Here is a 72089-nt window from a genome sequence, read left to right on the forward strand (position 1 = left end):
TCGGAACAACATGTTGGTAGTAATTTGAAGAAACTTTTCCAGCAGCTCTCGCATAATAAAAGCTCGTAGCTAGGAATTTCTTAAAGCGCACAGATAAAAATTAGTTATCTGGACAGCGGTATGTTGTATAAATATACGGAATCCTTATGTTTACTACATAAATCAGTACGGAGCATACCTTATCCATATGTTACCTACTTTTTTCGCTTAGATGTTACATTATACCGTTGCAGGATGTATGACATTAACAGTTTTCCGTATATTACATGCATATATACGTATGTTACTTACGTCAACTATATGTTACATACGTCCATCTATATGTGAGATCCTGACCACCTATATACAGTTCTTTCGTTCGTACGGAAAGTACGTTTATTCGGAACACTTGTACGGAAAATATACTTTTCGGTTATACGTTTGCTGCACGTTAAGTCAGAAAAAAAACTATAGGATTTACATATGTAACCTACGTTTTTAAGTACGCCGCAAACTTTTTTTCAGTGTCAGAGACATAACATTTGCTTTAAAATAGCGAGATAAACGTTTCAGCGTTTTATGGTATTTGGCCAAGAAGGGAAGAAAATGATGTGGGTAGAAAATCTTAATATAAACTATCTTAAATTGCCAGGATTCATGAATTTGAATAACCTTTGGTTTCAAAAATAGTATCCCAATCTTTAACAGGTCTCATGCATTCAGATATCGTATTATAATGAAAATTGACACAGATTGCCTTTTGACTTCACAACAAAGTATGTTGACATATTATCAGATTCTTGAATCCCTCTGAATACATTGAGAGAGGTGTTAACATACACTGGAACTTACAATTGGCTTAAAGGTAATTACTTGTTTTTAAAGATGGACTAATCTTTGAAAAAGAAGAGTTCTTTTGTTTGTGAGTTTTGGATACATTGCACTAACATTTGGTCATACTTCCTTATAGATACTCTTAGCTGTGGAACCGGTTCCAACTTTCACAGATATTTGTGTGCGTGTGTGAATAAATTATTTTGTACTATACACATAGTCTAAACAGCCCATCTCATGTTATGTGGCATTCTCACAGGCAAATCAGATGAAGAATCTCGTTTGTTTTTATTATTATTTTTAGGTGGCAAAAAATGAAAAAAAAAAGTTATACTTTAACTACGGAAGACGAAATGGGAAAATTAAATCAAAAAAATGACAAACAAGGGATAATTGACAAGAGAAATTATTAGTAACTTATTCAGGCATAAAAACTATAAATCAAGATAAAGCCAATTATTGGAAGGTGGAACAGACGTGTAACTACCACCGGTTTACGTTTTTTGTATATAATGTCCATCTTGTTTCGAGAGTGTTTTGTTTATTTGTTTTTTATTTTTATTTTTATTTTTTTTTAAAGTAATTGTTTGACGAAAACCAAACGATGATAAACTGCTAGACTAATATAAGTAGAACTAACAATGTTATTGTTGTTTTCTTTCTGCTGTTGTACTGAATATTACAATTCAAAAAGAAAGAAAAAAGATTGAGGAGAAAAACAGATAAAAATTGTTAGCAAAACTCGCCGACAGAGGTCTCTAGCGAGGTAATGAGCGTAGAAGTCACAATGGAGGTGTCAGAGCGGATGTCGCTGAATAAAACATAGCCAGGTTCATCACCTGGGTAAGCTCATAATGTATGCTGCCCAGTAACGAGCCGTTCATTAGACGACTGGGTCCGGGGTTGACGGACGATGTAGTGTATGTTCTCTGACATATTACGCTTTACCTCTCTCTCTTTCTCTCTCACTCACAGCTCTCCCCCCCCCCGCTATCTGCCCTCAGCTTGTTTCCACGCCCTGGTTTTTTTGAGTGTGAACAAGAGAGCACAAGGTCGTGAGTGCACCGGTAAATCTTCTTTCACCGAGGCATATTTATATGATACGTGTAAAATAAAAAAAGTACGTACTTTCTCACCCTATAACAGAACATTCTCTTTATAGTTAGAAAAAAAATCCCTTTCTATATGTTTGAAGGCCACATAACTTGTTGTGTTGAAACTTTATCGTTTACAACATATTTATAGGTACCAAAGAAGAGAAACAAAAAAATAAGCTATAAACTAATAGCAATTATATACAGATGACTTAAAAGTGCATCCAATCAACTTTGAATCGTAAATGAGAACTATGCAAAATGTAGTTTTTCTACATAAAAAGTACATAATTATTTTGTTTTGCTGACGGTTAAATTTGGGTATTTTTTATTTTCATGTTGATAATTCTAGAATGAACATGTTTCAACAGCTAAAAGTATGGTACAAAAAACAGTTGCAGCAAAAGTTTATTCTGGAATAAGTCGTAGTATTTAAAGCAAACAAAATTATCTAAAAACGAAGCACATACCAATTGATAAATCTTGTTGAATTTCAACAAATTGATCAGCTCAAAGTGGGCTCAGCGTGAATCCTTTTGTGTGGTTTTCGAAACAGATTTTTTTTTTTTTGTAAACCTAAAAATTGATGCTATACGGCAATCTATATTTTAAAGTGATAGGTTTATATGCTTGTCTCCAAAGAAAAGTATATGTTTGTCTCCAATCCTTTAGACAACGAGATGTTGAAAATCATAAGTGCTAGAAACGTGCCGTTTTCACTGGTCGATTCCAAATTTTTTGTAGATTTGCCAATTCTCATTCAAATTTTTAAAAAAAGAGAAAGAAAGAAAGAAAGAAAGAAAGAAAAAGAAAAAGAAAGAAAGAAACTTGTCTATTTTTCCATTTCACATTTTAGGCGCCGTTTTGATCCTATTAGCTTAATATTGCCACTAGGACGTTAAGGTTGAAACCCTTGTGAAAGGCAACCAGTAGAGGACCTACGTATAGCGGGTTGATGGACAATTCAGGCGTTTTGCTTTAATATAATCTATTTACAATGATATAACCTATTGTAAGCTGGCAAATTCGAAGGTTTGTGGACCCACAATGAGGTACTTGGATATGGAATTATAAGAAAGAAATATTTGCATTTAGTATCATCTATCACGTATTAAAGTTAACCACAAACTCACTCTAACATTCTGACTACATTTACATGTTTGTATATAGCAATTCACTCCCTTTGAGAGTCTTCTTGTCCTTTACGTGTGTCCATAAAATGACTTGCACAGATATAATGAGAAGTGAGAAAAAGCGCAGGTTCAACCAGTGCTTTCTATTAAGGTGGAACAGATTCTGAAGCAGGACTAACTAAGCATCCATTGTGATAATAATAGAATGGCAGTATAAACAATATGGTTAGTGATATGATATAACCCAAGATTAACTCTTTAACTTTTTGTTTACCTACTAACTGAAATGCCCGTTCTTCCCAGGGGAAGAATAAGGTTTATGGAAAGTATTTGAATCCCTTCCCTTGATACTAATCTCAATGAAAGTATAACAATAGAAATTTCGTAATATCACCCCTTCGTACCCTCTATTCCATGCCAGTAGGGTTGATCTTGAACTTTAACAGCATCAGAATGTGTGACTATTCATCCCAGCGACCTTGAAAACTATGGATTGGACACTAATATCGGTTGTTTTCCACTAATTTTACATATCACCCCTTTCCCTCACCTCTCATTCTCATACTGATGGTGGGCTTTAAGAGCACCGACAGTGTCACTATTCTTCTAAACAACCTCGAATACTATTGACTTGATACTAATAATGGTCTTTTTCGATTATTTTTGTTACCTCTTCCCATCCCGACCCTCATCCCTTCTCACTCATACCAATGATGTGAGGGAAAAAAATCTAAGTTAGAGCATGATTGACTCATGTATCGAAGCCATCAAATTCGGTGCAGTGGTCGAGGAGGAGTTGGTCATTAAACATTGTTATGCACCTCTGCACTCCCTGGAAACGGAAATTTTCACAAACACTCGAACATGTTTATCTTGATTTTTATAAGTTTATATAGATAATTTCATCTTTTTAACTTAACGGACTAGTGGGAAACTCCATAATTTTTCAACCACTCAACGCTTCCTTTAGGATAAGCCCATTAGGAAAGCTAATGTAGTAGAAACCCAAGTTACGTCAGGATTCACTTATGTAGATATACAGTTAGAGATTATTTTCCAAAAGTAATATATATTAATCGATACATCAAACTAAACTGAATAAAATGACATGATTGAAGGTAAATTCTGATGCGCAGATTTCGAGAGAATCGAGTTTTATGACATTAAAAATATCCATTCGTTTCAAATCTAATGCACTTGATAGTATTTATTTTGCTAGAATAGATAATGTCTTTATTACGTAATATACAGGGTGGGCCATTTTAATTAATCCACGGAAATATCTGAAAAATGATAAAACATAGAAGAAATTTTTGAAGTACACGTTATATATTGCTAAGGGGGAAAACCAATTCCGCCAAAAGTACCACTCTCCGCCCCCCGTAAATGGGGGTAACGGGGAGTAACTTTGAAATGTCAAATGGGAACATGGGTCGAGTAATACCTCGTTCGAAAGGTCTTGGAAAACTAAGTAACGCTGTACCAAAAGATGTTTCATATTGTGCACCAGTTTCAAAATGGCCGCCATGATATGGTTCGGAAACTCCAGTACCCGTAGTATGAAAACCATGGAAGGTAAATGAATGGAACAAAATTGAAATACGTAAATATCATAGGGCATATCGAATGATGTAATCCCTGTGATCCCAGTGGCCTCCCTGAAGGGGTCTTGTGGGCTAACTTCAAAATTTCAATGTCCGACCGGACAACGGTTCGGGCGTACGCTTGACCTACCCAATGCTGTTTGGAAGGCAGACTTCATGCATAGAGAATTGGTGCACTAAGTTAACGCGGATGGCCACAGTTACATTTTGATTAACTATTAGCATTCATGTCATATTGTGAGCTTGAGGGACGAAACGGTGTGTACGTATATCCCCGAAATGCTTTCTGAATAACCAGCACGCATTGCATAAAAGTTTCTCTTTTTTTAGTCACTACAGCGTCATCCTTACAAACAAATGTTTCAACCACACCATAACTATTTGTAAGGTTAGCCTTAGTTTACGAATTAAAGTAGAGTTCTCGTTTGAACTTGCACTTTACTTTCCACCCCACTCACATACAGAGCGCAGGGAGAGATTATTTTGCAGAATTTGGATTTCTCTCTATACATTATGGCAATTTTACTCTAATATTTTTTATCTCTGTTGTATTATTCTCGAGCCTTGGAACGCCTCCGTGGTTTTCCTATTTAATTTTCGTTATTTTCATTTATGTCTAACCGTATTCACACTATGGGCACTAGACGTTTTCTTAGACACAGTCACCATGTCTTTGCGATCATTTTGAAAACGGTGTCTCATGTCGAAAATTTTCTTTCAGAAGCTGTTTGATATTAATTTGTCTATATAACGTGATATTACTCGCTTCAAGCTGCTATTTGAAATTTTCAAGTTGGCCCCGGATACCTTTCAGTTGGCCCTTGGAGTCACCCCGACAACACCTCTCGATGTGCCTTACGTCAGTTAGCTACTCCAGTTTTTCTTTTGTTGATTTATCTCCAATCGCTTTCATACTACGGGTACTAAACTTTTTCTCTGACACGGATACTATGTTTCGGCGGCCTTTTGAGAACACTGCTATTTCACATCAATCGTTTTCTCCTGCAATATGTTAGATTTTGCAAGATTTATCGAACGAGGTACCACTCGACTCATGTTACTATTTGAAATTTTGAAGTTAGCCCCCAAGACCCCTTTAGGGAGGCCACTGGGATCACAGGACCACACCGTTCGATATGCCCTATGATATTTACGTATTTCAATTTTGTTCCATTCATTTACCTTCCATGGTTTTCACACTACGGGTACTGGAGTTTCCGAACCATATTAAGGCGGCCATTTTGAAACCGGTGCATAATATGGAACATCTTTTGGTACAGCGTTACTTAGTCTTCCAAGATCTTTCGAACGAGGTATTACTCGACCCATGTTCCCATTTGGCATTTCAAAGTTACTCCCCGTTACCCCCATTTATGGGGGGCGGGGAGGGGTACTTTTGGCGGAATTGGGTTTCCCCCTTAGCAATATATAACGTGTACTTGAAACATTTCTTCTATGTTTTATCATTTTTCAGATATTTCCGTGGATTAATTAAAATGGCCCACCCTGTATATATATATATATATATATATATATATATATATATATATATATATATATATATATATATATATATATATACTGTTAATTAGTATGGGATGTTCAATTTACAATACGATGCAGAGTGGAGGACGATATAACTTCTGAACCGGAAGTGGTACACATATAATACTTATAACAAAATGAATCCTTGTTAATGCAGATATTTTTTAAACGGGAAGCAATGATTGCCTTTCATAGTATGCACGCACTGTTGTCTGATATGACTGAAGGCATACATGACATTTTATACAAATCATGTAAAATGGCACAGAACATTGTGTCGTTAATATTCAGTTTGATTAGATGGAGCATCTCGGCATCTATGGCAGAGAAACAAGAGTTGTTCACTTCTACCGATAGTTAACCGGATGAGGTCTATGCAATGGGGAGCTAGGGAAATGGTTGTTTTTAGAAATTAAGTTTGTGAAATAGTAACACTGATGGTGTTCCAATGCCAAAAAAGATGTTTCGAAACTGTATACATAATTCTACTACTGATTTAAAAAAAAAAAAAGTAATAACAGTGTTACTTATATGGACCCGGCAACAGTGCTATGCGACGAGATTATTTCCTGCTTGGAAAGAAAGCAAAGGAAAAGTCACTTATATTTGATAGGCAAGGGCGTCGATTTCTCTGTAACTTTAGGGGGAGCATTCAGATGTGTGTTTGGTTGCAGACAAAGATCTAAGAAAGCATATATGAGGATTTTATGACAAATTGAATTCAAATTATGCCAAATATTGTAGATTCATAAAAAATACATATGAAGGGTGACTGAAAAGTTTAGAGCCTTGAGGAGACTGTAAGAAGTACAGATTTGGTAAAACCTTTATTTGCAACATAATCCCCTTGGACAGCAACACACTTCCTCCAACAGTGCTGCAGCGCTCTTATCCCAGTAGGAAAAAAATCCTCAAGTTGTGACTACAGAAACTCCTCCACGGCTATCATGACGTCATTATTGCTTGCAAAACGTCATCCTGCTAAAACCTTTTTTTTTTTAAGATTAAGGAACAAGTGGAAGTCTGAGGAGGGCAGATCTGGAGAATAGGGTGGATGAGGAACGAGTTCAAAGTCGCATTCGTGAACAGTAGCCATGGCAATTGCTAATGTGTGGTCGGGAATATTGCCCTGATGGTAGAGAACGCCTCTCGACATCATTTGTGGTCTTTTTTCTTGAATTACACTCGAAGCTTTTTTCAAAAGGTCACTATACTACTACCCTGCGATGGTATGACCCCTTCTCAGGTAATCAATGAATGTCACACCTTGGGAATCCCAAAATACAGAGGCCATCACTTTGCCAACGGAGGGGATCAAATTTGCCTTCTTTGGGGTAGGGGAGGAGGGATGCTTCCATTGTTTGGATTGTTGTTTTGTTTCTGGCTGGTAATGATGTACCCAACACTCGTTCATAGTGATGAATCGACAAAGAAAGTCGTCCACATCACGTTCTAACAGTTTCAAATTGTCCACGGATAGGAGGTACCGAGTACGTTTTTGTTCGGGAGGCAGAAGACGTGGAACTCATCGAGCAGAAATTGTTGATAAACCAAGCTCATTCTTCAGAATGTGATCTGCTAGCTCTTGCGATATGCCCAGCCTGTCTGCTATCTGCCAACTTGACAATCGACGATCTTCCATGATCATATGAAGTACCAGGGCAATGCTTTCCGTACTTGATGGTCTCCCAGATCTCGGCTCATCTTCAACACTCTGCCATCACGCTTGAATTCCTGCACCCTTCTTTTGATGGTGGCATATGAAGGGGCAGATTCACCTATCGTATTGACTATATCCTGGTCGATCTCAGACACCGACATTCCTTTTAATTGCAGATACTTGATGACTGACCTGTACTCGATTTTTTTCCATTTTCCCAACTGCTGCCATCCCACTCACTTCAAGAGCCTGTAAAAGACAAAGAAATCACTTACAACCAAGAGCTTGATATACGTTAATATCAAAGGTTGTACTGTTCAAATACATATAATTATTCTATTCTAGATTCTCATTTTCTATGTTAGGCTTAAAACTTTTTAGTCACCCCTCATGTAACAATACATATAACAATAAAAAATACATATGAAAATACAAATTCATAAAAAATACATGGGGGCCCCCGAGCACTGGAGGGGAGCCCGGGGTTGAATTTTGGAGCTTGAATTCCCCTCCCGCCCCTTTGATGAAATTCTGCATACGATACTAAGTAAACAAGCAAGATCATATCAAAGAGAAACAGAAGACACTGTTTGAAAGTATTAGATATGTGAAACGAAAATACATCTTGAAATTAGATATAAAATTCAGGGAGAGGTGTTTCTTTGGAAAAAAAAGAAAAGAAAAAGTATATAGTGTCCTTTCTTCATGGTGCTACTCTCTGCTGAACTTACTTGTGATTCTTTGTGTCTCGTCTCCCCCCCTTTCACCCGCTCAACAACCAATGAAGGAGTAGCGACTGAGGAACGGACAATGATTAACTCTTCTTCTGATTAATGAAACCTTTGACCCTAGCAACACTGCTCACGGGAGCTGCTAGGACGGAATCACGACATGGCCAGGAGCCACTTTTCCCTACTGATTGATAAATGTATGTTTTCGTATACCTGTTGCCCTGCATACCGCTTATAGGAAGAACGAATATTAGCCATATACGAGCAATTTACCAACGAATGCATTTTTTATTTTATTTGTTTATCTTATTCCTAAAACTATGTTGAATGATTCATATATTATTCATGTATTTGTTTATTAACATCCTTGCAAAAACAATTATATACTGAAAATAATAGTGATATATGAAAAATAAACACAGTTAAATACAACAAAAATAATTACACGAAATAAACATTTGTGAACAAATGGGATTGCCGTTAACCATGAAGATGTTAACGGATTGACTCTATTAATACAATCGGCTGAGATAATTCTCTAGTTATCCATTGCAGAAAGAAGAATTCAAAAAATCGCTTTTATTTAGGAATTTTTGTGTGTGGTAACGGCTTGATATGAATCGCCGTTACCCGTGAAGATGCTACTTGATTAGCTCTATTAACGGAATCGGCCAAGATAATTGTTCTGGCTGTCTATAGCAGAAAGCAGAATTTTAAAAATTACTTTCATTTAAAAGTTATCGTACGGAGTAACGTTCTGGCATGAATCGCCGTTACACGTGAAGATGCTAATGGGTTAGGAAAATGAAATCTTCGATTTTTACGTCCCACGTTTATGCCGGTTAACTAATGGATTAGGTTAACGGAATCGGCGAAGATAATTGTTCTAGCTATCTATTGCAGAAAGCATAATTTTAAAAATCACTTAAAAGTTATCGTATGGAGTAACGGCCGAAATGAATCGCCATTATCCGTGAAGATGCTAATGGATTAGCTCTAATAACGAAATTGGCCAATATAATTCTTCTAGATATCTATAGCAGAAAGCAGCATTTTAAAAATCATTTTCGTTTAAAAATTATCGTATGGAGTAACATGAATCGCCGTTACCTGTGAAGATGCTACTGGATTAGCTCTATTAACGGAATCGGCCAAGATAATTGTTCTGGCTATCTATAAAGGAAGGCAGAATTTTCAAAATTACTTTCATTTTAAAGTTATGAATCTTTTTTTCTTGAATTCAAAATAGGCCCTGTTGAAATTGAGCTTTTTCGTGATTTTGGACAGCCCTAACTCTGAAACCATGCAATTTTCCCCATAGGTCCACATGAACTTTTTTCTTATTTTGATGTGAGGAATCACCTCTTACATTTTGTCACTAGTTCATTAACAACCTGTATATGAATTCCAAATATAGGTATCGTGGACGCAGCGAATAGAGGTAACACATATGATATTTCAGTATACTTTTCTCAAAAGCAAATTCTCCCTGATGTACTAACACTACTACTACTACTACTACTACTACTACTACTACTACTACTACTACTACTACTACTACTACTACTAATAATAATAATAATAATAATAATAATAATAATAATAATAATAATCTGGTAGAAGTATTACAGAATATTTGTTCAGTAAGATCATGTGTCAAGTTGAACATGTTGAATCTCAAGAAAGAAAATCCTGCATACGTCCTTGCATGGGAGCATCCTATTCAAAGACAAATTTTATTAAACGTATGAGAACGTTGTTAAAGAGTAAGTTTTTCGTATACGTCTAACTCACTGAAATTCCATATACCAGCTCTTTGTTGTAATTCCATGAGTTAATGTCTCCATAATTTTCTCTAAACAGCTCCTTTTCTTCCTCTTCCGTTTGCTTGCCGCGCACGTTATTACTACACAGGCTATACCGAGAAAAATTTGTTATTTGGACAGCGGTATATTTTTTAAAATGTACGGAATCCATATGTTTACTACGTAAATCTGTACGAAGCACACGTTATACATATGCTACATACGTACTGGCCTCTTACCGCTTAGATGTTACATCATGCCTCTGCAGGATGTCTGACATCTATCAGTCTTCTGTATATTACATACGTATATGTATGTTACTTACGTCAGCTATATATTATCTACGCCCATCTGTATGTGAGATCTTGACCGCCTATATATATATATATATATATATATATATATATATATATATATATATATATATATATATATATATATATATATATTCCTTTGTTTCATACGGGAAGTACAAATAGTTGGAACACTTACACGGAAAGTATTATAAAACATACGGTACGTTTGTTCCATGATGCTATCTATAGTCGTATATTAAATCCAAAAAATACAAGATTTACGCACGTAACTTACGTTTCTGCGTACGCCACATACATTTTTATTTTCTGCGTGCAACAAGAACTGTCTTCTCCGTTGAATCCATGTATTCACTGAGATTCCTATGTTGCTACTGATATATTACTATCAATTTCAAACGGATTTTGTGAAATGTTAATAACAAAAGTGTTAAAAATTCCTGTGTGAAAGACATTAAAATTTTGTTAGTAACATTATTATTAACATTTAACAAAATCCATATGAAAATACTGGAAGTATTTTTGTTATTTTTTCGTTGTAAATCGGCCTGAAAAAAAATTTTCCCATATCATCTTGCAGAAGAACAACTGTCTTCTTATATAAAATTGAAATAGACTCCTAAATAATAAAGAAAATAGTTACTGTTACATTTGCCAAAGTTACTGTTGAACGAACTGTATAAATCGTAAGACAGTACCGTTTTAAGAGATACCAACCTTTAAACTTGTAATTCCAAGAAATAGAATTTACCCTACTTTGAAAGAGCAATATTCCCATAATTATATTCACAACAGTATGTCTGTCGTACAAATAAGAGAGAACCAAGCGCAAAGTCAAATGCAGTGACGATGTTAATATTAAGATTGTATAAAGAGAGAGAGAGAGATTTTGGAGCAAACATAATACGGGAGGGTAAATACGCGGAGATTTAGATCAAAGGAGAAAACCCGCAGAAACCCAAAAGCACCTGTTGTTCTCACGGAAGCGCGCAAGGAATTATTATTACAATTTCTGCGTCTCCTTGCTCTTTACCACAGCTACACGCCTTAATATTCCTCTCTTTCTCTCTCTGTTTCTGCACTGCAATGAGTGTTGCCAAGTCCTTTTGATGTTTTCGCAGAGAAGTTACAAAAGAAATGTCTTATGGTTCTTCCCCGTTACACTACTCCCTAAAGCGCTCTATTTTCATCCTATATTCTTCTTATATTTTCTTTATTCTTTTTTGGCTTTCGTACATTCGTACTACTTTCCTGCTCCCTACGCAATAATAATAAAAAAAAAAGAAAGCAAGAAGAAAAAAACTTACGGCGGTACTGAAATTGTCCCTCAATTACGCTAATTAACCCTGTAGGATTCCATCAGACGTGGTTTTGTTTCGTTCTTTCGCCATCTCGCTGGGACGTTTTGTTCTGTCATGATCACGTTTAAAAAGAAAGAAAGAAAGCTGAATACGAAAAAAAAATGTAAAACGGAAAGGGAGCGGTGGGAAAATTATTTCATTTAATTAAAATGTTACAAATACACTGAGAAAAATCCGTTTTCCAGACAGCGGTATATTGTACAAATATGCGGAATCCTTATCTTTACTACGCAAATCAGTGCGAAGTATACGTTATCCATACGCTACATACTTTTCCCGCTTTACCCGGTAGATGTTACACCATACCGTTGTAGGATATCTGACATCTAACAGTCTACCGTATATTATCTACATACAGTATACGTATGTTAACATACGTCAGCTATATGCTACATACGAATATGTATGTGAGATCCTGACCGTCTATATAAAGTTCTTTCGTTCGTACGGAAAGTACGTTTATACGGAACACTTATACGGAAGGTACGTATAAAATAGGGTCCATACTTTTTCAGTTATACGTTTGCTGTACATTAAATCCAAAAACTGCAGAATTTACAAATGTAACCTACGTTTTTATGTATTCCACATACGTTTTTTTTTCTTAGTGTAAAATATAACTATACACAATATAATAAAATATAAAGATTTTGTCTTGCCTGACTGAAGGAAAAAGAATGAATACTTACTAAAGGAAGCTAATGAAGGACGACAGATCATGAAGATAATAGAAAAAAGAAGAAACAGCATGCTCGGCCATCTTATTCGGCACTCCGATTGGATCACCTTGCCGATAGAGGAAAAGGCAGAAAGAAAACCAAGAGGAAGACCAAGGACAGAATATGTAGATAAGAAGAGACCTTATCAAAGTATAAAACAGCAAGAGAAAAGTTTTAAAATTTCCATGTAGCCCACCAACCTATGTTCGTGGCGAACAGGAAGAAGAAGTCTTGTCTGATTGATCTGCCCAATGCAGGTTCAATTAAACAGATGTAACTTATTGTACACAATTCATGTGTAATTGCAGAATATAAATGGTTACTACTAATATTATTACTTCTGATATTTTAATATACTGATTGAAGTTGGAATTTACTGCATTCTTAACAGCATAGTGGCAACAACTGCATAGCCGCAGTTCTCTGTAGCGGTTACAACTTTCAGATCTAAAGCAAGTGCATGGAAGATGCACAAGAGCATCTACGAACTTCGTAAAATGCGAAAATCCTAAAATTATCTAGATGCACAAGTCCTACTTTACAGAAGTTTTAAAGTACAGAAGTTCTGAAGATAATCTTGATGCACAAGTCCTGAAGAGAAGAAATTCAAAAATTTAGAAATTGTGGCCATATTTTTGGGACTTCTGCATTTTAGGCTTTATAAACGTCACCCGTTTTAGCTCACCTACTGGAACCACTACTCTAGTAGACCAGAAAATGACTAGTAATTATATTATATACCTTCATTATTCAGATATTCACTTGCCCATATCAATTACTGATAATACTCCCCCTACAAAGACTACTTTGATACCTTATATTATTAAGATATTTGCAAGAGTTCAATTTGGACTTGATGAAGCATTTACATGGATATATAACAAAGAAAATAAACATTAAATTGAATTCGATAATTTACGCAGTACAATCTAAATATATTATCTTATGGGAGAAATGGATGAGATACGGGTGATATTCTTTACTTCTAAAGTGAAGCCTAAGAATGTAAGCACAATACCTCAATTTTATGTCTTCTGCAATTTAGAACTGCTGGGTTTTAGGGCTTGTGGTGTTAAATGTTATTTAGGACTTCTGCATTTCAAGACTCGTGCAGCCAAATGACTTTTAGAGCTTCTGCGCTTTAGAACTTGAACATGTTATATTCAATGCAATTTAGAATTTCTAGCGCAACCCCAGAGAAATTATCTTGGTACTGAAAATTCCGTGATTTTTTTTCATACCAACTAATGAGAAGCTCGTAAAGTAATGGAAAGGGAGTGTAGTTATCTCACTAGTCGAAATATGGATGAGACTAGTAGAATACCACGGTGGCTTAATGGTAAAGAGTTCACCTCTGATGCGTGGTGTCCCTGGTTCGATTTCCGCTCAAGCCAAATTAACTTTGTGGTGGACAACACCATGTGTGTAGGTTTTCTCGGGGCTTTCCCGTTTCCTCCCACTTCCTTCATTCCACCAGTTCATTAATTTTCATCATCACTGTCTCTTTTAGCCTAGTCGGCATAATAGTAGGACGTAAAAGTGGAAGATTTCATTTTTCATTTTCGAAACATGCTCACGAATGTCACTTCGATCAGTAATTCATACAGTTACAGAGACAGCATGTTTTAACGCTGCGATCCGTTGAGCAATTTAAGTGTGGTCTGAGTAGTAAACTCCCGCTCGAAAATAAGAAGTAAAGCAGTGAACACACATTAAAGCAAAAACTGCATTAAATAAATCTCTCAAACAGGCATATGCTGCACACACTAAATAATAATATTTCTTGGCGAGGTAAAGGCCTCTTGAGCTTTAAAATCCCCCCTTCCCCCGAGATACCACGATTAACTCTGGCATCTTGGCATACAGGCTTGGCAGACAATTCGGGACGCGAGAGCATCTTTCTTTACCCACAAATTGCCACTGTGTACGCCGCAACAATAACCACTCACCCGACATACACGGTCCTTTTTAGTACCACGCTTACTCAAGCGCAAACCCAAGCGCAAACGTAATCCCAGTTATCGTCGAGAGCTCCAGGTGATACATGCAGATGATAAAATACTATATCACCTAGATTGAACATCAGATACCAATTGAAGATGAGATCCACAAGAACTTCAATTCCAGCAGCTTCAACGAACTGCGTACTGCGCGACGATTACTCCTCCATAAAATTTGGCTTCGAAATAAAGGAAGCCTACAACGACTTCGCTAAATTAGTAGATCCCCGTTATATACTTTGGACAAAATGCTGTCCTCGGCAAATGCCTCCAGAGACTTGATTTGTTCCTCAAACGAGCCCGAAGAAGAACTCTCACAAATATGTAACATGATACATATCGACAAAGAAAAGTGCTGAGCACACATTTACAGTAATTACACGAAAAGAAGGTAGCACGAGAATCCTGAGTCAGAAACAACAAAGAAGAACACAAACAAACTAGGGATGGCCACAAATTTCCGGTTCCGGCGGAACCGGTTCCACGAGGAACCGGTTCTCGGAGATCCGGTTTACAGAACCGGTTCTGGAACCGGTTCCGGACCTGGATCCGAAAACCCGGTTCCAGAATCGGATCTTAGGAACCGGTTCCAGACCTGGATCCGAAAACCCGGTTCCAGAACCGGATCTTAGGAACCGGTTCCAGACTTGGATCCGAAAACCCGGTTCCAGAACCGGATCTTAGGAACCGGTTCCAGATCTGGATCTGAAAACCCGGTTCCAGAACCGGATCTTAGAAACCGGTTCCAGACCTGGATCCGAAAGCCCCCAAAGACCCGTAAAGGAGGCACAAATTTCACCTTCAAAACATTGTAAAGATGACCACGCGCTTGTGCCCTCCCCGCCCAGACTCTCTTGTTCCCCCAGAAAAAAATTTGGGCCACCAGTGTTTTTTTTTTGTTTGTTTTTATTTTGGTCCACCAGTCGGTGTTTAGCCAAATGAGTTGGCCAATTTGCCTGTTTAACCATTGAGTTTGCCAGTTACCCAGTTTATTTAGCCAAATGAGACAAGCGGCCTCCGCCTGGGCGCCTGCCTGTCGCTTCCACCATTTCATCTAGCACACTGTTCACAGCCTTCCAGCAGCTCGGGTTTAGCGTAGGGATCGTCACAAAGTTTCGGTTCCAGACCTGGATCCGAAGAACCGGTTCTAGACCTGGATCTGAAGAACCAGTTCCAGATCTGGATCCGAAGAACGGTTCTAGACCTGGATCTGAAGAACCGGTTCCATGCCTGGATCCGAAAAACCGGTTCCAGACCTAGATCCGAAAAACCGGTTCCGGAACCGGATCTTCTAGAACCGGATCCGTCCAGACCCGAAAACCGGTTCCAACAGGAACCGGTTCTGGCCATCCATAAAACAAACCATAGTCACAAGAAACACTTTAACCCGCCAGAGAAACCTGCCTCACACCAGTACTACTATCCATTTCATAAAGATAGGCCCCTGACTTGGCGGTGCTGCCGTGACGTCCAGTCAAAACTTATATTGCATTGTCGTACCTCGTTGGAATTGTTGGAATGTTGTCTTTTCAATACTTAAGACATACAAATTTTCTTTGTACTGTGTAGCGAGAAAAAAATAGAAATTAATGAAAAAGTGCGTATTTTTTCGTACTTTTTTGATAAATCAATGTTTATAGGACTATATCTCGGAAAGGAGATAACATGAAATAATTTCCTGTGCACCATATGTAGATGCATATGTTACCTGTAAGTTCTGAAAATTTCATTACTCAACACATAGTAATTTTCTTGTTATTCAGTAAAAAGTGAGACATTATTATCTCTGAATTGCTGCGGTGTATTAACAATCTGAAAAAACTTTTAGAAAGATCTTAAAGTAGCTTTTTCAACCAAACTGTTTTGACTTGTTTTAAAAGGTAAACAATCACAAATATGACATTATGATTTTCTCAGCTTTGCGCCCTTCGCTATCGCAGTTTATACGGAGTGCTACGTTGCCACATTTTCCTGGCGCGTATACACTCTCAGACGGACGGGTATTTAAACTTGTCACGCACACTGTCTGTCACTTTTTAGATATATTTTTAAAATTTTATGTCTCTACAGATTTTAAACCAATTTCTTAGAAATTAACAGGATATACAAAAAATGTGCCAAATGTTCAAAATTAGAAAAGCGAACTCTTATTTTGCTTGGATTTGCATGTGATGGTCTTCGAAAATTTGTTGCTTTTTGCCAGTTTTTCACTTACTGCAAGCAGTACAAAATACACTTGCATAGAAACAAATACAAGCATAAACTTTATTATATGATACAACCTTAGTTGATATGTAATATTAAGTTTACACTTCGCAGAAAATCTGTTCCACCACTTGACAGACATACTAATAGCTCTTGCGTAGTTGATTTGTAAAAATCGCGTCAAGCTGGCTTCCGTACAAGGCTTATGTGAATAATTAGTGTAAAAATTTCCTTGTTTTTAATTAAAGTAACACGCTTTCATTTAGAAAACAAAGATTTTTGTTTTAGTATTTTTTTCTTTTTCTCAATCTGCTGTTTTGCGTATTGATTCATAACTTTTACTACTATTCCTGGGGGAGCTCATGTAGTTTGGATTCCACGTTAATCAGTAGGTCGACGTCTCATATAGCCTCACTGCTGAACAGGACGTTCAACTCAAAATCAATTCAACTTTTTTTTACTATAAAACTTCATCGGTAAAAACAGCTGAAACACTTTATATGCGGAATACTCTGTAGATAGCCCAGCATTTTGATCAATTCCCGGGATACCACTAAACAGGGGTATGCATTTACTTGAATTTTATCGCTCCAAGCTACATCAGAATCTGTCTTTGAATAGGAACGACACGTTTTTTTCTCTCTTTCCCGGCGCAGCCTCAGGTTCACTTGAAACAGAGTTACTATCTTGTTCACTCCCGAATACGCCACTGACCACAGAATAATCAATGTCATTACTATTAATTACTAACTCATAATCGTCTGAGTCGGAGTCATTAATCAGTTCTGCAATTTCATTATCGCTAAACATTTTGCCTCTTCTTTTTGTAATACCGCGCTCGTAAAGGAATATCCATATATATATATATATATATATATATATATATATATATATATATATATATATATATATTTCAATCAAAAAGCACGAGATATACTCAGGAAAATATAAATGCCCATTCGTCCGTCTCATTGCAATGAACCCATATGGTGTGAGTGCATGTCTAAGTTTTTGACGCCTACGAACCGAAGGGAAGTGTTGAAGACGTAATCAGTGCAACGTGATTAGACGCAAATACAGCCCTCGTCACCTACACATTGAAAGAAAACAAAGGACCCATTCTGTGTTATTGTACATTCAGCAGGGGAATGATAGCAGAACTTGGGTGAACACGTGATTGCCAAGGATACATTTCTTTTTAACCTTTAACATGTTCGGAAGCTGGAAAGTGTGTATACTGATAGATCTCGAGGTAGAAATGGAGCCATTGTTAATAAATATACAGGAAGATAACAGGAGCAGCGATGAGTCAACAAACCCATTACGAAAGTGAATGAAGTAAATAGATTAAGAGATGAGTTTTTGGATGTTTTACTTCAACGTTTTATTTCTAATAAATTGAGATGTGTAATGCATTATTATTATTTTTATGATGTTGTGAAAGGTTATAATAAATACTTTTTCCTATTACATTCTTATGAAGTAAGCTTCGCGCTACAAACTTCCTGAACGCGACAACACTGCACGACAGCGTTGCCGCACTTCCACTTACTGTATGCTGTTTCTTCATATAAGCGCGGGGAATTTAAAGATTGGGCTGCAACATGGCTCACCGCTTAACGCAGGGAACATGTTGAAGTAAAAATTTAAAAAAAAAATAAATACTCTACCAACTAAACCTTTTTATGTTAATAGTTTCAAATATTTGGAACACTAGACTTCCAAATTTTCGAACAGTGTTTTGTACGTTTCTCTAACTACCATGGTAAAGGAGATCAGAGCGCCGTACTTTTGTTTTAATTACACAAAAAGCATCAAGTGATGAAAATTGAACTTTTCACAACTTACAGTTAATGGATGCATCTACATATTGTACACAGGAAATTATTTTACGTGATCTCTTTTCTGAGATATAGTCCTATAAACATTGATCTACCAAAAAAGTACGAAAAAATACGCACTTTTTCATTAATTTTTATTTTTTTCTCACTGCATAATACAAAGAAAATTTTTATGTCTTAAGTATTGAAAAGACAACATTTCAGCAATTCCAACGAGGTACGACAATGCAATATAAGTTTTGACTGAACGTCACGGCAGCACCACGAAGTCAGGGGCCTATCTTTATGAAATGGATAGTAAATAACCTGTCCTCCTTTACCTGTGTGATCATAGAAGTGAGCCTGTAACACACAGAAGAAATCAGTAAAAATTTACAGGACCAAAGTTACAGGGCCAAGCCACTCAAATCAGTAACATCATCCGTATAACATCACACAGTACCCCTCTCCCTCTCATACGAGTATTTTCCACAAACTCCCAACGAATAAGTTCACTTATCACGAACGGAGTATACATAACCCGGAAAAGTCAGCAAATGGAAGGCTTTGGGAATGCAGGCTTCTGCAGGGACTCACACGGAAAAGTGGAACAAGGCCTTGTAACCGCTTTCCAGATCTGGCACCCTGCTGTCCCAGCAAAGAGTACTTTCAGGAGATCTGAATTTGCCGGATCGCCCTTAGGTCTCAATAATGAGATGAACATCAAGTACCGAGAAGTTCGTATGTCACGTCTCGAAATCCTCACGGACATCCAGATGATCGCTCACACCACGGCACACAAAATTGTCATTCATACACGCAACAAAAACACATCAAATAAAGTAATACTATACTTATTTATTAAATGCACTATATATATATATATATCTATCTATCTATCTATCTATCTATCTATATATATATATATATATATATATAGAGAGAGAGAGAGAGAGAGACCTATATATATATAAGAAAAACAACCACAACACTAAACACTGATATGAGTATAGACGCTTGACTATTTCACAAATATAAAATTACACTTCACATTTCACGAGATAATAGCCCTTTGTATCACGTATATAGATGAATGAAAGATTATATTTAGGGGTTCACCACAAATGAAAGATTATATTTGAGAGGGTAACACTAAATTAATCCCACAACGTAAGTTCCTGGCTGCTATGAAAAGAATCCGTAGAAAGTTGACGGTATTATCCAGCAGAATGAATACAGGTAGTCACAATGTAGAATTAGGACATTGGAGGATCCGTTTACTACTTATACAAACTTGTTCTGCGGACCCGGGACTTCACTAAACGGGAGGTAACCATTGCACAAGTATTTGATCGGTTATGAGACGAATGTTCCTTTACTTAATTATGTAGCGACTTAAATGAACGTGTTCGCTATCTTCATACGTGGAGAAAAACTCCTAGTGTCCAGGTGCTCTAGGTGTGAGCTGGGTTGACCGACTGGTCAATGTTGGCAGTTAATTTTAAAATGTAATCAGGTTAAGCCACCTGTATGGATATGCAAATTAAATCTTAAAAGAATTTGCGTTAATTCACAGTCCACTGGCCACAATGCAGGAAAACACCATAACTTGTCGTGAAAACTTGGAGATAAAAAGTGGCTGAATAATATGGTTTGCGCCGATGAGTCGTTCAAGCATCTGATCTGCTCTGGCCTGCCGCAGTATTTCCATAAGTAATTGAAGGAACCACTTAATTTAGTTCCAAATAATTATAGAACGTAATCTTTGCATATTAATGTGTAAGGAGGAAACACTGAGGATCCAAATAATAGAAATACGATTATCATATATGTAGTTCAGGTAATGAATGTGGTCTTTATTACTCACTAAAATTTCCTCATGGTGAAAAAACGTTTCAGATATATGTATGAGTGAACGATGAAAGACTTTTGTTCTTTATTCGTGGGAAAGAAATTAAATTATTAGCAGTTAACACCGAAGAAAAATTATTTGCGTCGCAGAAATAAAATTTAAATTGAAGAATGATTTATGTCATTCCACAATATACAGAGCGTCCACAAAAATTACTTATATAACCTGGTGACGGTTATAGCCTCCAGCCTACATTTCTGCGTAACTCAAAAGACCACCACCCACTGAACGGGCATAGCGTCTGCTTAAAATGTGCCAGGTACAGTCCGTAGCAAAAAATCTGCAACATGAGCATGTAAGTTTATTATGAAACTACGCCTAACAGTGCAGGGAATCAACATAACGTCTAAGTGGTACGAATCACGCCAGAAGAAAGCTCGGCGTCTTCCGCTGCACACTTATTTTGGAGCAAAAGACTTCGTCGTTTCACAATAAACTTACATTGTAATGTTGCAGGTTTTTTGCTGCGGACTGTACATCCCAGAATAGCTCTCTTCGCCTGTTAAATGTCACAGACAAGCAGAAGATTCAATCTAGGACCAAAACGAGCCAAGAGAAGAAATACTTTAAAATCAAGGAAAATAACACGGCTAATAGAAGATCCATAACCAACCACAAACGAGATCACCATAGCACTGCCACGCCCCAGCTCCCAGCCCCAAAAGCCTCCAAGTACAACTAACTATGTAGATGTCTTCCATAGCAAAGGACTCAAAAACTGAAGCTCACAGTCATCCTGATCCTCTCTTCAGCTTGTAAATCTTCTTCAAAACTATGAATATCATCCACATTGGACAAAACAGCCAAAAGCTGGACATCCCATCTCTTGCTTATGCGAAGATAAACTGACTCATTTTCATCTCATCTCGAGTGTCAAATCAATGCTATATGGAAAATAAGCCAGTGGTACCAAGTTAATCTAACCCTCATAATAGTTTGCTAGTTTATGTTTCTCATAATAGTAGTGGGTGCACATATGCAGTGTGATTATATTTAGGTAATTCCAGAATATGAAATTAAGCAATTAGCAAAATCAAAAAGGCTTTATTGCAATATAATCCATATTTATACGTATATGTCTACATCAGTACAAAATCTGTTAGTGTAAATCTTATACAAACGACATATCAAAGCTCAACATTTCACATTGTAAAAATTTTGCATTACCTTATTTAGCATCTTAACATTTCACAGAACGAAAACCTCATATACACAAAATTTCATGACTAAACGCTTATGAAGTAAAATTTTTGAACGAATAAAACAGCAACTGGGCAACATCGTCAAAATTTCGCATAACTATGTCGCAAACTTAAAATTTCTTGTCATCACACGACAAAAAAAAAAAAAAAAAAAAAACTCAAACATCGAAGATTTTGCAGAACTAAAAACATTATACTATTTAAATTTTGCATAACTAAAAACATTATACCAATAAAATTTTGCATAAACAAAACATCTAACGACCACAACCTCACATAATCCTATTTTTGCACGACCAACATTTCTCATGCTCAATAGTTCTCGTGATAAAAGTCTCCCATACTCCCCCCCCCAAAAAAAAAATCCTAACTAGATCATCATATGTTAAATAAGTTGCATGAATAAGCTACCATGGTCAAAAATTCACAGAAGGACCTTTCATATACCAAAATCTTGCACGTTGGTGTTGGATGACGTAGAAAGATTATGATTTATTTATTTATTTATGATTTATTTATATATATAATAGTGAGGTTAAGTATTGTTGAGCAAAGCTGAGATTTAATAAGATTGAAATGTTATTAATTGGCTTGAGGTTTAGGTTGAGTTTGGGACAAATATCCACATGTTTGACTAAATGTACTAGAATGTTACAGAAATTGAGGAAAATCTCAATTTTAAGCATGATTACAAAACTCTTAATTTCGGCATATTTAAATCATCAGTCAACGTTCATGAAAACTTACTGGACCATGAGAAAGAAATTCAGCAGTCACACACACAAACATTTGACAACGTAATACAGAAAGAAATATCTAATTATGCAACCTTGTAAACATGAAAACTACATGTTAACGGAAATAGTAACACAAAACGTAATAAGCTTACAAGAAAGAAGAGATGAAGAAAGCTGGGGTGGAAAACAGTATAGCTCTTAAGGAGAGATAAAAACAAGAGGGTGAAATGTTTCATACAAAAAGACAAGTAAAAACAAAAAAGTTGGGAAAACTCTTGATGTAATGTCGACATTTCTGACGGTACATTTCCGCGATTTTTTCTTCTTTCTCTTTTTCTGTTTTGTTCCCCCCTTGACGTGAAAATAGGAGTAGGGTTGCTGGCGATGAAGGTGGAGGAATGGTTAGTGAAGAATATAAGTCCGTGACAGGCCGTGATGTTGCGTGTAGAAACTGCTGACAGGGCCCCACGGTTCACAGAGTCGGAAGTCGGTTTTCTCTCTTGCTTTTCCGCCCAAATCATAAGAGATGTTCCTTCCTTTTTTGTTATTTTTCCTAGTTTTTCCCCTTTACTATTTATTCATCATGTCTGTCTTGTGTTTAGTTTTTTTTTTACTCTATCCGTGATATAACTTACAATCAACACTAACACATGCATTGTTGTAAACTTATGAAACTTCATGTCAGAGACTTTTATTTCGGTGGTATATGGTCGGCACTTTGACTCCTATCACTAATATTTTTGGCTTTCTAGAGTAAAATTCTCTATATCTTAATTAAAGTAATTCTCAGTCTAGCTTAAAACAGAAATTCTGTTTTTCTGTCCCACTGTGCAGACCAGGAAGTATACATGCTAATGTCAGGCACATTAATCACTTGGCTATCCTGTAAACAAATATTACGAAAAGGTTGTAATGGTGATAAAACTTCAAATTCGAAATTTCACCGTATTTATAATTTTCATGGTTACTATACAGGAGCATCCATTCATATCTGCAAAGACCAAAGCATCATACCAACGCTGCAAGTTTTGTAAAGAGCTTCTCGAGATACGTGAAAAGACTTCCCTAGACTTCCCTAGGGAAAAGTTTCTCCCTAGTTTCCCTTCAGCCATAGTGCAGTAGACCCGGATTCGATTTCCAGTAAGAGCTCATGTGGTTTGGAGCCCCCGTCTCATCTGTAAGTTCAAGTCTCATTATGGACTCGAAACTAGAAACTAAGCAAGAAATTCCTTCACCTGTGATTGATAAACAAAAACGCCTTTTTCCTCTCGAAAATATCTCTAACGCTTCAATTCGAGCTCCTTGAATATATATTTCAATGTAATGTAATTGTAGAGATAGTATACGAGTTTGTTTCTTTCCCTCACTTTTTAAATTACAAGTAGTTTTTTACAAGTTATATGATACAAATAAGTAGTTTCTTTTATACAATAGGTTTTTACGAAGTTGGACCTCCTGCCCGAAGCAGCAGGGAGACAAAAGGAACCTCTTGCCCGAAGCAACCCAGAAGCTAGTTGGTGTCTCCTGCTCAGTGCAGCTCTAAGGTAAGGTAATATCTCTTACCCAGTACTGAGATAGGATAATAACCTTTTATCCGAGCAGCGTAGAGGTGAGTTAGGGAGTTTCTCCTGCCCAGAGCAGCGTGAAGGGAAAGGTAGGAACAATCAGCTGGAACTGATGTCTTTTCGGTCTCGACGTACTCTTTAATAGCCGTCCCTTGCAGGGAGAGCCTATGAAGGGTTGTAGCAATCCTTCGTAGTTCTCCGTGTCCTTCTATCGTCTGCTTGATGATTCTCGTGGAAATGCACATGTTGTTGTTTATAAATACGAGGGGTATTGCAGTATTTAATTATGACTTTTAGATAATTGATCTATCGTTGAATGACATATTCGATAATTGATGAATCAAAATGAATGGGATACTGGTGAAAGCGATCTGCGCCCGTACAATTTTCTTAAAAAATTGTACAATTTATATATATTTTTCATATATCACATAAGGGAGAGAGGGGTAATACTGAACGGCGGGGAATTCTAATCACACTTATTTCCAGTAGGTATCAACCCTGGAAAACCAACTGCAGTCCTCAATTGTTTCTTTACGTGACACAGTTGCACGAGAGGCATTGAAGTGTGAAAGCGTTGAAAAGCAAAGAAATTAAAAATTCATAGGAATCAATTTCACACCTATTTGTTATAAAGATGACTGATTAGTTGCAGCTAGATAGCACTAATATCATAGAATTAAACATTAATCTAATGATCTGTAACATTATCTCGACGTTGTTTTTCTTTATTCAGACGAGAAGTGGAAAATTACATTCAAATACAAGCAAAATGGTTTTCTCACACACTAAATGGTGGATTCTACCAAATTGATCCAAATAATAAGGCAAAATGTTTATTCCATCGTCATTCTCCCGAAATAACGATTTCCATAGGAGTTCCTAAACGAGTTCTCTAGAAGTTAGTCAAGTAGCTTTTTTCTCTCGAAGTTGGAAGGTTTTCTCCGTTTCATGGAAATTGTTACTCTAAATTCTTAAGCTACCAAAATTCAAGCCCTTGATGGTTTTTTTTTTTTTTTCTAGTCTGCAAATCGCCATCTCGGTACAGTCTAGAATCTAAGAAGAACATTTCCACAAAATTAAAACTTTCTACAGGGAAAGAATTCAGAAGTCAAATGATGAGTAAGAAAATATTTAATCCTGCTTCCCCCCACCCTCTCAAGTAATGTATTTCACAAATCCACATCTTGAATGTAGTTTAAACTAGGATATTTTCTGAAAGGCTAGAGAATATTCAGGCCACTCTAGCCATCTTTCTGGGTGGAATTTATCAATATTCCGTCTTATTTATAGCCTCTAAAGTATAAGAACATTCTTATAAAATTTCAACTTCCTAAGCCAAACGGTTTCGAAAATCTGGTCTAGAGCAAGAAAATGTTTAAGGTCTCTTTCTACCATTTTAAATAGTGAATTTAATAAAATTCCGTCTAGTCTAAGCAGAGCATTTGTACCCAATTTCAACTTTCTAGTACTAACGGTTTCAATTTTCTGCAATCAATTGATGACTGGAAAGGCAATAAAAAGTTCAAACAGTATCAGAGATTTGGTGGACGGTGAAAAGAGTTCAAACTTTGTTTTCTTTCTTAGGGATCGCATTTTTAAAATTCCGTTTTGTCTTTAGTCTAGAGCAGTGGTTCTCAAGGTGGGATCCGTGGACCCTTGGGGGTCCGCGACGCCTAAAAATTGAAAAGTGTTGTAATGAACACACAGTTGTTATGCAAGAAGTATTCTTTTAAGAGTAAGAAACTACCGCTGTGGGCAGTACAAGTACAAAAGAATAACTATTCATCATTTCCAGTGCTTAAGGATTTCATTGATTCTTCAGGTGAAAAACTCTCTGCTGGAATGCACAAAATACTTGTAGGACACTTGAAAGTATTAGCTGCAAGTTTTCGAGAATATTTCCCTGTCTCATAACCTGGCAATAAATAGATTTAAAAATACTTTCACTAATATAGAAATCAATGACATAAAGGTATGAATCTCACTAACACAGAACAAGAGCAGCTATTGGAACTATCCTGCGATACTTCATGGAAAAACGTTTTCAAAGTAAAAGAAACTTTGTAACTTTTGGTTGTGTGTGAGCTGTGAGTGTGAAGAGTTGTCTAGAAAGGCATTGTAACATTTGATGCCTTTCCCTACAACACTTATGGGATCAGACATTTTCTGCTCTTTTGCAATATCAAAAACTCAAAGCGAAATTCTCTTAATATGGAATCGGACCTAAGATTGATGGTGACACAACTTATTCCAGATTTCAATGCAATTATGGGAAATTACAAAGAATTTCATTTCTGATATTAGTGACCCCATATTTGAGAACATTATTTATCAAGTGTATTTTCTTTTATAAAAATGATTTTCTGTCTTGAAAGTTACTGCATTTTCAATTGAAATTCCGTTCACTAGGAAACAATCATGTATCTTTAGAATAAATTACTTATTGCATTATCCTTCTTGATCTTTTTCTTGACAGTTCTAATTAGTATACATATTTTTAATACCATGTTAAATTTCAGATAGTTATTGCAAGGGGGGCCGCAGATCACTCTCCGACTGGAAAAAAGTCCGCGTTATCGGAAAGTTTGAGAACCGTTGGTCTAGAGTTCAAAGAATATAATTGTACACGATTTAATTTCTACGTTTAACAATTTCGAAGATCTGGTGAACATCAAAATGCGAAAATAGATCTAAATCCCTTTTGCCTCTTTAGGGATCACATTTCCCAAAATCACATTTTACCCATAGCAAAGGGTTCAAACAGAAAACTTGTCTAAAATTCTACGCTCAACAGTTTCAAAAATCTGAGAAAATGAGTGAGTGCGTGACAATTCATGGACCAATGGAAAGAAGAATATTCCTGTTCAACGTAATTTCTTGTTTAATTATGTGGTAAATTTCGATAGGCAACTTGTTTCGCCATAACATTTTTTTTTTCTAAATTTTGTATATTTTAAATAAGGTTGTTTCTATTTTTACGTTGACGTATGTGCAACGTAATGTAAGTAGTTATGTTACACAAATAGGAATACCGAGAGCTTCAGTGTGTTTAATTCATGTTTTTTTTTTAGTTTAAAGAGTTCAAGTGTTATTATTAGTTTTTCACATGTTAAAAAGTCCATTTTTTAAAGGCATATTTATTTTAACTTAAATAGTATAAAGATCTGATGATTGAAATCAGAATCAGAACTACAGGGTGGTCCGGAAGTGGGCGTACCCTCCATTTAGTTTCAACAATATAGTGTTAGTTATGGTAGAATGTCTGTACACAGTTATCTTGAAGTCTTAAGTGTCTAAAATTCATAAACATTGGTATGATCACCATTCATGTCGTAACACAGCTCAATTCTGTGCCAAGTTCTCGCAGATGTTTTGCGGAGATACTCCGGAGTCACGAGGGTGAAAGCGTGTTCTACAGCTGCTCGTATTTCCTGCGTTGTGTGATATCGAGTGTTTCTTACTTGTTACTTTGTGATAGTGGTTCTCAAGCTTTTTGTTACTGCAACCCATATTAAATAATAAAAAGTATTTTGTGGCACACCTAGTTTTCTTCAGACACACATTGACATTCTGCGTATTTCAAAACAGTTAAATTTTATAACTCATATCTCTAATTCCAGTTGGTTTAGTAACAGTTAGTATGAGTGATTAAAATGAAATTTATTTGGAGGTGTTTACAACACCCCGAGCGACAACGAATGCTACAAAGTGAAGCTCGATGTTTGCATCTTAATAAAGCAAAATTTAGTTGGTTGCTTTCATATCTATCGTACATATCTCACTTTCAAATTAAATTGTAATGCAAATTTATGAATATAGTGGTCTTGTCGGTACAAGAACGTCAGTCGGTGACGATCGAGCAAGTGTAATGTAAATTTCTTTCTCAATAACTGTATTTGTTATATGAAATTGTACGCATACGCAAAGAGGGTTAAAGTGTTTCCATAGAAAGGTAACACAGAACTAACACTAGTTCCGACGCAATGCCCTACCCCATGACTCACCCATTCTCTTTCCATCCCAACCCAGCATCTCTACTGACTGTACAACAGAACAGGGCTCTGAGTAACCACTTACTCTTCACTTCATTAACAGACACTTCCAATTTTCATTTTCTGAGTATATTTCACAACATATATTTTTGCATCAAAATAAAATTTTGATAATTAAAAGGAGAAACTTCTCGCGACCCATCAAAAAGCGGGCCGGGACCCACTAATGGGTCGCGACCCACACTTTGAGAAACACTGCTTTATGAAACTGTAGAGAGCATTGTCTGGTGTCGTCAGATCAGGACTCCTTGAAGGCCAGGCAAAGGGAACTGGTCAAGATGCACAATCTCTTCCAATCTAGCGGCCAAAAAACGTCTGATTCAGGTAATGGCGCACGTGAGCACAAAACAAATGAACATGGATAGCAATGTCGTCAGACAATGCCAAGCAATGTTACCAGACAATGCCAAGCAATGTTACCAAATAAATTTGGGAAAAAGCTAAAACCGGCAGAAAACACCAATTAGGTGTACGCCCACTTCCAGACCATGCTGTATATTCTTATTCTTGTTAGATCAGGTTTTGGTTAAAGGTAGACGTGTCCGTGTTGATACAATGCGAGTTCCCTCAAGCGAGAAAAGAGTTAATTGAAAGAGGATTAAAGCTAGAAGATATATAAGTTTTTAAATGTCAGAAATTGACAGAATATATTGTATATTACTCACTTTAGTAAGTAAAGTAGAGCTTTTGAACGGTATGTACGTAGTTGGGGAGTTTCCATATATCGAACTGAGACACCAATGCAGCTTGCATTTTTATAATTAAACTATATTTTCGAACTTCTTGATTTCAAGTATCATTCCGGTAAGCTGAATTATTTTACAGGATTATTATATCTTTCACAGGCGTGTCTATAAATGCTTGTAGAGGAAGAATATTTATTGCAAAACTTTATCTAAAGAACACAAGTATATTCATAAAATTTTTTTGTGATCCTAACTTTAGTTATAAAAAAAAGTTATGCCCTATTGTCCAAAACTTTTCGAGCCCTCTTTGTACATACTGTAGGTATATATATATATATATATATATATATATATATATATATATATATATATATATATATATATATATATATATATATATATAAATGAAGTGTGTCACCTTTTCACGGCAAAACGGTTGAACCGTTTAAAACGAGTTTTTGAACATTGCACTTGAACCGAGCTGATTTTTTTATCTTTAAACTTTGATTAAGATGTGTATCCTAGGGAAAAAAAGCAGGGCCAGATGTAATGTTTTGTCGCCTTTTGCCATGTCATACAAACTTTGAACACAATACAAAATACAAAATGAAATAAACTTATTTTATGTCAGAGGCGTCAGGAATCAGGGAGGGGCAATCTTCCCCCTTGAGTTTGAGATGTATATAGATTTTATCAATAAAATAAAAGTAAATCAAAGAAAAACGCGAAATTTTACTCATATTAAGGGGTCTTGCCCCCCCAAGCAAAATCTGCAACGACGCTCCTGTTTTATGTATACCTTTGTTTCAACATTTTTGCGTAAATTTTTAAGAATTTATCCACTAGCACATCAACGTTCTTGCTTGCTTCTAGGCAACTGTATACTGCAAGTTTAACTTTTTAAAAATCCATTCAACCATCAATAATTGCAGTCAATAGACTCTTTAAAGGAATTATTACTTGGAGGTAGGACTGTTCCGATAATCGAGTAATCGATAACAATTCGATAAAATTTCAAAACCATTTCATCGATAAAGAATTTTAATTTTATCGAATTATCGAACTTTCGAGACTCCCGAAATGATTGAGACTCTCGAAATGTTCGAGACTCTCGAAATGATCGAGACTCCCGAAATGTTCGAGACTCTCGAACTGATCGAGACTCCCGAAATGTTCGGGACTCTCGAAGTGTTTGAGGTACTTGAAATGTAAGAAACATTAGACAACTTCGAGACACTCGAACTGTTCGAGAGTCTCGAATTGTTTGAAAGCAGCAAATACAGAAATATATCAATATGATCGCATTTGCCGAGTCGCTTGAATATTTTGAAAAGTTCGGGGTTATCCGAGTCTTCGGAAGAAACAATGCATTCGAGGTTATCATAGTTGTATATAATATGTATTACATATATGCAGGATGTTCATATTAAAACTTCTCTCCTTAGCAATAAAGTGAAGAAAACGTTTTTTCCTCACAGATCTGTACAAAGATTAAGCAGTCTGTCAATAGAGAGAAAGAGGAAGAGAAAAGATGCATCACCCGAATGGAATTGGAACCCAAGACACCATTAGTCTACTAATAGTCACTTTGCCGATTGCGCCAATAACGGGGCAGGCAGAAAAATAATTTTACATATGATTTCGACAAATACAACTTCGCAATAACTTATCAGGTGAAAAAAGTTGTTTGATTAGTTTGACTGCAAGAAGAAATCATTGGAGAGGTGAAGGAACTGAACTGTCCATCACTACTTTTGATAATACCCGAAACTTCGATAATACTCGAAATGTCGATAATACCCGAAACTTCTATAATACTCGAAATGTCGATAATATCTGAAACTTCGATAATACTCGAAATGTCGATAATACCCGAAGCTTCGATATTACTCGAACTTTCGATAATACCCGAAACTTTGATAATACTCGAAATTTCGTTAATACCCGAAACTTCGATAATACTCGAAATTTCGATAATTTCAAATACTCGAACGGTTTCGAGTAATCGATGACAACTCGATAAATTTTCACTCCCGAAGTTCGATAGGTCCTCAGCCTTATCGAACACCCCTACTTGGAAGAGGTTTATTCTAACTTTAATCGTTATCGTTATTATTATTATTATTATTATTATTATTATTATTATTATTATTATTATTATTATTATTAATAATAATAATAATAATAATAATAATAATAATAATAATAATAATAATAATAATAATAATAATAATAATAATCAACTTCCGGATTTTTTTACGTTTTGCTTACGTTCCGCCCTAGGTCTGGGCCTAGTGGTAAATCCAGCTCTAGGGCAAGGGAGTTTAAACTTTCTTTATCATGAATAGCTAGAACCAAAGAGAGGCTACACTAGATGATGGACAAAATAGTTGACACTGAGAAACTATATGGAATGGAAATCAACATCGAAAAATCCAAAGTCATGAGAATATCCCGTGGAAACGCTCCCTTACGGGTCAGAGAAGAACAAAGAGAACTTGGAGAAGTTGATAATTTCAAGTATCTGAGAACCATTTTGACGACACACACTTACTGCACCAAAGAGATAAGGTGAAGAATTGCCACAGCCAAAGAAGTACTCAACAAGAAAAGATCACTCTTAACTAGTAGACTTAATATTGGATTAAGGAAGAAACTGGTTAAGTGTTATATGTGGAGTGTTTGGACTGTATGGTCCATCGCGGACATTGGTCCAAAGACTTGGACATTGCGGAAATTAGAGAAGAAATATTTAGAAATGTGGTGTTGGAGGAAGATGGAGAAAAAAAAATTAACAGAGATAGAGTAAAAAAAGATATTTTAAAACGGATAGGAGAGAAAAGGACGATTTTAGCTAGTATCCTTCGTAGGAAAGGCCAATTGAATTGGACATCTCTTGCGAAGAAATTGTCTTTTTATACCGCCAAAGAAGGAAAGGTGTAAGGAAAGAAAGGAATAGGAAGAACAACAGAACTGATCGATGATTTGAAGATTAGAAGAAAATACAGTATTGGGAGTTAAAAAAGGAAACTGAAGATCGAGAAACGTGAAAGGAACATTTCTAGGTTCAAAATTTAAAAAAAAAAAAAATCATTAGCCCCAGGACCTGCCAAAAGGCAGAAAAGTTAAAAATAATAATCATCATCATGAAGAGAATATCTAAGGAATTCCTTCAGTCGGGGAGACGAAACTCGGCATATAAACTCACCATTGAAAAGAGTTTCCAGCGTTTTCGAAAATTCCACTTCTAAAGGGTACAAACAGGGGCAATTTTTATACTATTGTAATTTCCTATTTTGCATTTACAAAATGTCATTTCCTGAGAAGAGCGGACACGTCTATTAGTTTAATATAATGTGTTGTGTTGATACCGTATTCTCGCGTGTATAAGCCGCACTTTTTTTCACGAAAAAGCAAACGAAAATGTAGGGTGCGGCTTATACACGCGAATGATTTAAAATGGCTTTAAGATAATTACGGTATTAATTCTTTGCGTTTGTTGTACGGTATTTACCGTGCATCACACGAAACACGTATAGAAAACAAAGCCACAATCAGACGAAACAACAATTCAATATAGGAACAAACACGTTAACTCAAATACCGCTATTGTTGATTTGAATCAATAATTACCGGTAAACGAACAAAAGATTTTTTTAACGGAAGTAAATTTAAATTTTAAGGGTGCGGCTTATACATGAGTGCGGCTTATACACGCGAGAATACGGTAATACATGTTTCACAATTTCATACAAATTAAGATGACATTATATATATATGCTTATAGCAAGAAAGAGGAAAGAGAGAAAGAGAGTAAAACAAAAGAAACATGTAATTGCCATTGATAATATACTGAGCCTTTGAATTGGAATGTTCACTAGGCTTGGACATGAAAAGGTTAATTAGAACAATGAAAGTATAGCTAATCAAGACACTCATAAAAGAAAATGTAAATGGCAAGGGGTCGTTTTCTTGTCGGTAGAGTTGTCCAGATGAAAAACCAACTGTATATAGCCGAAGCAGTTAACAAAGATCATGCAAGCGTTACTAGTTTAGACACACACAGTGCAAGAAGAGCGTGTGTCTTGTGTGCGCGCGCGAGAGAGAGATCTCTATGGGAAAATGCTGTCAGAAGGGGTGGGTCACATTCGACCTCTCTCGTTCCAGTAGTTAGGTTTAGCAGTCGTAAGTAGCAGTAACTAACCCTCCCAATTGTACGTACGTACAGAGAAAGACCAGTGTACTGCAACTGCTGTTGAAGAACATAAACTGAACGTACTGTATAATTATCCTTCGCGTGCTAACCTCCTCTGACCGTACGCTGAAGGTTGGTCTCTCGTAATGTCAGCTAATAGCCGGGCACTCCTCTCTCTGCAGTCCTCCTACTTTTTCTTTTTTTTTCTTTTATTTCTGTTGCTCTGTGCGAAATCAGAGCTGACTTCAACTCTCTCACCATGACACACCAGCCAACAAATTGAGAAAAAAAGCTGAAAAAGAAGCAAAGAAGGACCCTACCAGGTATTGGGTTGGACATGGGAAAAGGTAAAATGGGACAGGGCAGTATCATGCAGGAAGTAGCAAAACTTTTTATTTTGTGGAAGTGTTTCCACGGAATAGTACTGTAATAATATTCTTTTTAACTTTGTAGCTTACTTTCTCCCTTTCCTTTAGTGCTTTTAGTGCTTTAAACATTACAATATTCTATAAATGACGTGTTTCATCCCGAATTAAAGGGTTTTTTCACTCTGAGGAGAAACACACACACACACATTGCTTTTATCGTTTCGTTCCGCAATTTAAGTTTTATCGCACTGCTCGCACTTTGTATGTATAGAAATAGAGTGAGAGAAACAGGTCGAAGTAGAAGAAAAGAGAGAGAGGTTTTAAAAGAAGCTAAACCTCACTCTGTAAACACTAGAATTTGTGAGAGAAGTACTCATATTGCTTGAAAACTTATTCAAAGCAGATGTTGTATGGCTAAATTTTATAGCACACCATCTGAAGATTAACACTTTCTGTAGCATTTTTTTTTAAGTATACATTTAAAAAGTATTAAATTATACAACACTATTAGCGTAGAAGATTTACAAAGGCAAGATATGTATGAACTGATAATTAAGTTGAAGCTGAACAAAATCTAATTAACAGTTAATCTAATTAAGCTGAACAAAACTAGTAAGTGTAAACATTCATGCGTAGTTTTCGAGATACGATAACCACGCCACCTATAAAGATGAAACTGGTCTTGATTTATATAATAATAATAATAATAATAATAATAATAATAATAATAATAATAATAATAATAATAATAATAATAATAATAATAAAGCTTTTCTTTATGATACTAATAAGATGACAGTAAGTACAAAGTAAGGGTATATAATGAGATACTGCCGAAATTTAGGATTAGCTCTTAGATTGTAATTTGTGTTTAATATTATGCAAAGATAATACATATATCAATCTAGGAGTCATATCGAGTTTAACAAAATGTCATATTCAAAGGTAAATACCTTCTCATACGTAATTTTCTGCGGGTACGTTGGCTGAATGAGAGAGCGCTTACCTTTGGTGAGTGAGATCCTTGGTTCAATTCCCAGCCAAGTTAATTTGTGGTGAACAACATCATATCCATGGGTTTTCTTGGGTAATTCCATTTCCTCCCACATTCTCATTCCACCATTTTTTCCACAACAATTCACTTGTCTTAATTATCCGTCTCCATTAGCCTAACGGGCATAATTGTAGGGCGTTGAGCTGAAAGATTTCATTTCATTTTTAAGTTAATTTTGCCTAAGAATTTTACCTATAATTTGTGTATAGTATGTCTACAGGTAAAATTGAAGGTAAAATGTCATGAACTGTTCCGTTATCCCAATACTTCGCATGAATCACCACGAGCGCTGTGGAAGGAAGGTGTCTATCGTAAGGGAATGATAGGGGCTGGGCGAGCGAGGGCTGTTGAGTTGAGTCAGCCGGAGCTGTCAGAACCAGGCATTCTGCTTTCCGCTTCGCCGCCAACTCATCAAAGTCTACCAACAACTTGGAAATCGCAAATCGATCGTCAGCTGTTTCCACGTGGTGCCTCTCCCCCCCTTTCACTCTCTAGTACTCAGTAACTGCCTGTCAAGATAACACATATTAAGTGTACGTGTGTTCTGTATGTATATGTATGTATGTATGGAAGTCTCTTCCTAAGATAGCTTTTGGTGCACGAAGATCTATCTTACGAGTTAAATAGGAAGATACGCGTGTGTTTCTTGTTTTACAAGGAGAACCTCTAAGCCACCAGACTAATCAGGCCAGAGGCTCAGTACGATGGATGTCAGGGGAACATGCAGCCTATGAGTGACATGTTTTACTCCTTTCTTATACCGGTTGTATCAAAAGTCCTGGTCCGTTACGAATTTAGATTAAGAAAGAAAAAATTGGAAAGAGAGAAACGTGGTTGGAAATAGATGGGGTTTAATTTACGCAAAATGGGAAAATTTTTTATAATCGCGTCAGCCATTCAAGTTCCAGACTGGTATGGGGTGCTATGTTAAATGATAAAGCATTACCAGTTCAACAGGCTTTTCCCTTGAGGCCTCATCATACCAACAATACATACATAATTACTAAGAAATTGATTCAAGTTGCTCTAGGTTTCCTAGGTATCCACGTGTCATTTTTACGTGCTCTTACATTCCGTTCGATTAGTCTCTTGACGTAGATACGTTGAGTTGAGTTGACTTTGAGTTTAACGTCCCTTTCAGCAGGGATGCTATATGAAACGGGATCTACTCATTAACGTGGAATCCGAACCACATAAGCTCCCGCCGGAAATCGAACCCGAGTCTCCCACACCAAAGGTGCATACGCTAACCGCCTAGCCAAGGAGGAGCTCGACCTAGATATGTTGCTTTTCCATTTAACGTGCGGTGCCTTACAGCGTGGAGCGCAAACGACTGGTGCGATTGGAAAAATCCCACCATTGTAGATTGAAAACCACCTATTTCCAACAACATTACTCTCCTTCTACGTATTTTTACGTATCTCTGTTCATAATAAACTTGGCCTATGGCTCCAGACTTTTTAAACACCCTCTATATAATAGAATAAATGTGTTTATTATATTAAAAACTTTCCATGTAAACGTTTCTGCATTACAGAATGTAATACGCTTTTCCCTTTTTGAAATCAAAATATAACTCAACCAAAAAGCCTGGGTCAAAATATAAAATTATCTTCATTTATTAAAACAGAATGGATAACAGTAGCAATAAGTAACTGTTAAATTCGGTAAGTAGAAATATATTTGAAATAACATTATAATGTTTTCAATGGAGGGCAAGTTCCGGGAGTATAGCCTAAGACGCCAGAAGGTGTTAATTCCGCCCTGCGATAAATACACATGTAAATTTATGCACGAATTAGGCAGCGAAAAAAACAATAGACTTGTGTTTTCTATTTATTAACACACATTTCGTTTAGAAGCCTTTAATTTGTAATCAAAGTTGTCATATTCATTTCCAGTACAATGATCACATCTTTTGAACGCTTTTGAGTACACAAAATGGTGTTGGGAATATTTTTGGATGACAGGTGTTCGAACCCAAACTACACTATGGTACAGAAGAACAGATAAATCTGTATTATTATATCTATAAAACAGTAGAAATAATTTATTCATATGCCATACTACTGTAGCTAGAAGATTGACGATTGTACAGAAAATTTACTTTGTCACAGAAGCAAAGGATAAGAAAGGATTTTTCAAAGACGTATCCTAAGAGAGTATGTGAAAGGTTTTTTTTTTTTTTTTTTTGTCAAGACTAGAATATCTCATGAATTTCTGAAGTTAGAAAGAAGAAACTCAGATGTAAACTTGCCACTAAAAGTAACTAAACAAGTGTTTGAGTGTTTTTGAGAATTCAAGTCCTAAAACGGGGAGAGGGGAGATTTCTTCAGTATTAAAATTTCCCAATAAATGTTCAGGAAATGACTTAAACTTTTAATTAAAGGTAAGAGGATACGTGTTTCAGCATTCTCTAAAATTCTGTTCTTAAAGGGGTTAGAGTGCAATTTCTATAATATTCCAATTTCCTTGCTTTATTAAGAACATGCCTATAATACGATGATTCCCAAAGGTTGGAACTTTATAATTTGGTATATAAACTTTTAATTGGAATTAGAGAACATGCGTTTCTCCGTCTTCGAAAATTCTGCTCCTAAGGGGGAAACAGGGAGCAATTTCCACAATAGTCCAATTTTCTTTTTTCTTTCTTTCTTTAATTCAGAACATACACAATATGAGAAATCGCTTACGTTAGAAGTGCATAATTTAGTATTTGAATTCTTAATTCAAAATAATAAATATATGTTTAAGTGTTTTCTTTCAACATTCCTCTTTTAAATGAAAAAAGCGAGGAAATGTCTCTGATATTCAAATTTTCGGTTTTATATTTGTTAAACCTTATTCTTCCCGTGCGAAGAAGGGATAATTCTGACAGTTATACTATATAAATAGTTTTTTTTTTCTTAAAAGTTACAGCTCTCGCTTTCGGTGTGAGCAGTCCCAGGTTCCATTCCCGGTGGGGACGCTCGGTCGAAAAAGTGTGAAAAACTTTTTTTCAGGACAGCCATCCTAAATGAGGTTTCTCTGAGTTTTGCTCATTCGCGCCACGCAAATGTCGGGGTGGTACCTAACTAAAAGGTACTAGGCAGCTTCCTTCCCTCCCCAATCCTTTCTTCCTTCTCTTTCCCTGGATAGTGTGCTCGCTGAGGGACTCACCCCTCAAACGTGACGAGCTAAATGGTCATAGATGCCGAAGCCCAAAATTTTAAATCCTCTCAAAGTTACACAACGACTCAGTGGCAGAGCTCTCACCTTTGGTGCAGAAGTTCCCTGGCTCGATTCCAAACAGAGTATATGTGGTAGATAACATTGTACAGTCAGTAACAAAAATTCTTTCCGTTTGATAACATTAGTTTCGTAAATACCTTCAGAATGGAATTACAATTTGAGTAAATTAAAAGAAAGTAATTTTCTATACGTTCTGGCCTTCAAAATTGGTGAAACTGTGTACGTTCCACCGTTATTCCTAAAATACGATTTCATAAATTTTACAAAACGGAAAGAACTTTTGTCACTGACTGTGCATGGATTTTCTCGGAAATTTCCTATTTCCATTTTCTTTCATAAACATTCATTTGCACTTTCAACCGTTTCCTTCAGCCTTATAGAGCATAGTGATGGGATATTAAACCAGAATCGGCCCCTGAGGGAAGTCACATCGGTAAAAATTTATTACAAGCTGACAGAAGAAATCTAGAAGCTGTATGGAGCTTTTCTTCCATTATCTTGTAATGCTAAAATAAATTTTTACCGATATGACTTCCCTTAAGAAACGCCACTGTGTTAAGCTAAAAATTAATACTTTGCGCCCTTCATTCTTCGATTAGAACCTCAGACTTCGGTTTCAGTACATCAAGGTTTTTTTTTCTCTTTTTGTACATAAAAAGTAACCGATTCTTGTAGACATTTTGTTCTGTTCCCCTGCGATATGAAACACAGCATCATGTCAGTGGCTTGAAGTAAAATAGCATATTATTTGACGCCCAACAGCAGCATCCAGACAAGATTATGAAAGATAATAATCACTCTATCTTTTTCTCTTCTTTCACAGACAAATATTTTGAGGCTTCCGTCTTCCCATTGTTATCTTTTTTTAGTTTCTGATCATTCTTTTTTCTTTACTTTTTTTTCCTTTCCCACACCACATACTTCTTGCTCCAGCACCTGGATGGATATATATTCCAGAAAGATATAACCGTCCCGAATCACACACACACATACACACAAGGTGGTGTCATCATGACGTCAAACATTCAGAGAGAGAAAGAGAGATGTGCCACCTGTCCTTTCTTTTTCTTTCCATTTTTTTTTTAACCTCAAAAGCCATCACAAACAAATGAGGGTCGGGTCGCGTTCGACCGATGACAAATTCGAGCGACGTGTGACGGGTAATGACGTATTGTGTGTGGGCCATTGGCAGAGGTGCGGGCCACATTCATCAAAATCCTTCTCTCTCTTTCTCTCTCTCTCTCAGTCACTGTATGCGTTAGTCACTCACACTCAGACACACACACACACACATACACTCACTCCACTGTTGGAGACATCAGATCACATCATATCAAGATAACGCCACCGACCACGTTTCATTTCCTCTATTTTTTGACACACCTAGAAACCTTAGAACGGGATTATAGTTCTGCGGAACAATAGAACATATTATAGTATTTAAATACGGAATGGTAGCGCTAATCAGTAGGAAGCTTACGTAGGTGGAGAAATGTATACATCTGTTTAACATGTAAAGAAGCGATACACCATGTATGAAGAGAATATCAGAAGGCAAAGAAAGAGATTTGCTCCTTTTCGGTGCTTCTAATCCACCGGTGGCTATTGGGGTGAATTTGTTGAAGTGCAGCTTCGCCTTCTGTATTAACAAGAAGAGACCTTGGCACTAGATGGGATGATAAGTGGTCAGCACCACACACTCGTCATCCTTTTCGTCGCAGATTTTCAAAAGTACCACATATAACAGATGCAAACGGAACCAGAAGTACGACAAGAGACAAATGTCACCCCATCGGAGACCGAAATCGGGTCGTCTAGCTGATATGTACACGTCTTACCGAGCACACACCACCATGGATGTAGGAATTCAAGGCATCCTCTAACAAAATATTCAAAATAACGACAGGAAACGTTTTAATGTCTTGATACGGGATTTCAAATGCAGAATCACAAGCCAATCTATCGATGTTCACGGGGGAGGGGGGGGGCGCAACCCTGTGCCCCAGACGTCTAAGTATCCCTCTTCGAAAATACAAATGAATGGCAACTTTTGTTTTTCTCTTGATTTAATTTTTATTTCCATTTAATAATCTCTGAAAATAGTATATTCCAAAACCAGGCTGCAATTATCGAAACATATTTTCTTTATCCTATTAAAATGCAATATATATATATATATATATATATATATATATATATATATATATATATATATATATATATATATATATATATATTAGAGGCGCGGATCTAAGGGGGCTATAGAGGATGTAGCCCCCCTTGACGCTCAGGTATACACTGGATAAAGCTGCAAACTATGGTTTAGCCCCTTCCTTGATCATATCCTGGATCATCATTATATATAGATAGATTCATATATATGTGTGTATGTTCCAGCATAAGTCTGGAATGCCTGGAGCAATTTTAACCAAACGTGATACACATATTACTTACTGTCTGAAACAACGGGCATTTCAGCTAGTTACTTTATAACTTAAATAAAAATAAAATCTAACTAAAGCAATCGCTTATTCTTATTAATCTATGTCAATTTCGACATTATGTTATTGCCTTTATCAGGCACATTATGACACTACAATGTAATGGCTGATTGCCACGTTAAATGAATCTTGTAGCTGTCATTAAAAAATACCTTGCAACTCTACTATATTTCTCCATGTTATCATGGTCTTGAAAGGAACTTACAACATTTTTTTCCATCTTGCAAGGAGTTGTACCATGAGCAACTTTCTGGGACATCTTGCTTGCTATCTGCTATCGCCCTCTCGCTGGCTTAAAGGAAAAAAACAGTTTCGTCGCTTCCGAAACAACGGATTCTTTTGGACAAGGAGGGGAAGTGCACCAAAATACGCGTTTTTAATAAGAAGGTTCACTGTTTTTCCACTAGAGTGCAGTGCTGCATGGGTGGAGATACCTTTCTTGCTTTCAGGAAGTTGTAACATGTAATCAGTAAATAGAAAGATCGAGTTGCAAGTTTTTTTTTTTTTATGACAACTACAAGATTGATGTAAAATGGAAACCTACCTTAAGATATTATAGAAAATGAGAAGAGGTCACTTGAAATGTGCAATGTCTAATGAAGGCAACGATATGTTGTCGAAACTATGACACAGACTCGTAATGATAGATGATTCCTTTAGTCAGGTTGTATTTAAGTTATATTTAGTGGCAACTCTTGATGCAGGCCACATCTGTAGAAGTTAAACTTCTCTCGCTTCAGTTTATCTAACGGAAGGAAACTTATCCATTGACTAAAGACTTATACACAAGAATTAGAACAATAAAAATAAATCCCTCTACTTTGAAAAAGCCAAGTAAGTGTTAGAATAGGTAAGGAAATGACAGAGAGAGGAATTTGAAAGGGGAGTTCGACAAGGTTGTTCTCTCGCCAATATTATTTTATATCTATCTACAAGAGACAGTGAAAAAGGGCTTTCAAAATGAAGACGGTATTTCAGTAGGAGGTAGAATGATTATATATATATATATATATATATATATATATATATATATATATATATATATATACGGTTTGAAGATGATATGGCGCTTGTTGCAGAATCTGGAGAGAAAATCAATAAAATGTTAGAAAAGATGCGGAAGGACTGTGAAGAATATGGAATGAAAATAAATGTTACAAAGAAAGAGCCATAGTGATTGAAACGAAGGGGTCGATGTCAAATATAGAAGTAGGAAGGGAGAAAATATAATAGGTGACTAGTTTCCGATACCTGGGCAGTACTATTAGTAATAATATAAAGTGTAAACATGAGATAAAAGCAAGGATAGTAATGGCGAAAGAAGCCTTTAGTGGGAAGAAAAGTCTATTTTGTTGGACCTTGAATAAAGAGTTGAGAAAAAAGACTTATAAAATGCTTCGTGTAGAGTATTGTACTGTCGGTGACATGGACATTACGCAAAATTGATGAAAAACGACTGGAAGATTTCGAAATGTGGGCGTGAAGGAGAATGGAAAGAATTGCCTGGGTCTAGCGAAAAACGAATGAGAGGTTGTTAGGAATGGTAGGGGAGAAAAGAACGATATTATTAAGAAGAGGAAGAGAAACTGGTTGGGACATTGGGTAAGAAGGAACTGTATTACAAGGAACGTGCTAGAGGCTATGGTGACAGGAAAGAGAGGGAGGAGGCGAAGGAAACTACAATTAATGGACGATATCAAAACAGAGAAATCGTATGTAAGGACGAAGAGGTTAGCGGAAGACCGTGGAGCATGGAAGCTTCTCAGTTGCAGCAACTGACTTGCCAATAATGGCAGAATATCTATGATGGTGATGATCAAGTTTGAACCGATAACATTTTATTTTAGCGTTGTGACTTCCCCCAAGGGTCCGCACTGATTACAGAGTATATGTACGGTAGTTCTGAAGCTAGATAATGAACATCTTCAAATTATCGAAGCGAAGCTCCCCTTTACTGGATTTAGGCGTTAATTTTTTCGGATACTCTTCCGAAATGCTTGAATCGTTATTAACAAAATTTGACATGGTAATTCGAGAGTACGCCCTGAGTGTCGTAAAGGGCCACATATTCCGATCGTATATACCATTAAGGAATAATCACCGAAAAACGGGTTACTCATAGACTTAACATTGAGAAAGCATTTGGCGCGCGAATTCTCGTTGTAAACAACAAAAAATAGAAATTTCAGCATTAGAAATAGGGATAAGCCTTTTTTTCGTTTTATTCTGTGAAAACAATTTTTCAGTCATTATGCTCTTCGCTGATATGCCAAATTCAACTATTTGCATGTTGTGTTCGTCCACGAAAACAACTGATGCACTGAAAGATTCTATGAATAATCAATAATGGTTGATCTCGCTTCAAAGGACCCCGCACAATCCTTATGGAAATTGGATTTCGGTGGAATTGCTTGAAACTGTGATATGTTGTAGATATTGTGATCAGAAAAAGTCTCAATGTGCACAACCACCAATAACTAACCGTTTGGTCACTACAGGGCCACTTTTTTAAAGACAGGCGAGTATAACGATGTTCTGGATTTCGGTTTATTATAGATCTCCTCATCATGAGAATAAGTCTTAATCGGCACAACCATCAATTATTGACCGTTTTAGCCACTACAGGTCCAGATCTTTGAAAACAGCCGGGTATAACGATATTTTGAATTTCGATGAGAATGATCCAAACTGTGATATGTTGTAGATGTCGCGATCCTGACTAAGATTGTCAACTTGTGGTTATCGTGCACCGTAGGTAAATTGGTAGAGAATGTGTTCGCATTCGGGAGGTTCGACCCGGGCCGGCAATTCTGTCTAAGATTTTTCAGGGCTTTCCTTTGTTCCTCAAGACGAACGACCATCTATGCTTAAATGGTGTTGGCCGCTACTGTCCTCATCCCTTTTCCAGGTTGTGGGATAGGATGAGAAGATCTAAACCTTTTCAGGGTTTCATACAATTCCACAAAGTCCCACAATATCGTTACCTCCTGCTGTTTTCAAAAAAGTGGCCCTGTAGTGGCCAAACGGTCAGTGATGGGTGGTTGTGCTCATTGAGACTTCTTCTCATGATCATAACATCTACAACATATTACGGTTTCAAGCAATTCTACCGGAATCCAATTTCCATAAGGATTGTGCGGGGTCCTTTGTAATTTAATCATACCTAGTTTTATGTATTATCTCTTATTGATTTTAAAGGTAAGTTTCGTTTAAAAGGCTAATTGTAAACCGAAATTCATTTAATATTATATTTTCAGCTCTTTTAAATAAACATAAAACTTCTTTTTATATAGCATACATTATATATTATCAGGGCCGTGAGTGGAAAATCAGCGCCCGGGGCGAGAGTATAAGACGGCGCCCCATACATATATTCCAAGCATTTTTCCTATCTTTTTCCTTTTTCTTCCGAATTTTTCGTCCCCTTACTTCGGCGCCCGGGGCCGTCGTCCCGCTCGCCCTCCCCACGGCACGACCCTGTATATTATATAAAATATTATCCTATCTAAAGTTTTGTCTACTTTTCATTTCAATATTACGCATTATTTTTTTAAAATAAGAGATATTATGTAGTGAATAGCAAAGAAGTATACTTGCACATCACTTGTGAAAATTGACGAGTGATAATAATATGTATGTTAGTTTTTTTCTTCATTTTATTGACAGGAATACTTCGACGATGTCCTTGCGTAGTTGAATGATAAATGTTCTCACTTATTTATCTCATTTGATTATACTAAGGAAAGCTACACCCTCAGAGACTCATGTGCTTATTCCCTGTAATTAAGGAGAGGGAAAACGTGTGGACCACATCGATATATGTTTCTTGTTCAGTCTCATTAGTATTCACGTATATATGTATATGTATATATATCCCAAACGAAAACATTCTGTCTCAAAGAGAAGCCAAATTTCAAATAGTAAAAAAAGTAGCGTTATCAATATAGGCAAATTCTTCAGCCAAGATAAGTTATGATATAGATTCTGACACACTCTTGAAATAAATTTTCTCATTCTGAAAGTATTTGGAAAGCTTGGCCATCCTGGTTACTTTATGAATACAGCCAAATTTTTTAGCAAATGTAGTCTAAGTTATGAACTGATATATTTAAATAAAAATAAACGCAATAAACATATATTCACATGTAAAGAAACTAATGTTTTAAGCGAACATTAATGGAAGAAAAGAGAAAAACAATCATATTTAACAATGCTCGCTTATTTCTGGGCTTCAGCGAGTTGCGGGGACAAAGATAACTATGGACAAATCCTCTATATTATAAGATCCTTGATAACCACCTAATGATGCAAATCTGTCTTCAACATTGGGGGGGGGGGACGGGTAAGACCGTTCCCATATTTTATATATATATATATATATATATATATATATATATATATATATATATATATATATATATATATATATATATATATATATATACAGTGGCCGAAGTGAGATGGTATGCGGTGGTATGTCATACCGCCTCTGGTTTTTCAGTAATGAGGACATACCGTCTCTGGTTTTTCAGTGATCAAGTCAATATTTAAATAGCCGGTATGATGAGTCAAAATCATAATGAAACATGCCACCTCTGCTTCTTTTCCACTTCGAACACTGTATATAAGCGATGTTCAAAATATTTATGAAGTTGAAAAACAATGCTGTGAAGAATCAGTGAACAGAATTGTCTTCAGTGGCGTATTTAGGAGGCTATCAGGCTCAAGCTCCCCCCGAAATAAATTTGTTAGTTTTTCGCATTCCACGTACAGCAATAATCCTTCTAACCATTTCTAAGAATGTCATTGACTTCCCATTTTCTTATGCTATTTGTTCAGAAATAATACTGTATTTGTTAAATTTCATTACATGTAAGAACTGCGTCCTTTTGTTCTTTCTTTCGTTCTTTCTACTTTTCTGTTTCTTTTTCTTGACGTTACTTTCTTTCATTTCGTCTATCATACTTTATCGACCATTGTCAGTTGTGATTCAACTCGGTCGTCATCAGTAACACCAAAACTAAGAGGAGTTGATAAGCGAAACTGGTATTCCACACCAACTTGCGCGAATATCAACATGACAGGACTTGAGTTATTATAACAAAGGAAAAATTATATCGTTTAGTTATTTTTAAAAGAAGGAAATGTTTGAATTAAAGAAAATCAAAACATGGGAATAATTAACCCGGAAAATTAGGAAGGCCAAGAGGATGCTTCCTTTTTCTTGTATGAATACAATAAAGGGTTAGATTCACTCCTAAATTTTTGTATCATATCATATAGGATTTATCGGTCTGCAATTCTTGCCATTATAACATCAATTTATGCATAAATTAAAATATATTTAATTCTCAAACTCAGGTGGGCAATTGCCCACTTCCTTCCTTGTGTTGGGCATAGCCCCTCGAAACAAAGTCCTAAATACGCCATTGGTTGTCTTCAACATTGGGAGGTGGGCACATTTGATGCTTATTCTAGAGAAGGGAGATGAAACTCATATTACGGTAGATGAATATGATCAACTGTTGTAGAGTATATTATATATTAGGCGATGTAGATGAAGTAGTAGTACCTATCAGTATTACAAATCACTGCCGTGAACACATTCTGAAATCTGAACACATGCATATTTATAATTGGTATGTGTCTAATTAGGCATCCACAAAGATCCACGTTAAAATTGTTTTATAATAGTGTAAATAATGACTTCCCCAAAACTATGAAGAAAGAATATCAATTATGTATGACGCAACAATACTCTTTGAGCTAAATGATGATAATCTCAATCAAGGACGCCGATTTCTCTGTAACTTTGGGGGGGGGGGAGACATTAATAAAAATGCATAAAATAATACATATAACAAGAGAAAAAACATAAAAATATATATTCATAAAAATACAGGGGGTCCACGTGAGCTTTTGGGGGGCCTCCGACCTCCCAGGATCGGCCCCCTTGATCTCCATAACATTAAAGGAATCGTTACAGAAATCTAACGCATGTCATATACTTTTTAGTTAACAGATGTAACTTTAAGATTATGGAGAAAAATATTACAGCAATTGAATTCTTTTCTTTGCTTACGAAGCATCCTCTCTCAAAAGAAAAATTGGGACACGCGGAAATACGTAGCAACAAACCATGGCATGTTTAAATGAATCCCAAAGTAAAGTCCGGGTAAGAAAATTTTTGGCCATGAGCTTTCACGTCGATATATATTAAAATATTAATATTAAAATATTAAATAATTCTTTTGATAAAGTGGATACTTTCAAATATCTAGGATCAATATTAACAGACGAAAATTATATTCACGAAGAAATTAAATGTCGACTAAAAGCAGGGAATTCGTGTTACTATTCGATTCAAATCTCATGTCGTCGCAAATTCTGTCGAGGAATTTGAAGCATAATATATATAAAACAATAATCATACCTGTTGTTCTTTATGGTTGCGAAACATGGTCGCTAACTCTAAAGGAAGAACATAGACTGAAAGTATTTGAGAACAAGATCCTGAGACGAGTATTCGGACCCAAGAGGAACGGGAATGGAGAATGGCGGAACTTTATAACGAGAAACTACATAATTTATACGGTCTACCAAACATTGTTAGGGTCATCAAGTCTAGGAGGCTTAGGTGGGTAGGACATATAGCCAGGATGGAATAAAGTAGGAACGCTTTCAAAGTGTTAGCGGTAAGACCAATCGGAAAACGACCATTAGGAAGTCCTAGGCGCAGATGGGAAGACAATATTAAGACGGATCTCGCAAAAATAGGAATACAAAGTAGAAACTGGATCCAGTTGGCTAAGGACAGAAGTCAGTGAAGAGCTTTTGGTTCAGTGCTTCAGCTTGGGAAGGGTTCCATAGGCTATAGAGTTAATTAGCTTACGAAGCATGAGTAGATGCCTAGGCTGATACTACAAATAGATTAAATTCCCATTTACTGAAAAGATGGGTTCTACTGATATAGGATAGTCTGTATATTCTTCGTGTGCTAGGGCCTATGGGAGAAAAGGAGATAAGATTTCATATCAGTTTACGTCAGGCACAGTCGCACGCCTTCATTTACATTAAAAATGAAAAAGCCAAGAGAAACAAATTTCATCTCACTTTCCTTTGTGGCAGTCGGGCACAAATCACCACACGAGAACCTCCAGTTCCAATGTTGGGGGGGACATGCATCCCCATTTCCCCGGAATTTGTGCCCGTACCTACAGCTGAGACAACTTTTCAGCATGAGGAGAGGGGTATATCCTCCTCGTCATTTAGTGCAATTTGTGCCCAACTAGCAGAAGTGGAATTAATACATTTTGATGAGACTACTAAATGCACTACAGCACGAAGTTCAGTTTGAAATACTACAGATAACGATTCTTTTTTAAAAATGGAAAAGCCAAGAGAAATCAATTTCATCTTACATTCCTTTGTGGCAGTCGGACACAAATCGTCAAGCTTATCCCAAAAAACACTTTTAAGTCAGATTATTGGGGGGGACTGTCCCCCCCAGGTCCAACATTGGGGGGGACATGTCCCTCTTGTCCCCCCGGGATTTGCGCCAGTGGTCATAAGTCACGTAAGTTGTAAGTCGACAATTAACTGTACTCATGTAGATGTAAGGCTACAGACGTGCTGTAGAACTGAAGAAATAGTACATCAAACAGGAAATTGCAGAGATTCACCAATAGACAACCCTTATCATTGCACTTGACAATATAAGGAACGTAGGAATGAAAAAAAAAAAAAAAAGTCGCAAAGATGTTAAAATCAACTGTACATAACAAGCAAGGATTGCAGCAAATACTTAACATTCTCATGTATTTTTGCAGCTGAAGACGAGCAAACATTTTGTTGCAATCAGAGAAACAGATGGTTTATTATTTTTTTCACTCAAAAAGTCTTAAAGCGGATGCTATCAGGTAATAACAGCTAATCTCGTAATGTCATTACCAGATTGTTTTGTTTAGGTAAAGAACTAATGTTACGATATTTCTCTTGATAATCATTTAAAATTCTTTATTATTACAAATAGTGATATAAGCGCCTCTTGAATCGCCCATAGGTGTTAACTTGACTCTATCCTGAACAATTGTTAGAGTGCACACGGCAGATGCCAAACGCTGATGTGTTTTCGAGAGGTTGAATATCTATATATATGTACATGTATACATATATATGTACTATACGTACATAACACTCTGACACTGCCCAAATGATGATGTAGAACAAGATGATTACGCTATAAGCTGTTTGTTTTGGTGCATTTCAGAGCAAACAGGTGCAACAAGCACAAATAAACAAATCGCTAGTGTTTGCACAAGCGAAAACCAACCAACCGCCTCCAACTCTCGACCCGACCAACGCACGCAAGCAATTGAAGCTTTCGTGCCAACGGCCACTATATGCTCCCAAGCTTTTTTTTTTTCTTTAGTCCTCTAGAGGGCATGAATCGTATTAGTCAAATCCTGACAATATCCAGGTTTATTCCCAAGAATTACTGATGTATTGTATGTTATGTTTTCAATCTATTCTCAATAGGAATGGTGTAAATTTTAGTATTTTGTGTCTATAAGAAGACACAGTACACAAGTTACAATATATTTTTTTTTTTTGTTTAATCCGAGATTTCGAAGTTAATAGCTAACTTTTGATTTTTTTTACATGAATATCTATCAAATCATCTCAAAATTATGAACCTTTTTATATATTTTTCTCTGTTATCACAGTAAATAAAATCTTGAAATGATTGTTTTCAAGTCTTGTTTGCTATCTATTTGAGGTACGAAATAAAAAAGAGTAAAAATACCGCATATAATTTGATTTTTTTATTTTAATTTTAGCCTCCCTTTGTGAGCGAGGCAATATGAGATGTGGACCTACAGTTTAACATGGGATCTGAACCACACGAGCTCCACACCTCTGGTTGTATTTCAGTATAAGTGACAATTATTAATCCCCCTTTGATGTTTTTCTCGCCAGGCTACTTTTGCCTATGTGTAAGTCATCAGATTCTGTTATAACGTAGATTAACGTATATTTTCTTCAGGGACTCTAGCTTATTGCTATTGTCTGTGGTTGAAATTGCTCAATGATAATTAGGTAAACAGGTGTAAATTTTCCCAATTTCATAGTTTCCTCATTTAACTAATAAGAAAATAATTTATCTTGTTAATTTTCGTCATTATCATTTGATTTGAGAGTTACGATCATGATTTTTCACATTATTTATAATAATTTTCTACAGAGCCAAACTCCATTCACAAAGGAACATAAATACTGTCATATAATCACATATGACATGAAAAAATGAACTTTAAAGGTCCATAGCTCCAATACTGTGGAACCTACCGTAGTCGGTTTAAGACTTCACTTAGGAACCAGTATGTGCTCTATCCAAATATCCAAGTTTCAGAATCCTGTGATGCTTCCGCAACAATTTTTAGAGAGGCAGTTGGTGAGTACTTCAAATTATATGCTCGTAGCCAAATTCCTTCTATAAAAATTGTTGCGTGAGTACCTTAGGATTCTGAAACATGTATTTTTGGATAGGTCACATATCAGTTGCGAAGCGAAGTCTTGACCCGACTACGGTAGGTTCGATAATTTTGGAGCTATGGACGTTAAAAGTTCATTTTTTTTATATTTTCGACAGCCTATAACTCGGAAAGGAAGCATTTGTGCACCCAGATTGGTCAATACTTTTGTCTTATCTAGGTGTCACGAATCACCTCCCAAACGTTGCCGGTATTGTTTTGAGACACCCTGTATATCTGTATATTGAAAGAAAAAATATTATACACGTAAAGAAGGATTCAAAAATTGTAAACAGTTCATATGAAAAAATGTTTCGTTATGGAAAAGGTAACATACGTGAAACGATATGTACTCACCAGGAAATAGTGCAAATAAAGCCTATGTTATGTCACCTCATCTTTTGTAAAATAAAAGTGTTATATAAAGTGTTAATTCAACTGTTAAACAAAATATTCTGTACCTCATTTATACGTTAGCGTTTGCACTTGACAATCATTTTTTTATATATACGTATAACAAATAACAATATTTCTAGATAAATACAGCAGAAGAAATTTAAATACGACGTGTATAATGTACCAATGAATGATAAACACACTTGTTAATTTATCCTGTTTCGTTAAAATATTTATTCTCTGGGCCATGATTGCACTATGACATACATGTTGACACAATTTACAGGGTGTCCGGAAAGTTTCCGTACCCCTAGGTTTGTATGTTTTATGGAGAAGGTAACAGTGTGGGAATATACAACAATGTCAGTGGGATTTTAGTTGTGGTGTTTGTAACACTGCTTTCATGGTTACAGATAATGCTGTATGGCATTCCTGCGTTCAAGATCACTTGGAGCATTTCAGTTGGGAAGTCTTAGCAGATGATGGTAATTGCAGATACACATATTGAGGAACGATTTCTGGTATGTGTATGGGTGCACGAAAGACCACACACGGAGCAAACAATGGCACAGGTTAAGACTGCATTTAGAAGTCGTTTTAACAAGAACAAATCTCGTAAAACGACCTTGCTTGATTGAGAAAAACGTACTTTTGCTTCAGGATGTGTCAGAGCAGCCTAGTGGACGACGTAAGAACACGCGTGAGGAAACTTGTGCTGCCGTCGATCGGTCAATTGCAATGTCTCTAACAAAATCGCTTCGCAGAAAGCTGATAGGGTCTATTTGTGAATGAATTAGCTGACAACGACATGGAACAGAGTGTTGCAGCCTGCAGTGCTTTGTTGATATAATTTCCCCACGATGCTTACGATAGCTTTCGAAAGATAGCTCCTCAGAAGTATCACAACATTTCAAGGAGGACATGGAGAACCATATATATACAGCACAATGGAGTACATACAGACCAACTGGATACATATTTTGTATGCGTAAGTACTCAACTGTAGTATGTACCAAATAAAGAAACTCAAATTACATTGACATTCTCCGCGATACACGAACATTGAGGTACGAGGATTTCTCAGACACCCTGTATGTCTAACCACAAAAAACTAGGCTTAATATTTTACATAATGACAAATACGAGGTACTACGCAAAATTTTTGAGAATTTTCCCGTAAAAGTCAGAAATCTTATCTTCAACTCTAATTTCCACAGTCATTTTGCAATTAGTCACTTCAGGATTCTGTGAAACGATTCCAAGGATTTTCTCATTGTTGGAAGCACTGATAGAAGTCGGCTGGCTGTTAAAATGCTACCTTTTAAACTCAAATTCATTTTATGCATGGATGGCCAACTACGGGCCCGCAGCATGCGGCCCGCAAAGTCTTCTCGTGCGCCTCTCGAGAAGATACCGGTAAGTGTTAACATTTTTTATATATATTTTATTACTTACATAAAAAAAATAAAATAATTAAAACAATGATTTCTATTAATACACAAAGTAAATGCATGTTTTAGGCGCGGAAACTAAAAATAAATTTAAGGTTAGAATATTTTTAAACGTCAGTACTACTGAGGGCAGGCATATGTGTTAAAAATGAATGAAATCTTTAAGTTTTACGTCCCATGGTTATGCCGGTTAGGCTAAAGGAGACGGCGAAGATGAGAAATGGATGAAATGGTGGAATGAAGAAAGTGAGAGGAAACGGGAGAATCCCGGGAAAACCCACGGTGTTTGTCCCCACAAAGCTCACTTGGCGGGAGCAGGGATCTAACCAAGGACCCCATGCACCAGAGGTGAACGCTCTACCACTGAGCCACCGCGGCCCTCCGTATATGTTTTAATTGCGTTTTAATTTTTTTTTCATTTTTTGCACATGTTTTCATGTTTGAGAAATTATCCAAGATATTTTCACCCAGCCTTGAGAATGTAAGGATATTTTGCGAGCAAAAAAGAGTTTTATGACTAGTTGAAGGGATTTTGTCGTTGAGAACCTGGTAACTCTGAGTCGGTGTATGAGACTGGTGCATTACATCAGCATACTTCAGAGGTTTTTTTTTTTTTTTTTTTTTTAGAATTACATTATTTCGATTTTTTTTTTAAGTCAGTGGCACTTCAGTATGAGTGAGAAAAGGGAGATTAGTGATGAAAACCGAAAATTTCAAGATAAGTAGGAAAGTGAATTTAGAGTACGGTATCATATGAATTTTCGGCTCTCGCCATGTAGAAATTTCTATAATGCGGTTCCTTTCAAAGAAGTTGGCCATCACTGATTTTAAGGAAGAGGTAGATAGTAAGGGAATGGGTCGGGCGAGTAGGACAAAAGTTACCTCACCACGAACTAGGTGCTTCAGAAGGCGAAGAACTAACTTCACTCGAATTAGTCTCATGTTCAGTTCATTCGCTGGAACACATTGGCATATCCTGTTTGACAGCGCAACTCTTAACTCAGGGCGATCAAGGATTATCTGTCTTCTGTCTACCATACTTACAAAATACTTCGCACTTTCACGATCACTTCTGGAGTAGTGCATGATGACGGTCCAGCCGAATGTTTTTAATCTTCCACAAACTCCCGGTTGTCTTTAAAATGCTTGAAAACCACCCAGTTGTTCTTGTTTGGCTTAAAGATTCTTCACAAAAGGCCTCTTTCAGCATTGAGGTAAATTTCAACTGTAGTTCTATTCAGCTTGAAACAAAAACTAAATGGAGACCCTTTGCTCCTTTACGTCAGCCATTTCGAAATTCACAGATACGGCAGAACATTATGTGACGAAATCAGCAAAAACTATCAAAACGCGTAAACAGTCAGCAATGTAATTTGTTATATGCTTGAAAAAAAAAAAATTTCATTTTAAAATTGCTACGCTTCAGGCTGTGTTACTTACGAAATGGATGATTTTAGTGTTATGTTGCAGAATGAAAATTTGTCATTAAGATCTTCAATAAATAAATACCTAGGTAAATAAATTGTTCAACAATTTAAGGTAAATTATTTGCTTGTAGCTTGCCTGAACTGCTTCTGTACGGAGTTTCATGTTACGTAGTAAATTAAAATGTAACGCAAAGATGTACGGAGATTATTTCAACAAGAATATTATTTTTTCCGAAGGTATATATCTGCATGTGGAGCTTATAAAACAAACCTTCTCGTAAAATAAATATATTGTTATTTGCGGATGAGAAGGTCAACTGAAATATATTTACTTTGAGCTATAAAATTAATAAATATGTTTATTTTGTTAATTATTTCATAAATACAAACAATAAGTTGATGTACTTTTACTACCCTCTGGGCCTTGTATTAAATAAAGTCTTTGTTCGTAACAAAGCTTTGTTACATACGGGAACATTGTAATTAACACAAGGTTTTAAGCAAAATGATTCGCTTTTGTTTCTGAATAGCATATTTGAAATTGCATTTAAAATTAATCTAGTTTATTCTACTTCTAAAACTAGGTAAAACGAGGAAACACTTTATTCACTACCTCAATTTCTAAAGAATTTTTGTGCTGTTATACATTGTAATGCACTGCTATAGGAATTAACATACTCTTTGTTCCACAAAATTACTCGTTTCCTCGCTATCATAAAAGCAAAAGGCTAATACAAGAATATATATTTTATATGTGTACAAGTCTCTCGTGGAAAATTTCAATTTTGGTGTGATACTATTTGGCATCCAAATGGTCCATATGTGGGTATACTAGCTGATAAAGGTGCAGTGGCGGCTCCAAAAATCCTAGAAGAGAGAAATTACATCGGTAACGATGGCAGAACCGGTTTTACCCCACCCCCATATTGCAAAATTAATTCCTGGGTTTTGGTGCTTTTATTGAATTTTTACTTTCAAAGAATTCTTTAAATTTGAAAATGAGATACAAATATTACAAAGGAAAATAACATTGAATTTGCCATTTATTGATCACATAAGCAGGGTATATGTTACATAAAGAATTACAGTACATATTTACCTTAATTTTACGTACTTTACTAAGCACAAAGAATTGCAGCTATTCAAGAAATAGGAGACAATTGATGTTTCAAACAGCGCTTAATCTACGAGGGAGGGTCAGAAACTAAGGTTACAAGGTCGATATTTCTGGAGTTTCGTCTGTTATAAAGAGATCAGGAATATGTAGTAATTTTAATGCACGGAGTTGGCAACTGTGCAGAGTTTCAGCCACCCGCCACCCGCTAGTTGTATGTAAACACTAATGACGACACTTTTGGAAAAAACGGTCTCGCAAAGAAATTCGCTCAGTTATTAAGGTTGGTGTAAAGGGACAAGTTTTGCCAATAGATGTCACTACAGTCTTCGTATCTCTCTCATGCATTTTTTACCTTTCACGAAAATTTACAATTTCTCTTACAAATTTTAACGTACAGACTTCAAATTTTTGGAGAAGGAACTTCATAACCTATCGAAGGCAACAATCCGTGCCGATTTCTTATTTAGAATTTTCTTCATTGTTGAAACAGTTATATTGTTAAAGGTTTGAATATCTCTTTCAACAAACAAGTCATTTCAACAATGAAGAAAATTCTAAATAAAAAATCGGCACGGATTGTTGCCTTCGATAGGTTATGAAATTCCTTCTCTAAAAATTTGAAATCTCTAGGTTGAAATTTGAAAGAGAAATCTTGAATTTTTGTGAAAGGTAAAAAATACTTGAGAGAGATACGAAGATTGTAGTGACATCTATCTGCAAAACTTGTCTCTTTGAACTAACCTTAAACTTTTGCTGACGAAACCATGTAACCGCGGCTGAAATTCACCGGCAGCTGATGGAAGTTTACGGAGTGACTGTAATGTCGGGTCAACATGTAGCAGAATGGTGTTTAAAGTTTGAGGCTGGTAGAGGAAACAACAAGGAGCGCAGTGGTTGATGCAGCATCGCATCAACAGATTTAAACACAGCTTAGAGATGATTCAGGACAATAGGAAGATCACGTTACGGCATCTAATGGCATTTTCATCAGTTTCCGAACTTGAAGGAGCACCTAGGAGGCCGTCGCTTCGCTTCAGACGAGAAGGTGAAACATTTTGTGACAACGTGAAGACAGGATTTTTACGAGGCACAGTGGTACAAAATGCCTAAAACGTGGCCAAAAATGAAAATGTGAAAGTTTCTATTTGATTACTTTTAAGCATCAGATTGGCTACAGTGATATATGGTCTCCTAAACTTCACCCATGGAAAAGGTCCGCCGTTTATACCAGAGATAGTATTAGAAGTCAAAGTGAATCTACTTTTGAGCATCTCGTAACAGCTGATGCGCGCGTGAAATGTAGCTCAAGTTTCATATGAAATAGTTCGTTGTATACTTTTCCAATCTATTTAAATCAAAATGGAAGTTGTTCCGGGAGGTACATGTAAATTATTTTAACATAATATATTATTTATAATACTTTACTTATTATGCATTTATTTTCATCAATGTTTATATAAAAAATGTTGAAATTATTAAAAGTGAATTAAAAACTGAACTCAAAAGTTATGAAGCTCCATTCCGCTAAATTTTGTATTGGTTAATAATCTATGATCAATTTACTACAAGAATGTGGTAGAAACAGCTGCGCCTTTTTTGTATATTACGAATGAATAAAAAGTTGCAGTTAATTAATATTTAAGTACTTTGTTAATATTAAACAAAAACTAAAACACAAAGCTAAATTTATTATAAAATAAGTGAAAATGATGTTTAAAACGTACATACAAATAAGATAGTAAAGGGCAAAAAATAAAAAATAAAAACTTCAGTATAAATAGAAAAGGATAGTCGATGCATACACATTTTAGTTTCCATTACTTTATAATTCATATGAAATATATACAATAAATTGAATTAACTAAAATTAAATAATTTAGTAATATAAAAATTTATTTTTGATAGTATTAATTATATTAATTTTAGGTTCAAAAGATGAAATTATCCAATTATCGAGAACATAGGCGCCGACTTGAAGAAAATATTGGGGGGCCCAAACAATAAATAAATATATAAACATATTCAGCCGTTTTCCATCAACTGCTGAATAAAGGCCCCATCCCTCCAGATCTCGGTCCACTGCATCCGCTCCGCTGCTAATTTAATGACCTAAGTCAAATTTGTCTAAAGGCATTAAAACAAATTCACGTTCAAATTCTGGGAACTTCACTGCACCACATTGATCTTCACTTGTCATATCAGTGTTCCGATTATGTTGGTTGAAGCTTCACTGCTCTATTAAACACCGTTTTGAAAACGGCGCTTTCTATGGAATAAGAAGGCTGTTCCTAATATTGAATTAAATGCACGACAAAATTTATGACATATATTCTTGCTCCTCTTTGTTAATTCTTCCTCAACTGGATTATATTGGGTGGGCGAGGTCCCCACCTTTAAATATTGGAGGGGCAATAGTATCCTGCCTCCCCCCAAAGTCGGCGCCTATGATCGAGAAAAAAGATATTCCTTTGATGAAAGTCCATTTTGAAAGCGATTTACAAATAAATCATAATTAAAAATTTGGCAAATCGCCTCTCTTCGAGGAGAGTTTGTTGTATTAAAATATGTAACGATATGAAGAAATCTTTATTTTATAGAATGAGGAACAACAATCAAGAGGCCAATGGACAGGATTACTTTTTTTTTTTTTTTTTTTTTTTTACAAGAATACTGAATGGTTAAGTGTTATCGTTTTGTGTACCTGGTAATACTGCGAAGACACTAAGGAAACAAAAAGATCGGCCACCTCCGTTATCTTCAAGTGAACGTTCAAAACGAAGAAAACTGAAGAATTTCGCAATAATAGTGACGTTAATACATTGTCATACGCCACGCAAATGAGTCTTCACTCCTCCGTAAATTGAACGCTTCAAAAGTTCTCCAAGACCTTTTATCTTCAAATTCATCGAGAGCAGAGAAGTGTATGAAAGCTGTGACATCAATGTTTTCACACACAGACATGTATACCAATCATTAAGCGCTAGCTCGTTCCCGTGATATCGGAGTATCAAGAAGAAAATATCAAACATTGAGAAACAGAGAATGACAAATGGTTCTAAATTGTACCCACCATATTTAAATGATTAATTTAATCCGCCATATTGAATACTCCGTTTTCAATTTTCCATTTTCATATCAAATTTGAATTCATTGTTGTGAAAACCCCAAGTATAAAATTTTTTGTTACTTTATTCCACTTTTTTCAAAGTTTGATCCGCCATATTGGATCCGCCATTTTAAAGTTTTCAATATTAATTTCAAGTTCGTGATCAGGAAGGTCAAAAACCACACCATACCCATTTTTGTGCAGTTTGAAAAAGATTTTGCATTTTGGCCACGTTTTGAGGATTTCGTACCACTGTGCGAGGAGGGAATCTTCAAATACATCCCACGATGTGACAAGTGGCTCGTGGAAATATGGGGAAACTATGGAAACTATGTTGAAAAATAGTCTAATGTATGTACTAGCTGTTCGCTGTACTGATTGTATGAAATAATATATATACGTTTCACTGCAAGCTTTGTAAACTTACTTTCTGATCATCCCTCGGATTTCTTCAATTTCAATTCGTCAATCGGTTCTATAAAATCATTCGGCTACATATCCATTAATTACACATGTAGTGTTATTGGAAACGAATACGGAAAACTACGTAATGAAGGGAAGTTAATAGGTTCATTTCTCGTATATTTGTAACCAGTTATTTCGCCCAAATTTTCGATCCCGTGTACATCATTGGTTAAAATTGTGCCTAATTAAAAACTCTAATTCTCTAGTCCCAATAATAAACAGCAAAGCACGTTCATCCCTCTGTACATTACAGGTTAAAATCTTGCTTAATTAAAAGCTCTAATTATGTACTTATCTCAATAATAAACAGCAAAGTACGTTCATCCCTCTGTACATTAGAGGTTAAAATCTTGATTAATTAAAAGCTCTAATTCTCTACTTGTCCCAATAATAAACAGCAAAGCACGTTCATCCCTCTATACATTAGGGGTTAAAATCTTGCTTAAATAAAAGCTCTAATTATCTACTTGTCCTAATAATAAACAGCAAAGCACGTTCATCCCTCTATAAATTAGAGGTTAAAATCTTGCTTAAATAAAAGCTCTAATAATCTACTTGTCCCAATAATAAACAGCAAAGCACGTTCATCCCTCTATACATTAGAGGTTAAAATCTTGCTTAAATAAAAGCTCTAAGTATACCCTTATCCCAATAATAAACAGCAAAGCATCCCTCTATACATTAGAGGTTAAAATCTTGCTTAAATAAAAGCTCTAATTATTTACTTGTCCCAATAATAAACAGCAAAGCACGTTCATCCCTCTATACATTAGAGGTTAAAATCTTGCTTAAATAAAAGCTCTAAGTATCTACTTATCCCAATAATAAACAGCAAAGCACGTTCATCCCTCTATACATTAGAGGTTAAAATCTTGCTTAAATAAAAGCTCTAATTCTCTACTTGACCCAATAATAAACAGCAAAGCACGTTCATCCCTGTATACATTAGAGGTTAAAATCTTGCTTAAATAAAAGCTCTAATTATCTACTTATCCCAATAATAAACAGCAAAGCATCCCTCTATACATTAGAGGTTAAAATCTTGCTTAAATAAAAGCTCTAAGTATCTACTTATCCCAGTAATAAATAGCAAAGCACGTTCATCCCTCTATACATTAGAGGTTAAAATCTTGCTTAAATAAAAGCTCTAATTATCTACTTGTCCCAATAATAAACAGCAAAGCACGTTCATCCCTCTATACATTAAAGGTTAAAATCTTGCTTAAATAAAAACTCCAAGTATCTACTTACCCCAATAATAAACAGCAAAGCACGTTCATCCCTCTATACATTAGAGGTTAAAATCTTGCTTAAATAAAAGCTCTAAATATCTACTTATCCCAATCATAAACAGCAAAGCACGTTCATCCCTCTATAAATTAGAGGTTAAAATCTTGCTTAAATAAAAGCTCTAATTATCTACTTGTCCCAATAATAAACAGCAAAGCACGTTCATCCCTCTATACATTAGAGGTTAAAATCTTGCTTAAATAAAAGCTCTAAGTATCTACTTATCCCAATAATAAACAGCAAAGCACGTTCATCCCTCTATACATTAGAGGTTAAAATCTTGCTTAAATAAAAGCTCTAAGTATCTACTTATCCCAATAATAAATAGCAAAGCACGTTCATCCCTCTATACATTAGAGGTTAAAATCTTGCTTAAATAAAAGCTCTAAGTATCTACTTATCCCAATAAAAAACAGCAAAGCACGTTCATCCCTATATACATTAGGGGTTAAAATCTTGCTTAAATAAAAACTCCAAGTATCTACTTATCCCAATAATAAACAGCAAAGCACGTTCATCCCTCTATACATTAGAGGTTAAAATCTTGCTTAAATAAAAGCTCTAAATATCTACTTATTCCAATAATAAACAGCAAAGCACGTTCATCCCTCTATACATTAGAGGTTAAAATCTTGCTTAAATAAAAGCTCTAATTATCTATTTGTCCCAATAATAAACAGCAAAGCACGTTCATCCCTCTATACATTAGAGGTTAAAATCTTGCTTAAATAAAAGCTCTAAGTATCTACTTATCATAATAATAAACAGCAAAGCACGTTCATCCCTCTATAAATTAGAGGTTAAAATCTTATTCAAATAAAAGCTCTAAGTATACCCTTATCCCAATAATAAACAGCAAAGTACGTTCATCCCTCTATACATTAGAGGTTAAAATCTTGCTTAAATAAAAACTCCAAGTATCTACTTATCCCAATAATAAACAGCAAAGCACGTTCATCCCTCTATACATTAGAGGTTAAAATCTTGCTTAAATAAAAGCTCTAAATATCTACTTATTCCAATAATAAACAGCAAAGCACGTTCATCCCTCTATACATTAGAGGTTAAAATCTTGCTTAAATAAAAGCTCTAATTATCTATTTGTCCCAATAATAAACAGCAAAGCACGTTCATCCCTCTATACATTAGAGGTTAAAATCTTGCTTAAATAAAAGCTCTAAGTATCTACTTATCATAATAATAAACAGCAAAGCACGTTCATCCCTCTATAAATTAGAGGTTAAAATCTTATTCAAATAAAAGCTCTAAGTATACCCTTATCCCAATAATAAACAGCAAAGTACGTTCATCCCTCTATACATTAGAGGTTAAAATCTTGCTTAAATAAAAGCTCTAATAATCTGCTTGTCCCAATAATAAACAGCAAAGCACGTTCATCCCTCTATACATTAGAGGTTAAAATCTTGCTTAAATAAAAGCAATAATTATCTACTTATCCCAATAATAAACAGCAAAGCACGTTCATCCCTCTATACATTAGAGGTTAAAATCTTGCTTAAATAAAAGCTCTAATTATCTACTTGTCCCAATAATAAACAGCAAAGCACGTTCATCCCTCTATACATTAGAGGTTAAAATCTTGCTTAAATAAAAGCTCTAAGTATCTACTTATCCCAATAATAAACAGCAAAGCACGTTCATCCCTCTATACATTAGAGGTTAAAATCTTGCTTAAATAAAAACTCCAAGTATCTACTTATCCCAATAATAAACAGCAAAGCACGTTCATCCCTCTATACATTAGAGGTTAAAATCTTGCTTAAATAAAAGCTCTAATTATCTACATATCACAATAATAAATAGCAAAGCACGTTCATCCCTGTATACATTAGAGGTTAAAATCTTGCTTAAATAAAAACTCCAAGTATCTACTTATCCCAATAATAAACAGCAAAGCACGTTCATCCTTCTATACATTAGAGGTTAAAATCTTGCTTAAATAAAGGCTCTAATTATTTACTTGACCCAATAATAAACAGCAAAGCACGTTCATCCCTCTATACATTAGAGGTTAAAATCTTGCTTAAATAAAAGCTCTAATTATTTACTTGACCCAATAATAAACAGCAAAGCACGTTCATCCTTCTATACATTAGAGATTAAAATCTTGCTTAAATAAAAGCTCTAAATCTCTATTTCACCCAATAATAAACAGCAAAGAACGTTCATCCCTCTATACATTAGAGGTTAAAATCTTGCTTAAATAAAAGCTCTAATTATCTACATATCACAATAATAAACAGCAAAGCACGTTAATTCCTCTATACATTAGAGGTTAAAATCTTGCTTAAATAAAAGCTCTAATTATCTACATATCACAATAATAAACAGCAAAGCACGTTAATTCCTCTATACATTAGAGGTTAAAATCTTGCAAAAATGAAAGCTCTAATTATCTACTTGTCCCAATAATAAACAGCAAAGCATCCCTCTATATATTAGAGGTTAAAATCTTGCTTAAATAAAAGCTCTAAGTATCTACTTATCCCAATAATAAACACCAAAGCACGTTAATCCCTCTATACATTAGAGGTTAAAATCTTGCTTAAATAAAAGCTCTAATTATTTACTTATCCCAATAATAAACCACAAAGCACGTTCATCCCTCTATACATTAGAGGTTAAAATCTTGCTTAAATAAAAGCTCTAATTCTCTACTTGACCCAATAATAAACAGCAAAGCACGTTCATCCCTCTATACATTAGAGGTTAAAATCTTGCTTAAATAAAAGTTCTAATTATCTACTTATCCCAATAATAAACAGCAAAGCACGTTCATCCCTCTATACATTAGAGGTTAAAATCTTGCTTAAATAAAAGCTCTAATTATCTACATATCACAATAATAAACAACAAAGCACGTTAATTCCTCTATACATTAGAGGTTAAAATCTTGCTTAAATAAAAGCTCTAATTATCTACATATCACAATAATAAACAGCAAAGCACGTTAATTCCTCTATACATTAGATGTTAAAATCTTGCTTAAATAAAAGCTCTAATTATCTACTTGTCCCAATAATAAACAGCAAAGCATCCCTCTATATATTAGAGGTTAAAATCTTGCTTAAATAAAAGCTCTAATTATCTACTTATCCCAATAATAAACAGCAAAGCACGTTCATCCTTCTATACATTAGAGGTTAAAATCTTGCTTAAATAAAAGCTCTAAGTATCTACTTATCCCAATAATAAACAGCAAAGCACGTTCATTTCTCTATACATTAGAGGTTAAAATCTTGCTTAAATAAAAGCTCTAATTATTTACTTATCCCAATAATAAACAACAAAGCACGTTCATCCTTCTATACATTAGAGGTTAAAATCTTGCTTAAATAAAAGCTCTAATTCTCTACTTGACCCAATAATAAACAGCAAAGCACGTTCATCCTTCTATACATTAAAGGTTAAAATCTTGCTTAAATAAAAGCTCTAATTATCTACTTATCCCAATAATAAACAGCAAAGCACGTTCATCCCTCTATACATTAGAGGTTTAAATCTTGCTTAAATAAAAGCTCTAATTATCTACTTATCCCAATAATAAACAGCAAAGCACGTTCATCCCTCTGTACCTTACAGGTTAAAATCTTGCTTAAATGAAAGCTCTAATTATCTACTTGTCCCAATAATAAACAGCAAAGCATCCCTCTATATATTAGAGGTTAAAATCTTGCTTAAATAAAAGCTCTAAGTATTTACTTATCCCAATAATAAACACCAAAGCACGTTCATCCCTCTATACATTAGAGGTTAAAATCTTCCTTAAATAAAAGCTCTAATTATTTACTTATCCCAATAATAAACAACAAAGCACGTTCATCCTTCTATACATTAGAGGTTAAAATCTTGCTTAAATAAAAGCTCTAATTATTTACTTATCCCAATAATAAACAACAAAGCACGTTCATCCTTCTATACATTAGAGGTTAAAATCTTGCTTAAATAAAAGCTCTAATTCTCTACTTGACCCAATAATAAACAGCAAAGCACGTTCATCCCTCTATACATTAGAGGTTAAAATCTTGCTTAAATAAAAGCTCTAATTATCTACTTATCCCAATAATAAACAGCAAAGCACGTTCATCCCTCTATACATTAGAGGTTAAAATCTTGCTTAAATAAAAGCTCTAATTATCTACATATCACAATAATAAACAGCAAAGCACGTTAATTCCTCTATACATTAGAGGTTAAAATCTTGCTTAAATAAAAGCTCTAGGTATCTACTTGTCCCAATAATAAACAGCAAAGCACGTTCATCCTTCTATACATTAGAGGTTAAAATCTTGCTTAAATAAAAGCTCTAATTCTCTACTTGACCCAATAATAAACAGCAAAGCACGTTCATCCCTCTATACATTAGAGGTTAAAATCTTGCTTAAATAAAAGCTCTAATTATGTACTTATCCCAATAATAAACAGCAAAGCACGTTCATCCCTCTGTACCTTACAGGTTAAAATCTTGCTTAAATGAAAGCTCTAATTATCTACTTGTCCCAATAATAAACAGCAAAGCATCCCTCTATATATTAGAGGTTAAAATCTTGCTTAAATAAAAGCTCTAAGTATTTACTTATCCCAATAATAAACACCAAAGCACGTTCATCCCTCTATACATTAGAGGTTAAAATCTTGCTTAAATAAAAGCTCTAATTATTTACTTATCCCAATAATAAACAACAAAGCACGTTCATCCCTCTATACATTAGAGGTTAAAATCTTGCTTAAATAAAAGCTCTAATTATTTACTTATCCCAATAATAAACAACAAAGCACGTTCATCCTTCTATACATTAGAGGTTAAAATCTTGCTTAAATAAAAGCTCTAATTCTCTACTTGACCCAATAATAAACAGCAAAGCACGTTCATCCCTGTATACATTAGAGGTTAAAATCTTGCTTAAATAAAAGCTCTAATTATTTACTTATCCCAATAATAAACAACAAAGCACGTTCATCCTTCTATACATTAGAGGTTAAAATCTTGCTTAAATAAAAGCTCTAATTCTCTACTTGACCCAATAATAAACAGCAAAGCACGTTCATCCCTCTATACATTAGAGGTTAAAATCTTGCTTAAATAAAAGCTCTAATTATCTACTTATCCCAATAATAAACAGCAAAGCACGTTCATCCCTCTATACATTAGAGGTTTAAATCTTGCTTAAATAAAAGCTCTAATTATGTACTTATCCCAATAATAAACAGCAAAGCACGTTCATCCCTCTGTACCTTACAGGTTAAAATCTTGCTTAAATGAAAGCTCTAATTATCTACTTGTCCCAATAATAAACAGCAAAGCATCCCTCTATATATTAGAGGTTAAAATCTTGCTTAAATAAAAGCTCTAAGTATTTACTTATCCCAATAATAAACACCAAAGCACGTTCATCCCTCTATACATTAGAGGTTAAAATCTTGCTTAAATAAAAGCTCTAATTATTTACTTATCCCAATAATAAACAACAAAGCACGTTCATCCTTCTATACATTAGAGGTTAAAATCTTGCTTAAATAAAAGCTCTAATTATTTACTTATCCCAATAATAAACAACAAAGCACGTTCATCCTTCTATACATTAGAGGTTAAAATCTTGCTTAAATAAAAGCTCTAATTCAATACTTGAGCCAATAATAAACAGCAAAGCACGTTCATCCCTCTATACATTAGAGGTTAAAATCTTGCTTAAATAAAAGCTCTAATTATCTACTTATCCCAATAATAAACAGCAAAGCACGTTAATTCCTCTATACATTAGAGGTTAAAATCTTGCTTAAATAAAAGCTCTAATTATCTACTTATCCCAATAATAAACAGCAAAGCACGTTCATCCCTCTATACATTAGAGGTTAAAATCTTGCTTAAATAAAAGCTCTAATTATCTACATATCACAATAATAAACAGCAAAGCACGTTAATTCCTCTATACATTAGAGGTTAAAATCTTGCTTAAATAAAAGCTCTAGGTATCTACTTGTCCCAATAATAAACAGCAAAGCATCCCTCTATATTTTAGAGGTTAAAATCTTGCTTAAATAAAAGCTCTAAGTATTTACTTATCCCAATAATAAACAGCAAAGCACGTTCATCCCTCTGTACCTTACAGGTTAAAATCTTGCTTAAATAAAAGCTCTAATTCTCTACTTGACCCAATAATAAACAGTAAAGTACGTTCATCCTTCTATACATTAGAGGTTAAAATCTTGCTTAAATAAAAGCTCTAATTCTCTACTTGACCCAATAATAAACAGCAAAGCACGTTCATCCCTCTATACATTAGAGGTTAAAATCTTGCTTAAATAAAAGCTCTAATTATGTACTTATCCCAATAATAAACAGCAAAGCACGTTCATCCCTCTGTACCTTACAGGTTAAAATCTTGCTTAAATGAAAGCTCTAATTATCTACTTGTCCCAATAATAAACAGCAAAGCATCCCTCTATATATTAGAGGTTAAAATCTTGCTTAAATAAAAGCTCTAAGTATTTACTTATCCCAATAATAAACACCAAAGCACGTTCATCCCTCTATACATTAGAGGTTAAAATCTTGCTTAAATAAAAGCTCTAATTATTTACTTATCCCAATAATAAACAACAAAGCACGTTCATCCTTCTATACATTAGAGGTTAAAATCTTGCTTAAATAAAAGCTCTAATTATTTACTTATCCCAATAATAAACAACAAAGCACGTTCATCCTTCTATACATTAGAGGTTAAAATCTTGCTTAAATAAAAGCTCTAATTCAATACTTGAGCCAATAATAAACAGCAAAGCACGTTCATCCCTCTATACATTAGAGGTTAAAATCTTGCTTAAATAAAAGCTCTAATTATCTACTTATCCCAATAATAAACAGCAAAGCACGTTAATTCCTCTATACATTAGAGGTTAAAATCTTGCTTAAATAAAAGCTCTAATTATCTACTTATCCCAATAATAAACAGCAAAGCACGTTCATCCCTCTATACATTAGAGGTTAAAATCTTGCTTAAATAAAAGCTCTAATTATCTACATATCACAATAATAAACAGCAAAGCACGTTAATTCCTCTATACATTAGAGGTTAAAATCTTGCTTAAATAAAAGCTCTAATTATTTACTTATCCCAATAATAAACAACAAAGCACGTTCATCCTTCTATACATTAGAGGTTAAAATCTTGCTTAAATAAAAGCTCTAATTATCTACATATCACAATAATAAACAGCAAAGCACGTTAATTCCTCTATACATTAGAGGTTAAAATCTTGCTTAAATAAAAGCTCTAGGTATCTACTTGTCCCAATAATAAACAGCAAAGCACGTTCATCCTTCTATACATTAGAGGTTAAAATCTTGCTTAAATAAAAGCTCTAATTCTCTACTTGACCCAATAATAAACAGCAAAGCACGTTCATCCCTCTATACATTAGAGGTTAAAATCTTGCTTAAATAAAAGCTCTAATTATGTACTTATCCCAATAATAAACAGCAAAGCACGTTCATCCCTCTGTACCTTACAGGTTAAAATCTTGCTTAAATGAAAGCTCTAATTATCTACTTGTCCCAATAATAAACAGCAAAGCATCCCTCTATATATTAGAGGTTAAAATCTTGCTTAAATAAAAGCTCTAAGTATTTACTTATCCCAATAATAAACACCAAAGCACGTTCATCCCTCTATACATTAGAGGTTAAAATCTTGCTTAAATAAAAGCTCTAATTATTTACTTATCCCAATAATAAACAACAAAGCACGTTCATCCCTCTATACATTAGAGGTTAAAATCTTGCTTAAATAAAAGCTCTAATTATTTACTTATCCCAATAATAAACAACAAAGCACGTTCATCCTTCTATACATTAGAGGTTAAAATCTTGCTTAAATAAAAGCTCTAATTCTCTACTTGACCCAATAATAAACAGCAAAGCACGTTCATCCCTGTATACATTAGAGGTTAAAATCTTGCTTAAATAAAAGCTCTAATTATTTACTTATCCCAATAATAAACAACAAAGCACGTTCATCCTTCTATACATTAGAGGTTAAAATCTTGCTTAAATAAAAGCTCTAATTCTCTACTTGACCCAATAATAAACAGCAAAGCACGTTCATCCCTCTATACATTAGAGGTTAAAATCTTGCTTAAATAAAAGCTCTAATTATCTACTTATCCCAATAATAAACAGCAAAGCACGTTCATCCCTCTATACATTAGAGGTTTAAATCTTGCTTAAATAAAAGCTCTAATTATGTACTTATCCCAATAATAAACAGCAAAGCACGTTCATCCCTCTGTACCTTACAGGTTAAAATCTTGCTTAAATGAAAGCTCTAATTATCTACTTGTCCCAATAATAAACAGCAAAGCATCCCTCTATATATTAGAGGTTAAAATCTTGCTTAAATAAAAGCTCTAAGTATTTACTTATCCCAATAATAAACACCAAAGCACGTTCATCCCTCTATACATTAGAGGTTAAAATCTTGCTTAAATAAAAGCTCTAATTATTTACTTATCCCAATAATAAACAACAAAGCACGTTCATCCTTCTATACATTAGAGGTTAAAATCTTGCTTAAATAAAAGCTCTAATTATTTACTTATCCCAATAATAAACAACAAAGCACGTTCATCCTTCTATACATTAGAGGTTAAAATCTTGCTTAAATAAAAGCTCTAATTCAATACTTGAGCCAATAATAAACAGCAAAGCACGTTCATCCCTCTATACATTAGAGGTTAAAATCTTGCTTAAATAAAAGCTCTAATTATCTACTTATCCCAATAATAAACAGCAAAGCACGTTAATTCCTCTATACATTAGAGGTTAAAATCTTGCTTAAATAAAAGCTCTAATTATCTACTTATCCCAATAATAAACAGCAAAGCACGTTCATCCCTCTATACATTAGAGGTTAAAATCTTGCTTAAATAAAAGCTCTAATTATCTACATATCACAATAATAAACAGCAAAGCACGTTAATTCCTCTATACATTAGAGGTTAAAATCTTGCTTAAATAAAAGCTCTAATTATTTACTTATCCCAATAATAAACAACAAAGCACGTTCATCCTTCTATACATTAGAGGTTAAAATCTTGCTTAAATAAAAGCTCTAATTATCTACATATCACAATAATAAACAGCAAAGCACGTTAATTCCTCTATACATTAGAGGTTAAAATCTTGCTTAAATAAAAGCTCTAGGTATCTACTTGTCCCAATAATAAACAGCAAAGCACGTTCATCCTTCTATACATTAGAGGTTAAAATCTTGCTTAAATAAAAGCTCTAATTCTCTACTTGACCCAATAATAAACAGCAAAGCACGTTCATCCCTCTATACATTAGAGGTTAAAATCTTGCTTAAATAAAAGCTCTAATTATGTACTTATCCCAATAATAAACAGCAAAGCACGTTCATCCCTCTGTACCTTACAGGTTAAAATCTTGCTTAAATGAAAGCTCTAATTATCTACTTGTCCCAATAATAAACAGCAAAGCATCCCTCTATATATTAGAGGTTAAAATCTTGCTTAAATAAAAGCTCTAAGTATTTACTTATCCCAATAATAAACACCAAAGCACGTTCATCCCTCTATACATTAGAGGTTAAAATCTTGCTTAAATAAAAGCTCTAATTATTTACTTATCCCAATAATAAACAACAAAGCACGTTCATCCCTCTATACATTAGAGGTTAAAATCTTGCTTAAATAAAAGCTCTAATTATTTACTTATCCCAATAATAAACAACAAAGCACGTTCATCCTTCTATACATTAGAGGTTAAAATCTTGCTTAAATAAAAGCTCTAATTCTCTACTTGACCCAATAATAAACAGCAAAGCACGTTCATCCCTGTATACATTAGAGGTTAAAATCTTGCTTAAATAAAAGCTCTAATTATTTACTTATCCCAATAATAAACAACAAAGCACGTTCATCCTTCTATACATTAGAGGTTAAAATCTTGCTTAAATAAAAGCTCTAATTCTCTACTTGACCCAATAATAAACAGCAAAGCACGTTCATCCCTCTATACATTAGAGGTTAAAATCTTGCTTAAATAAAAGCTCTAATTATCTACTTATCCCAATAATAAACAGCAAAGCACGTTCATCCCTCTATACATTAGAGGTTTAAATCTTGCTTAAATAAAAGCTCTAATTATGTACTTATCCCAATAATAAACAGCAAAGCACGTTCATCCCTCTGTACCTTACAGGTTAAAATCTTGCTTAAATGAAAGCTCTAATTATCTACTTGTCCCAATAATAAACAGCAAAGCATCCCTCTATATATTAGAGGTTAAAATCTTGCTTAAATAAAAGCTCTAAGTATTTACTTATCCCAATAATAAACACCAAAGCACGTTAATCCCTCTATACATTAGAGGTTAAAATCTTGCTTAAATAAAAGCTCTAATTATTTACTTATCCCAATAATAAACAACAAAGCACGTTCATCCTTCTATACATTAGAGGTTAAAATCTTGCTTAAATAAAAGCTCTAATTATTTACTTATCCCAATAATAAACAACAAAGCACGTTCATCCTTCTATACATTAGAGGTTAAAATCTTGCTTAAATAAAAGCTCTAATTCAATACTTGAGCCAATAATAAACAGCAAAGCACGTTCATCCCTCTATACATTAGAGGTTAAAATCTTGCTTAAATAAAAGCTCTAATTATCTACTTATCCCAATAATAAACAGCAAAGCACGTTAATTCCTCTATACATTAGAGGTTAAAATCTTGCTTAAATAAAAGCTCTAATTATCTACTTATCCCAATAATAAACAGCAAAGCACGTTCATCCCTCTATACATTAGAGGTTAAAATCTTGCTTAAATAAAAGCTCTAATTATCTACATATCACAATAATAAACAGCAAAGCACGTTAATTCCTCTATACATTAGAGGTTAAAATCTTGCTTAAATAAAAGCTCTAGGTATCTACTTGTCCCAATAATAAACAGCAAAGCATCCCTCTATATTTTAGAGGTTAAAATCTTGCTTAAATAAAAGCTCTAAGTATTTACTTATCCCAATAATAAACAGCAAAGCACGTTCATCCCTCTGTACCTTACAGGTTAAAATCTTGCTTAAATAAAAGCTCTAATTCTCTACTTGACCCAATAATAAACAGTAAAGCACGTTCATCCTTCTATACATTAGAGGTTAAAATCTTGCTTAAATAAAAGCTCTAATTATTTACTTATCCCAATAATAAACAACAAAGCACGTTCATCCTTCTATACATTAGAGGTTAAAATCTTGCTTAAATAAAAGCTCTAATTCAATACTTGAGCCAATAATAAACAGCAAAGCACGTTCATCCCTCTATACATTAGAGGTTAAAATCTTGCTTAAATAAAAGCTCTAATTATCTACTTATCCCAATAATAAACAGCAAAGCACGTTAATTCCTCTATACATTAGAGGTTAAAATCTTGCTTAAATAAAAGCTCTAATTATCTACTTATCCCAATAATAAACAGCAAAGCACGTTCATCCCTCTATACATTAGAGGTTAAAATCTTGCTTAAATAAAAGCTCTAATTATCTACATATCACAATAATAAACAGCAAAGCACGTTAATTCCTCTATACATTAGAGGTTAAAATCTTGCTTAAATAAAAGCTCTAGGTATCTACTTGTCCCAATAATAAACAGCAAAGCATCCCTCTATATTTTAGAGGTTAAAATCTTGCTTAAATAAAAGCTCTAAGTATTTACTTATCCCAATAATAAACAGCAAAGCACGTTCATCCCTCTGTACCTTACAGGTTAAAATCTTGCTTAAATAAAAGCTCTAATTCTCTACTTGACCCAATAATAAACAGTAAAGTACGTTCATCCCTCTATACATTAGAGGTTAAAATCTTGCTTAAATAAAAGCTCTAAGTATCTACTTATCCCAATAATAAACAGCAAAGCACGTTCAACTCTCTATACATTAGAGGTTAAAATCTTGCTTAAATAAAAGCTCTAATTATTTACTTATCCCAATAATAAACAACAAAGCACGTTCATCCTTCTATACATTAGAGGTTATAATCTTGCTTAAATAAAAGCTCTAATTCTCTACTTGACCCAATAATAAACAGCAAAGCACGTTCATCCCTCTATACATTAGAGGTTAAAATCTTGCTTAAATAAAAGCTCTAATTATCTACTTATTCCAATAATAAACAGCAAAGCACGTTCATCCCTCTATACATTAGAGGTTAAAATCTTGCTTAAATAAAAGCTCTAATTATCTACATATCACAATAATAAACAGCAAAGCACGTTAATTCCTCTATACATTAAAGGTTAAAATCTTGCTTAAATGAAAGCTCTAATTATCTACTTGTCCCAATAATAAACAGCAAAGCACGTTCATCTCTCTATACGTTAGAGGTTAAAATCTTGCTTAAATAAAAGCTCTAATTATTTACTTATCCCAATAATAAACAACAAAGCACGTTCATCCTTCTATACATTAGAGGTTAAAAATCTTGCTTAAATAAAAGCTCTAATTCTCTACTTGACCCAATAATAAACAGCAAAGCACGTTCATCCCTCTATACATTAGAGGTTAAAATCTTGCTTAAATAAAAGCTCTAATTATCTACTTATTCCAATAATAAACAGCGAAGCACGTTCATCTATCTATACATTAGAGGTTAAAATCTTGCTTAATTAAAAGCTCTAATTTTCTACTTGTCCTAATAATAAACAGCAAAGCATGTACATCCCTCTGTGCGGTAGAGATTAAAATCTTGCTTAAATAATAACTCTAATTCTCTACTTGTCCCAATAATAAACAGCAAAGCATGTTTATGTTCAGTAGAATCGTAATCCAATTTCTAATAATTAAATTGAAACAATACAGATTGAATTGCAATTAAATTATCACAATATGTTACTGTAAAAATACACAAATATTAATGCTCAAATGTTAAAATAGTGGTGGTCGTTGGTTCTAG

This window comes from Thermobia domestica, chromosome 8 (assembly GCF_964235325.1).
Source record: "Thermobia domestica chromosome 8, izTheDome1.hap1.1, whole genome shotgun sequence".
NCBI lineage: Eukaryota > Metazoa > Arthropoda > Insecta > Zygentoma > Lepismatidae > Thermobia > Thermobia domestica.